The 72089-nt window shown below is 47.5% G+C and overlaps 1 protein-coding gene across 1 annotated transcript; it reads right to left on the bottom strand.

Annotated features, from left to right (window-relative positions):
* Positions 1–20086: 20086 nt before the first annotated feature.
* LOC126218493 (fibril-forming collagen alpha chain-like) lies at positions 20087–68898 on the bottom strand. Its single transcript, XM_049942125.1, has 2 exons — positions 67584–68898; positions 20087–20256 (listed from the first exon to the last, which is right to left on the bottom strand). The coding sequence occupies exons 1-2, from the start codon at positions 68896–68898 to the stop codon at positions 20087–20089; spliced, it is 1485 nt and encodes a 494-aa protein (XP_049798082.1).
* Between the last annotated feature and the right edge of the window lie 3191 nt (positions 68899–72089).

The following is a 72089-nucleotide window of genomic DNA, read 5'->3' as shown; positions in this document are numbered from 1 at the left end:
TTAATATCTAGTAGCTACAGTTCTCGCGTTTTCGTTTGCTTCGAAAAGTAAACAGATTTTTTGACTTTCACAATTTCCTGATCAGGGGCGAATAATTTAGTTTCACTTGAGTGTTTCGGTAGTTTGGTTATGAATCTCTACATATTACACTGATTTTTTAGACACAGTTCCTGCATTTATCTCAGGATCTATAGTAGAGCTGTGCGGTGTGGACGTAGTACATTTATCTGCATAGATTAGTTTGCCGTGGTCTTCAGTATGGACAGGGAGTGGATTGTTGTGTGCGGATGCGAGCCGATGTCGTGACAGTTCACTCTAAGGTTCAGCCTCTCATGGCTTTGGTTACACAGCTGGAGGCTCTAGTGGATGGGCTCCACTGTTGTGGGACAGCGGTAACTTTAAATACGCAAGACTTTCCAGCCACATTAAGGTGCGTTCCTTATGCTCAATAATTCATCCGTGTTTTCTGAACCCTGTGCCATGTTCGAAGTGCCAAAGATTTGGTCACTGTAACGTTGCATGTAATGGTCATGCATCTTAGGGAATTGTGGTCAGACAACTAGCTAGTGATCTAGGTGTGGAATTTACACATCCGCTGGTGTGTGTTAATTGCTCTCACTCATATCCAGTGTGGAGCAGTGTTCAAAAAATGGTTCAAATGGCTCTGAGCACTATGGGACTTAACATCGGTGGTCATCAGTCCCCTAGAACTTAGAACTACTTTAACCTAACTAACCTAAGGACATCACACACATCCATGCTCGAGGCAGGATTCGAACCTGCGACCGTAGCGGTCACGTGGTTCCAGACTGAAGCGCCCAGAACCGCATGGCCACACCGGTCGGCTGGAGCAGTGTGTTCTCATTTGTAGAGACAAATAAGACCAGGAACTTGGTTACATGTCACATGGCATATGCAGTAGCGAAGGAGCTGTTTAAAGCCATATAGCTCCCTAATTGGTTCCCTTATTTGCATCAGCGGTGAAATAACCCATTTTTTAAGTTAGTGTGTCAACAAATACGGATGTGGAAACTGCCTCTCCCAACTCTTGTCTCTCTTGCTGTACATGCCAAAAGCCACTCCAGTAACATTGTGTAACTGGGTCTCTGGCAAGCACAAACTTTTCGGACTGATGGTGTGCAGCCATTGACCTCAACTGGCACACAGTCATTCAAGAGTCTTCCGTGTTAAAATACGAACAGGGAAAGCTGCCACACAAATGAACTCAGTCCAGTGGAACAGAACCTAAAGCATCAGCAACGAAATCAGTAGTAGCAGCAGCAGCTGCTGCTCCTAAAGATGTCTGGATTACTGTGGTCGCAACTGGCCACGCACAGCCCTAATAGTGCACCACCAACGAAGTTGGGCTGCCCACCACGGTGTACAGAGAACGGAAGGGGCAACCTTACCAGTAAATAATGGACATATTGTAGTGAAATTTAAACGCATTTAGTTGGGCGTGGGAAGGATTCTGATTGCTCTATTTTTTGGGTTTGGGGTTTTCTTACCTGCACTGAAAAGACATCAGGGGCGACAGAGTTCAGAGGAGTGGCAGTGTTCGTCAGTGATGAACTCCACTGCTCACCTGTAACCCTAGTCACCACAATACAGGCAGCTGCTGCCAGTGTGCATTTTGTCCTCACTGGTCACCTTGTTCCCTTAATCGCCCCCCACAGGAACCACTGTATGACCACTTTGGAGCTGATCGAGCAGCTTCCGACGTCTCTGGTCTCAAGGGATGTTACCGCACATTATACTGCCTGGGGTAGTATCTCCATCTGTCCAAGGGTTGGAGTGATTGAAAATATATTGAGACCTGACACCACACGTCTTCTGAATGATAAATTTTTGCCTAACGGCAGGGACAGTCTCCACCACTGCCCTGACTATTTGCTCTTCTGCTTTCGCAGTGTAGAATGGGAAGTTGCAGACGACCTCAATTCCAGTGGCTACATTCCTATTACTGTCGGCCTTTTTTAAAGAATAGAGCCCCAGGAAGAGCCACCCATGTGGATGCTAAACAGTTAAAACTGGACATTTCATAGACAGTTTTTGTGCTTACCGATGTGTTCGATTTTGCCGCTGATGCACAACTGAAGGCAGCCTACGGCTTCGTGGAACGATCAGAGCCCTTTAGCTATACAGGACAGGCGCACAGCGCTGCACGGATTCCCCCGTAGTCCAGCAACAGAGAAACTTCGACGCTTTTGGTTAGCGAGTGCAACATGTTGACGGACAGTGAAGGAGAGCAAGAAGCATTTTTGAGCCAAAACTGCCCCTGCGTTCTTCAAATTATTCCTTCCCAGGCTAACGTCTACTGTTCTACTACTGGACTAAAGATACGTGCCAAGACGGGTAGCAAGAGTCAAGGGGAAGAAAATCTTCTAGCTCTTAGCTAAGTTAAACCATGCGCCACTCTACTCCGATAAAATCGTGTCTACCAGGGGCATTTGAAACGGTGAATACTGCGTCCAGATGATACTTTCGAAATACACCACTGCGTCTGCCATCACTTAGCGATATTGTGGGTTCTCGTCGGGACCGCCACTGCTCGAAATGATCACAGCCTTAACTTCGGCGTCACTATTCTTAATCAGTTTAAAAAATGCCGGAGGGTTAAGTGTGCGTTGGCGAAGAGTGCATGCCATTCCAGATTGCTGGATAAGTTGGTCCACTGTAGGAGTCCCTTGTGATCGTCGCATCTCCTTGAGCTTTATCTCACAAGGACCATACATGCTGGGAACCATGTCCTCACCTGGCAGCGATAATTAGTATTCGACGTGAATTATCTATGGTGCATTGTTATTTGGAATTGTAAGTCCTACGGCAAGAAAGGCTTTATCATTCCGAGATAAAAAAAGGTCAACGAGTGAGAGCCAGTGTAGAGGCTACCGTTTCTAGCGGCCTTAGGGAGGCCACACAAAATTATTGGCCTTGGTGTGCTTCATGTCGTTCAGCTTCAGGACTGTTGGACCTCACTGGGACAATCACTACTTGTCACTTAGCCGTGCGCGTATCTGTCCGCAAAGGCAGCTGTCGATTATAAGTAACACTTCTAGGGATAATGAACCCTAGCTCAATTAGTTTATCAGTCGGCTCTGAAAGTGTATGGACAGTGCGAACCATCTCGTAGCAACAGTTGTCCTCGGCAGATGAACCAAACATTACTAAATGAGTAATTCAGGTTATTCTCCTAGTAAACGTCGACGTCCAGGGCTACCACGAAGCGTTCCCGATTCACCACACTGGGATTCTCATAACACGGTTCATTAATTTCTTGTCTCATACTTTCTCTGTGCTTCATAGCGTGCACTCTCCTTAATTTGGCCTGAGCCTCTTTCCACGATCAGAGATTTTCCTCCTCAACATAAGCGCTTTCTCGCGTTCGGCGCTGTCAACGACGAGAGACCTTTTGCGCCTTCCGTCAAATCCAGATCCACATGCACTTTAGCACACTTTAACCTCATAACGTCCTGTGCCGCAGTGAGACATGCAGCCGATGTGGATCTGAAAGTGACTCCATCGTCACTGTCGGTGATAACAAGTATCTGGTAAGTTTCGGAGCACATGTGGAGCGAAAAAGATTAATTTAGACAGGAGAAAAAGGAAGAAAGCGTCGCGCATACGAAGAAAGGCGAATTACTAAGCCGCCAGTTGAGAGTCGTCGCCCAGATCTTGATCCGTTGGCTGCTGGTCAGCAGTCCCATCCTGATCGTTAGATTCCGCGTTTTGAACGTTCTGAGGTGCTCGTCCCAGGCAAGGTCGAAGCACCATTGGAGCTCATAGTGTTTCTCTGGAATAAAAACATTGCGATGTAGACATGAAAGTGACGAACTAGGCAGACAGCTTGTTTTAGTAATTTTGTTTCAGGCGAATATAACGTTAATAAACAAACGGCGCTTTTGATTGAATGCGTGCAAAATAAAACAATCATTTTTGTCGCACTAAAGTGCGTAAAGCACACACTCATATGAAAGAATAATTTTCGAAAATATATTTTTACGCATATTTCAAGAATACTAGAAAAATTGTCGAACGTGCTCATCTCGTAATAAAAGTGAATTAAAATACGTTAAGCGTATGTGCTCATATTTTCGCGCAAGTTTTTCTGTAATTAGATATAATGGCGAGAGACGGCTAAAAATGTCGTCTGTCAGGACGGTTTTTCAATGTAAAATTTACAACAAATCTTGAAAATATTGAATTGCATCAAAAATAAAGGACAGGGCCGCGTTAATGCGCCATTCGCTATGATAGTTATCCACCAAAGTTTAGCATCTACGGTTCCTCGCACGTATCATTCGCCGCCGTTGGTACATAAATGTCACTTAACTAGTGCCGTATACAAAGTCTGCCTAAAAATACTCTGATACGTTGTAGCCATGTCTTCAGCATACGTCAATCAAGAACTACACCTCAGCGTCTTATTTTGGCTTACACTTACGGATTTTTTATTTCAACCACGAAATTTGTAAAAAGGACGACAGCTACCCTCTACACGGCTCGCTCAAGTTAAACAGCGGAGCCTCGCTGCTACGGTATCGCAGCAACACCTGAGTCAAGCAGACCTAGGTCGATGTCACTAAGTAATCCGTGTCAGTTGCCGTAGTGCCGAGCCCTTTGTTAGTGTGTCAACACTTTGTCCAATCACTAATAGCGTGTTTCTGTGCGGGTATTACTGTTCAGAATTAGGACTGAACTATTTTTTACCGAAATGTGATAGTGGTTTCCACGGCGATGAGGAGAGGCAAGAGGAAAAACTGTGAAACTTCCGAAAAAAGGAAACAGTGGCGGAAACTCTACGAAACTGCTGCACGGAAACCAGAGGTACGGAAAAGAACGGAAACAAAGTTCATAACTGTGGCTGGATTAGACCCGTTGAAGACGATGTTTTGCGTGCAGTGTGTGCTGTGCACAACTATTCTTACATGTGATTTGAGACTTTCTCGGCGTATTCCATTCGTGAAATCTTCTCGGGTGATCAGCCGAGTAAAGGCGTCGTCTTCTCGCAACGTTTCGAAGGGTTTCGTACCCATCATCTTCAAGCGAAGATGATGGGTACGAAACCCTTCGAAACGTTGCGAGAAGACGACGCCTTTACTCGGCTGATCACCCGAGAAGATTTCACGAACTATTCTTACAGTAGAACTGTCCGTGGTGAAAACACGCGCAAAAGGTGGTTGAGCATCCCTTCTACGTACTACGATCTCGAGATGTCTTGTAGTTAAAATAGAACGGTGTTTAGCCTGCCGCACAAAGGAATGCAGAGTAGTCCGAGCCTTTCTCTCCGCTGCTTTCGTGTTGAGCTCATCGATCTCATGCTGAAAGTGCAGCACCAAGTTTCCGTTTTTAGGGAACATCTGCTTCGCTGCGTTCCATCACTTTGTCACTTCTTTCTCCCAGCACTACTTCGTCTTGTCGACGTTTCTTAATGATGATAACCCATTCTGAGTGACAGCTCAGACTGGGCCGTCGAGTGGCGAAACATTTACGGGTGTAAACAAACACGGCACGTCGGGAGCTGTTCGCGCGTCGCTGCCGCCCGACTCGCTCTTCGCCGCAGCGTTCCAGGAGTCGCGCGCTTCGCTGGCCGGTGGCGGCTGAACAACCGAGGGCCTACTAAGCTACTTTGTGGCGTTCGCGTAACAGCGATAAATATTACTGCGTGTGATTGAGCTATATTTTAGTGGAGAAACTTGCTACATGTACCCATTTCTCTCCCGATTTAACACTGTTTCATGCGGAAAAAAATACGTGTATTTGCCGAGATGCCACTTTCTCACATGTAAGATGGGGTGAGATTTTGCTAGAACCCTTCCCTCCAGCAGCTAAGGACGCCTCTTGACATAGAAAAGGCATACGACCAGGTCTTTAGATAAAATATTGATATATCGATATTTTTCAAAAAATATCCATGTCCATCGGCGATATTTCCTTCCTCGTTATACTGACATATCGATAACTCAACGGCAATATCGAGTGCAGATATTATTTTACATTATATTTTATTCGTAATTTTCTGTAAATATTGAAAATTGTTGTTTTGAAATGGTGGTATAATTTAATTTTGCTTCCACTATGCGAAGGGATCCTATTCCTTAATCTTTCGACACGTTTTTCTCCTGGACAGTGTGAAGCAAATACAGGTGGCACGAAGTGGGAGTCACATGGCACTGGGGGTGGCTGTGTGATTGCAGTAACAAAATTTCCGGTGTGAAGAAAGAAAACACCTGCGAGGTAAACAATTTGTAACACAACTAGTGTGTATTTCTTCGCATCTGCATTGCTCAAAAACTTACTGAAAATGAACAGAAATCTAAGTTAAAAGATTTCTCTTCGCTGTGGGGGAGACGTGTGAGGGGGTAGTGCTCACGTGCTACCAACAGAAACTGCATCGTTCAACTTCACCAGGCAATTTTTACGCTACAACTACAAGGTCGCAGGAGTTTGCAAAAATTAAAAAAAAATGGGAAGTCGACACGAAAAGTTGCGGACAAACACGGTATGTGACGAGACCGAACGATGACGCATAGGACACCTTTCGTTGTGCCACTTACTTGCAGTTACCACTGCTAGCAATGTTCATGATATCCCACAGCGGAGCATTTTAAGAGTGACTTTGTTCGCAAGAGTCCTGTGTAGTGCTCATTGTTTGTGGATGATTTTTCCATTCTCTGTTCCACTTCTAGTCCCACGTCTTCCTCTCGTCAGTTACAGGTGGCACTGGAGATACTGGAAGAACGGTCTCCTAGAACAAGTTTTAATTTCTCCCCTGAGAAAACAGCGTGTTGATTTTAATTGTAGTCGTATTGTTTTTACGTCCCCAGAACTAATACTGTGGGATACTGTTCCGCATTTGAAGGGGCCGATGTGATTCTTAGGTACGTTACTTGACAGCTGACTCGGTTTTCTGCCACACGCCAAGCAGCTCAAAAGCGCAGTCATGAAGTACTTGAATGGGGAGAACTGGGGCGCAGATAGATCCTACTTCCTGCAGTTCTAAAAAGAGTTTCGTGCGATCACGTTTTGGTTGTGGCTGTACGGTCAACGGCTCGGCGCGACGGGTATGTTCAAAGATACGGGACTTCGTACACAGCGAGGGCATCAGATTGTCAACAGGGGCCTATAGGACGAAGCGTTTACCGAGCGTTTTTGCAGAGGGGGAGCCGCCCATACCTGCTCGGTGACGTTTCCTTGTGGCTAAACAGGCGCTCAGTCTCCGGTCGTTAGCAACTTTGCTAGCTTTCCCTGTGACTATTAAAAGCTGCGAATCGTTGGAACGACTCTCTAACCCACATCCACAAGGGACGAAACCGTTCTGTACACGGTCAAACCAATGTTTCAGGCATTTAGGAATGACTGACACAAATACACAGAGTGGGGATTGGTGCAAACCACCGCCCTGGCTATTACTGAAGCCTAGAACAGTCTGAAGTGTGCAATTTGTTGCACTATCGAATCGAAAATTGAGTTTTTAAGAATCAAGTATCGTTTTAATTGAGTGCCAAGAAAGTAACGTGTGACTAGCTCAGTGATGTCCCAGTCTCCATCACGGTCTATAAGAGCGTGAACATGGTCCAGGGGATTGTTCCATAGAGGTGACCTCCTGTAGTCCGATAATGAGTTGCGCGCCAGCCTACAGCATCGAGGTGTGTACATCGTTGTGCGTATGTATAGGGAACCTAAGGACAACATGGTTGCTACTGGTGCCTTCATCCTGGCCTTAGAGGTTGATACATCACCTGAAAAAGTAAAGATTGTGATATATCGGGAGTGACATTAAATCCTATATCCATCTCCATATGCAGTGCTTCAAATGCTGGAAATGTGGACTGTGGTGTGCGTACTGTAAGACATTCGGTACACACACCATAAGATTATTTGACTTGACGCTCTAACGAAGTAGGCGAGTGTCAGCAATATGTCTCGTGGTCTTATCGTGGCGTGTTTATCTTCTGCCGTTTGGTCAGACGATAGAAATGCCACTTGCACGCTTAAAGTAGCAGATTGACGGTGACTAACTTTAAACAGAACTTGATTAATTTTCACGCACATTTATTAAAATAATAATATAAAAATACTTAACTTGAATCTGGATGTTATTTACATTTGACAATCTGAAGTTCCTTTGGTCTTGGTACGTTAATCTTCTCTTCATGGCTATGTACAGGAATATGATAATCTTATTAGGCGCAGACTGAAACTTAACTATAGACTGGTGCAGACAAATGCAGACTGACTAATCGGAGGTCTGTACACTCTTTATAATACCTCGAGCGTTCAGGTATCACTGCGCGAGTGTGATCCGCGAGGAAGAAAGGTTCTACGTTAGCAGCAATCTCATTGACTGCGTGACATATTAATACGCGGATCGGCGGAAGCAGAATTTGGTCCGTCTTTATGGCAGCGCCATCTCGTAGAGCGGAGACGGACGAGCGCTGCGCCTGCGCTGTTGTGCTTAGCGGGGCGCGCTCTAGTGGGAAAGTTGTGTACGCGCTGACTACGCGGAACTATGTACACAACATGGACATATGTCCTCTCGATGTAACGACAGGTCGACATGACGGGAATGCGGACGTCCGTCACAACAGAATGTTCCCTGTGATACTTCTCCCACTTTTCGATTGTGGAGTGCATCATTCCTCCTGTTCGCCAGACTGTACCATTTATCAGAAAGAGAGCAAAATAAATGGAATAAAAGACCCTGGATAGGCTGACCCACAGAGAGGCAGAAGAGTAACACCCTCTCTACCCTGTGCACATGACATGCTCACATGCTGCAGCTACGGCGACATCTCCCTTTATGAAAACAGCACCCCAACAGCTATGCCTCTCAATGTGCACCCCAGGGCCGCCTGACTAAGACAGCTCCCCTTCGAAAGTTGGGGGCATGCCGCCTCCTGTCGCTCCCCTAACATCAAATCTGGGAACAAAGTGATTGGGACATCGGTTGCCATCCCCCTCAGCTAGAGAAGAAACAGCCTCCTCCAGCTCCTCTGGCAACTATGGGGTCAATCAGAACATTGCCCTCCAAGGCCTTTTCTGTGGTTAAGCAGGACACCAGCCAGTGGCTGAAGGATGCTCGTAGTAAGGCTTGTCGATCATCATCAGTTCCTAATACAAACTCAGATAAGACCTCGTAGCCAAAGAAATCTCAAGAAAAGCGAGAGGACGGAAAGAACCATCCTATTAATTCTGGTAGACTCCACCACCCTGCTGCCATCAGGCTCCATTTCTGAGGATGGGGTGGAGATCATAGATTCCCCCTGAGGACCTGTATCTAGAATCAATGGAAAAAAGACACTAAAAGCCTGCAACAGGTGGCATGAGATGACCTGGAGGCGTAACCTGCCTCCATGGTGACTTCATGTCTTGGCAGACTACAGAAATTGTCATCCTCCAGTTGGGGGCATGCCGCCTCCTGTCGCTCCCCTAACATCAAATCTGGGAACAAAGTGATTGGGACATCGGTTGCCATCCCCCTCAGCTAGAAAAGAAACAGCCTCCTCCAGCTCCTCTGGCAACTATGGGGTCAATCAGAACATTGCCCTCCAAGGCCTTTTCTGTGGTTAAGCAGGACACCAGCCAGTGGCTGTTGAGGGTATTAGATTAGGAAATGAGACACTTAAAGTAGTAAAGGAGTTTTGCTATTTGGGGAGCAAAATAACTGATGATGGTCGAAGTAGAGAGGATATAAAATGTAGACTGGCAATGGCAAGGAAAGCGTTTCTGAAGAAGAGAAATTTGTTAACATCGAGTATAGATTTAAGTGTCAGGAAGTCGTTTCTGAAAGTATTTGTATGGAGTGTAGCCATGTATGGAAGTGAAACATGGACGATAAATAGTTTGGACAAGAAGAGAATAGAAGCTTTCGAAATGTGGTGCTACAGAAGAATGCTGAAGATTAGATGGGTAGATCACATAACTAATGAGGAGGTACTGAATAGGATTGGGGAGAAGAGGAGTTTGTGGCACAACTTGACCAGAAGAAGGGATCGGTTGGTAGGACATGTTCTGAGGCATCAAGGGATCACCAATTTAGTATTGGAGGGCAGCGTGGAGGGTAAAAATCGTAGGGGGAGACCAAGAGATGAATACACTAAGCAGATTCAGAAGGATGTAGGTTGCAGTAGGTACTGAGAGATGAAGAAGCTAGCACAGGATAGAGTAGCATGGAGAGCTGCATCAAACCAGTCTCAGGACTGAAGACCACAACAACAACAACCAGTGGAATTCGGGCGTTTCCCCACACCGCGCCCCCTCCCCCCTCCCAAATCTGGCTGAGCTACGATAGCTGTTGAGCATTACACCTATTTTCTGCTTTGCCCTCCAGGACGCCTGGTTTTCAACAACGCAGACTGCCACCCTTTGTGCCTATCAAGTGTATTAGAATTAATTACAGCAAGGTGTCAAGGGGGGGATGTACATACACTCTTCCCTCGTATGTAGCCTACCTGTGTCCCTTCAAACACCTCTAGAACCTGTGGCTGTCAGGTGAGAACAAATTAGGAAATAACAATCTGCACTGTCTGCAACATCTACATTCCTCCAGATACTGAGTTACTCCACCACATAATGACTACACTAATTTTATGACTGACTTCCACCATTTCTGTTGTTTAATAATTTTAATACTCCCTACACTTTGTGCGGTGGAAACAGGAATACTAGCCTTGGTAAACATGTCGAGAATATAACGACTCAACTCGACCTTCGCTTCCTCAATACACATACCCCTGCTCATTTCAGTGTGGCACGTGGCACATATTGGGCCATTGATCTCGGCTTGCAGACGTGCCGTACTGCTGTCCATGCACTGGAGACTTCAGAAGACCTATTTAAGTTCCTCTTGTCCCTCTGCCAGGGTCACTCCCCTAGACAATTGGCCAGATTGGATTTTACCAAGGTTACTGGGATGTTTCCACCTCTGCTAGCGATGGTATATTCCCATTGCTTGGTAACATAGATGAGATACAGAACATTACTGCTGATGCTATTCCTGCTGCTAAATGGGCGATCCTTTGTTCTCCATATTGGCCCCTGTGGTGGTGGTACCTTTGTCATCACCAGGAACAGAAGCGTCCATTTGAGACTGACACGATTGCCCGCCAGTGTCTCAAATGGCACCCGTTCCTGGAGCACCTCATCGTTTTCAAATGGCTCCCTGCCTGAGTGTGTCAACTAATCAAAAGACGAAAGCAAATGTGTTGGGAATAAGTCTCCTCCTCCTTTCCACGTTAGGCCTGAGATAAGGCGCCTTTACGGTTTTCAGATCGCTGTGTGCGTATCTGGGATTTCCAGACGCAATAACAGAGCGTTTTGCTGGACATTACTCTCGATCGTGTCTTAGAAATACCACCCTTCCTACCATAAAACAGCGGGTTGAAGGACAACATATATCGTTTGCTCCACACCACACTCGGCCACATAATGCTCCATTCAGTAAATGGGAATTTCTCTGTGCCCTTGTGGATTGTCCTCATATATCTCCTGGTCCACACCGCATCCGTCACGAACTGAAGCGATGGCTAATTCCCATCACAATGGCGAGTAAGTGCATAAACCTGGTAAGAAGACGCTAGACATACATAGCTATATTCTAGTTAGCGTCAGCAGCGTTCTGTAGCAGCTACTCCAATTGATGGGGAGACACCGGTTGTTGGCTCAGAGTCTCGTGGCCTTCTGGTTCCATCCCAGGTCGGTTTTCGCCGAGGTCGCTTCACCATTGACAACTTCGTACACGCTGTCTGCCATCCGAACGCCATTTTCTCGCAGTCACAACCTTATTGCCATCACTTTCGACTTGACTAAAGCCTATGACACTACTTGGCTGCACCATATCCTCATTACCTCGCACAAATGGTGGCTCTGGGGCCCACTCTGGATTTTTATAAAGAGCTTCTTGTCGCTCCGCACCTTCGGAATTAGTCAGTGCTTCACACAGTTTGCCCCATATCCAGGAGAATGGGGTCCCATGCGCTCCGTAATGAGTGTCCCTCTATTTTTAGTGGCCATTAACGGTCTTCTAGCAGCAGTTAGGTCCTCAGTATCATCCTTCGTATGTGCCGGCAACTTCATCATTTTTCGCTCATCTGCTGTTGGTGTCACTGAACGTCGACTGAAGGGAGGATCGATACAAGAGACGCAGTTGTGGACCCCACACATGGCTTTATTTTCAGCCACGAAGACTAACGTCATGGACTTCGGTCGTCGTCGTCGTCCTGTTTACCCGCATCCATAATTTTACCTTGGTCACAAACTACTTACTGTATTCGAGCCTTGCACTTTTCAAGACTGACTCTATACGCCCTCTTCACTTTGGTTCCCAATCTTCGCAGCTCAAGCTGAAGTGATGGCGGCACCTTAACATTCCTTGACCGTCGAGTCACAATGAATTCGGTGGAGGTCGTTCTACACTGTTGCAGCCATACGAAGCCCTTGTATGTTACCATGAAGACTATTGGAGCCTGGCATATGGTTCGGCATTGCTTGCTGCATTGTGGATGCTGGACTCTATACACGACTGTGAAGTTGGGACAGGAGTTCCCCAAACAAGCCCAGTGATCAGCCTACTCGAGGAAGCTAGGGTTCCTCCATTGCAGACCAGGCAACAACTACCGCTTGATAATTAACTGCACATATTTTTGCAGCTTGCCTAAGCACAGAAATAACCATCCCCTGTTCACTAACATAGGATCCATCTCCCACAATGGCGTCTTAGTTGGGGATTACAACTGCAGTCCGTCTGGTCCCTTCTCACTGAATTCGAGTCTTTCCCTCTTCCACCTTTCCTCCACATCCACTCACATAAACTTCAATGGTCCATGCCTCGGTCACAGCTTCTGCAACAACTGGAAGGCAAAAAAGACTCACTTCCTCCTGAAGCCCTCTGCTGGCAATTCTTCGCTATTCTCGCAAGTTCCTTGGCTCAGAAATAGTCTACACTGGTGGCTCGATGCTCCATGGTCACTTTGGCTTCAGTTATCCTCTCGCTAGACGTACTGAACTGCGCTCTTCGCTGGATGCCTGCAGTGTTTTCGCTGCAGAATTGGTAGCGATCCCTTGGGCTCTTCAGGATATCAGCTCCTTTGAGGGTGAGCCCTTCATCTGTATTTCCTCCTCCTTACATAGCCTAAAGGCTCTGCACCAGTGCTTCACCCTCTACCCTCTCCCCCATCCTCTGCCAACGACTATCCGGGAGTCGGTGTATGCCCTCAGAAACGATTGACGTTTAGTGGCCTTCATCTGGACAACAGGACATTATGGGAAATGAACTTGGTGACTGACTGCTGCTAGCGTGTTTGGCTGGCCAGACTCTGATCGGAGATCACTCTTTGGTGCGCCGATGTCTTAGTCATACACTGTACAGTTTTCGGCAAAATGTATGTACACACAATAAACTAAGTGTCATACATGAGACCACTAATGTGTGGAGGTCATTAATGCAAGCCACTTCAAGGGACACTGTTGTCCCTAGCATGCTCCGAATTGGCCATACTCGGCTGATGCTGGGTCACCTCCTTCATTGCAAGGACCCACCCCAGTCTCGCTGTGGCTCTAGATTGATAGTCCACATTTTGTTCGACTGTCCCAATCTAGCCGCCGTAATCCAGTCTATAAAATAAATAAAATAAAATAAAATATATATATAATATTTCAATTATTCACTATTTGTGATGTATATGATTGTGATTGGTTGTAATTGATATTTCCTTATCTGGAACGTGGACGTTTAATTATTCGGAATCAGACGCTTGACAATGGCTATTTGGTAAAGGCAATGTTACTCGTAGTTGACCGTGAAATAAAACTGAAATAATCGGACTTCGTAATTAAATCGTTTCCAAAGACTGCTGCGGTAGGTACGGACTCATAATCTAATCTCAATATTACAATGATTTGCCAGCCATGCCAATACGTCGTACAGAGGTGATTGTCTACTGAACATAAAAAAGTTACATAGTTAGTTAAATCAGATATATTCAATGAAATTGCCTACAGTTCATAATCCTACTTACTTTTACAAATACAAATTCTTTTCAGAATCGAGTGCCTAGTGTGGTTGCAACTCGCAGTATTCTTCTATAACATGAAAATATGGCGGTGTGCCAGACAATAAAATAAAATACGTGCTTCTCGCACCACTTCTACCAGAGCTCTCTCTTCTTAATCAAACATAAGAGTAACGTAATTATGCTTTTGTTTTATCAGCGACACAGCGCTGCAGTTGTGTGCCATAGGCTTTATTTATTTGTCACTGATTATTTATTTAATTAATATTTCGCGTTACCGCGGAAACTCACGCTCGGCATGCAAATGTGCCTTTATATTGCCCCCTGAATTGCGAGGCGAAAGGACACACCTGCAGGCGAGCAATTCACCTAAAGGCACAAAAAAAATCTAAGTTATCTACAACTATTTACATGACTTACATTACACACATTATACACATTATGTACAAAATTTGAATGACGCGGGTGCGCCGTAAAAGTTCTTATGTTGGCAGATAGAGTGCGCGCATGCGCAGAAGCGTCTGTGTGACTCCGGCACTGCCGTTATATTGTACAGTTAGATCACGCGGCACAGTATTGCAGTTCATACTGTTCGTGTGCGCGCGTTTCTAAATCGTTGCACAAAGAAAATATTCAAGCAAGATTTCATATGAAGACTACATTCTATGACAGGTAACTTAGTTTTAAATTTACAATATTTGTTATAACACAATACAACTTAGATTGTTGAATGTTGCTTAGATACATAGTATTGTTTTGAAATACTTCAAAGAAAAATGTCCGTATGTTTCAGGTGCGTTGACCTATACACATCGTGACGTTATTTCAGTTCATATTCACCTGCTGCACAATAATTTTTTTACAGGTTAGTGTCGTCGTGGTAAAGTTTCTTGATCACAGTAACATCGTTGTATAACAACGTGATTAATACATAAGCGTGTCCATTTCCCATTTCCATTATAGTCGTTGTGCTACAGTTCGTTGTGACAAAAAGCATTGTTTATTACAGATCTGACGTGACCCGTCGAGTAATTGGTCCGCGTGCAGTTCGTTTTTTACATTCCGTGGAAGCTTGGTTGCAGAACCTCGGACGGCACATAGCTGGCGTCGATTCTTGGACAGTCCAGGTAAGAGTGTCCGTCACATTTCGAGAACATTTCATTCCCTGAAGTTCCAACCAAAATTCTTCCACCCGTCGTGTTGTTTTCTGGACAGGCACTTTGTGTCCATTTAATCCACTTAACATATTGAAGTTAGGTACTGTAGTAATGTCACTAGACGATGCACGAATTATGCACTTCACATTTTCAGTTTTTTTTTTTTTTTTTTTTTTTTTTGCTGAATATAGCTCACCTAAATGTTCGTAGTTATTAATCAAAGAAATGGTTCATCGCGTTTACATAGGTACGATGCATAATGAATGGCATTAACCGTTTCTTTCACATAGGTTTCTGCGTGGTTGCAGAGTTAGTAATGTTCGTTAATGTCCGTGAACAGTGGTTCACTATGCAATGTCTTTTTGGCACTCGTTTCGTTCCAATTTTTTACATAGTAACAGTTACATTATACATCATTGAAAGAAAAATAAACATGAGTAATCGTACATATACACGTCACATATTTTCTTAGCATAAACATAATTCAGTTGCACATAAACATGTTTACATCATCATTACATAGCTATGGGTTATTACATTGTGTCACATTTGATTACATGAATTGCAGATATTGACGTCCTCTTTATCGGTTTTGCTGGAATTTTATCGATGTTTATTTTATGATGTTATCTGAAATTAAGATTGGTTAGACACAACATTCATTACATCAGTAGGCAAGACCAGGCATTTTCACTACTCAATAAATATTCAAAATAGTAAGAGAGAAAATGTTTGATTCCTCGCGTTTTATGCGTGTGTGTATAGTGTCTGTGTGGCCTTGACTACTGATAGATGCTTTTCGTGTTGAGAGATGTGCGTCTAATCTATTTTTCGAAGTAAAAGATCGCTTCACAGATGACGTCTGTCGGTTCGTCAGGTGTCATACCAAGTCAGTGGTACCTACAGTAACAAATGTTTCGTGAAAAATTAATATATCATTCACTGCTACGTAAACATAAATTTTATTTTAATATTCCGTCTTCCAGGTGGTGGCGCGCGCTGAAAGAAGAGTTCTTCTGCCTTCAACTGCGTCACTGGAACCGCTGAAATGAAAATTTCTATACTACTTACTATCTGTGTTGTAGCAACAGAGTTTTTCGAGTTGCTTAGCAATGTTTTGATGGGTATGACTTTGACATTATTCCGCATGAAATGCTCTAAGATCTCGGTGTGCGTATAGCCCAATAATTTTGTTAGTTCTACGATGTTGTAACAGATACGCACCAGGATGCGGTATGTTAATAATTATATAAGGTCCTTCATATAGCAGACGCCACTTAGCGTTGCGTCGTTTTAGTGCTACAGATTTATGATGAGTACGAAGTAGTACAAGCATTCCTACCTCGAATTTTTGTTTTCTTTTTATTGTGTTTCTGTGATGTTTGTTTCGTATCTGTGCGTGATGTGTCAGCGTAGTCAAAACTTCTTTTATTTTCTGTTCTGGTGTGATTTCCTTGTCTGACAACTTAGGTAATGGTTCTATCCACTGATCGTTCTGTTTGCAATTGAACATGATCTCGTTAGGTGTGTAATTTGTATCGTAAATATTTAAGTTATTGTGTACGTCTTCGAAAAGACTTAGGTAGGACACCCAATTAGTATGTTTTGATGAGATATAGGTCCTCATGAATCGGTTTAATTCTCGGAAAAGTCTCTCAGTCGCGTTACATTGTGGACTAAACCTCGAAATAAATATACTTTTAATGTTATTGTCCTTCAAGAAATTTCTCCATTTGTACCCAGAGTAGTATGCTGCATTATCTGATAGAATTGCTTTAGGTTTTCCCACGTGCGTCAGGTAATCACTTGAGAATCTTCGTATTATAGCACTTGCAGTGGCGGATTTTAAAGCATAAAGTTTTACATGTTTAGAAAATATATCGTAAAAAGCTAAGATATATTTGACGCCTCCAGAGCTTGCTGGATGCGGTCCACTGATGTCAGTACACAGAATTTCCAGGGGTTTACTGGGTAAAATAGAATGTAAATCTGTTTTTGTGGATAAATTCTGAGGTTTTGATTTTTGACATATGACACATGTTTTCAGTTCCCTGTAAATTTTTCTTCTCATATTGCTAAAATAACAGTATGTGTTGAGCTTTGCCAAACACTTTTTCGTCCCATAATGACCCCAAACTAAGTGTGTGTGCCAAATCAGATTACGTTCAGACTCTTTGGGAATGCATACACACCAGTTAGTAGCATTTGGATGTCGGCGATAAAATAACACATCATTGTGTAACTTGTAATACCTAGTCAAAGGATGATTGTGTTTTTCTACCAGTAATGTTATTATCTTATACCAGTGAGGATCAGATTTTTGTAATTCAGCCATGTTTCTGCACATATCAATATAATATTGGTGATACTGCTTATCTTGCATTAAGAGAATCCTGTAGTCATTTACATTTTCCAAGTCACTGTTGGTATCATTCATACCTTGTGGAAGTCTAGACAAAGCGTCTGCAATGGTGTTGTCCTTACCTCTTATGTATTTAATTTCAAAAGAGTAGTTCTGAAGTGTAACTGCCCATCGTGATAGTCTAGGATGTACAAGTTTACAAGTTAACAAAAATGTCAGGGCCTGGTGGTCAGTGTAAATTACTGTATGTTTTCCAAATAAATAATAATTGAATTTCTTGAATGCCCATACTATGGAAAGTGTTTCTAACTCAATAGTGGAGTATGTACGCTCACATTCAGATAAAGTACGACTCGCAAACCCAATAATTCTTATCTGTTCCTTTTCTTTATTCTTTACAACTTGAAATAAGCAACATCCCAAGCCAGTACGTGAAGCGTCACAAGTCATACAAAAATCTAAATTGAAATCTGGATGGCTCAATAAGTTTGCATTCACTAAGGCATGTTTAATTGTATTAAAGTCATTCTGGCACTGTTCTGACCAGATCCAAACTTGATTCTTTCTGAGTAGATTTAGCAGATGTTTACTGTTCAAAAGTGGTTGTGGCAAAAAACGTCTGAAAAATGAACATAGCCCAAGGAATGATTTTAACTGCTTTTTAGTTCGAGGGCTAGGAAAGTTTCTGATAGCATCTAATTTACTGGGATCAGGACGTATGCCCTGTGAATTAATGATATGTCCTAAATATTTTATCTCACTGCAACCAAATTTTGATTTTCTAAGATTGGCTGTGACTCCAGCTTGTGCAAATTTTTCTAAAATTCTTTGAAGTGTGTCAACGTGTTCATTCCAAGACTGTGTAGCTATCAGTATATCATCTACATAGTGTGTGACTGTCTCAACTAAATCGTCGCCAAGCACGGTATCCAGGGCTGTAATGAATACCCCAGAACTGACATTCAGTCCGAAAGGTAGAACACAAAACTGATAGGTTCACCCCCCGAACATAAATGCAGTATATTTCTGAGAATCAGGAGTGATACCCACCTGCCAAAATGAATTAGCGAGATCTATTGTGGAAAAATATTTTGCATCTAGAAATTTCTGTAATTGCTCTTCTAAATTTTCGGGTTTTGTGTGAACTGGTAAAATTATTTCATTAATTGCTCGTGCGTCTAACACTAACCTAATGCTTCCATTTGATTTTTTGACAACAAGTAGAGGACTACAGTAAGGTGAGGTGGATGGTTCAATGACCTTCCAGTCTAACATTTGTTTTAATTCTTGCCACGCAGCAGGTCGTTGAGATAACGGTACGTTATATGTCTTGTGGTAGAAGATCTTGTGAGGCTTAACTTCAATCTTGTACACATACGTGTTGATAACACCTATTCGTTTGGTAAAAACTTGTAAATATTTGGATAACACTTCCTGTAGTTTTATACGTTCATGTGCACTGAGAGCTGTAGCTTCATTTATCTTATGATCAAGCAATGTTTTCAAGTCCATTAGCTCTGTGTCAGATGAGTGTGTGTGCGTGTCTTGAATGTCATTGTCAAGTACTAACTGAACCTTGTACCCTGTACAGTGTTTGTCATGCTTTAGAGTTCTCCTGTCCAAATCAATAATAATTACACTGCCTTTATCCTTTAAAATACATTTACCTTCGGAGAAGTCTATAATGCAGTCCTTCTCGCTCATAATATCTATTCCTAATATGCAATTTGTCACAACGTTTTGTACAACCAGGAATGGCCATTGTACGGTTCCATTACCTATTTTAATGTTTACAAAAACTTGCTTCGTAACCCTACATGACTTATTACCTAGTGCAGTAGTTATTTTACAGTTTTGAGCAGGAAACTCAGGCACAGGCTCCAATTCACACATTTTTTTATAGAAATTAAAAGACAAAACGCTCACAGCTGCACCTGTATCTAAGATAATAGTAGTTGGAATCCCACCTACTACACCAGTAGTAGATGCTAAAACAATTTCATTTGTGTTCATCACCGGCAATTTGCAATCCAACATAAAATGGGTTAGTTCGATGAAATAATTTGTTTTTACATTTACATTGATTTTCCAATTCACCCCAATTTCTTACTTTTGTTATGTATGCACTTGTTTCAGGTTTTGAATACGTTACATACTTAAAATGAATACGTCTACTATATTTCCTCCACGGTACGCCAGATGATTTATCAGGCTTTAAACTAAAAGGTCCCAACTTATTAGAACATGCTATTCTAACTTTTTCTAGGCTACCCTGGTCTTCAAATATTTTCTTGTTTGCTCGATCGTCCAGTGTAAGTCTCTCAACACGTACATTCACTCTGTATACATATGTCACAAACTTGTTAATTATAACTGCACTATATTTATTGGCAAAAAAGCTAAATTCGTCAGTCAAATTATACTGACTAAGTGTACTAAAGTTATGCGCATTTTCATCATATTTCTCAAGCGATGCCATTTTCCCATACTCGAAACGTAAAGAGTCCGACTGAGTATACTCTGTCCGCCACTTGCACATACGGCCAAAGTAAGGCCTAGTCAGAATCGGACGTCTCCGACGGATCCACCGTCTGCGGCGTGCACGGCGAGGCCACATACTCCGCTTCATCCGACGATATATTAATGGTCTCCGCCTCAACATCATTGTCCGACGCGTCCGACGCCACCTCCTGTTTAACATTTATACAATGCAATATGTGGCAATCTGCATGAACAACCCGAAGTCGGGATATAAGTGCCTCTTCACCAATATTAAATTCATTCGAAACAAATATTACAAGTCCACGATGCTTTATTACCATTCCTGGTTTATTCTTAACATTAACGGTGACAGGTCGTGCACGCCGCAGACGGTGGATCCGTCGGAGACGTCCGATTCTGACTAGGCCTTACTTTGGCCGTATGTGCAAGTGGCGGACAGAGTATACTCAGTCGGACTCTTTACGTTTCGAGTATGGGAAAATGGCATCGCTTGAGAAATATGATGAAAATGCGCATAACTTTAGTACACTTAGTCAGTATAATTTGACTGACGAATTTAGCTTTTTTGCCAATAAATATAGTGCAGTTATAATTAACAAGATTGTGACATATGTATACAGAGTGAATGTACGTGTTGAGAGACTTACACTGGACGATCGAGCAAACAAGAAAATATTTGAAGACCAGGGTAGCCTAGAAAAAGTACTAGGTACTGACACAGATTGAGGTTGTGTATCAGGTGTCATTTCTATTATATTCACATTCGGATATTGCCTATTGTGCTCTCCAAACTTTTGCGGTTCTTGTTGCTGTTGCGCATTATAACTTACCTGTCGGTCGTAAGGTATGCTCCAATTTTGTCCTGGTGGCTGCTGTGGTAAAGCAGTGTTTGAATGAAAGTACTGATCGTTAAGAGTCCAGCCGTGACGCTGTCTTGGCTCGTAGTTATTATTATTTCTATTTCTGTTTGTGCTTTTGTCGTTCCCTTTGTATCCGTTGTTACCGTTGTAGTTATTACCGCGGTGCCTTTTGTATGGATTGCCGCATGAAGTGTTATTACTGTTGTAACTATTGTTTGTATTGGAATACGCGTGTTGATTTTGATTTCCGTATTGAGACGGCATGTGAGTTTGCTGTTTTTGCTGTACCGCGTATCCAACTGTGGGCGCGCCAGAATTGAGTTGGCAAGCCTGCATGTTTTGCATTCCACTAGTGTAAACATTGTGGCTGCTGTTTTGCCGCGCGAAGCGCTGATCTTCAAGTAACATGTCAACCGAATCTAAAGCTGTTAAGAAATAATCTGAATCGTCATCCGGGATATGTAGGAGTTTTTCTTTAATGTTGAAAGGCAATTTGGCCTTCAACGCACGGAGTATATCGCGTGTTGCGACTGGTTCGTCTAAAAAGTGTCCCATGTTCAAGTATTTTTCAAAATATCTGCGTAAGTTGCCATTTTTACTGTTAAAAATTTCAGGTTCTAGAATTTGTCTTCTGAGTCGCTCCTGGACGGATTGCGACCAGAATTTGTTCAGAAAAGCTCGCTCAAACTCACTGTACGTGGTACATACGTCAGCTTGACTGTATGCCCAGACAGCTGCATCACCTTGGATGTAACCGACAATATATGAAATCTTTTTCCGGTCACTCCAAGTGCGTGGAAATGCGTTACTAAAAGATTTAAGAAAAATCACCGGATGAATGGTTCGTTTTTCTGGGATAAAAATCTGAAATTGCCTGTGTTTCATTAAGCTTTCTTCTTCCTTCGCATTGTGATATGGATTTATTCCACTGTAATTACTGCTATGTTCAGCTGGCGAGTAATTACGATAACGTTGCTGTGGTTTGCCATGATAATAGCTTGTGTTTGTGTTTGCACATCGTGGTATGTATTGTAGTCGTGGTGTGTTTTGTTCTTGTGTGTTTGTCGTGTGCGGTATGTGTGTGTCATACTCGAATGTATATTGGTTCCTGAACTGTGAATTTTGACTGATATTTTCGTTACATTCAGTCTGTGGTCGATCGGTGAATTCTCTCATGGGTGCAGTGACGGATTGTACTGCATCACTGATCAGCTGTTTGTTATTAGTCATGTATTCCGCTACGGAGTCGTGCACAATTGTTGGTAAATTTTCACGTAAGCATCTATCAAAATGTTTGTCTTTGTTCACTACCCAATCATGAAATTCTTTATCAATGTTTTGAAAATGAGCTGTGGCATCAGATTGTAAGATGTCAGTCAGGTGTTGTTCAACATTGTCAAATTTATTCTGCACGTCAGTAATTCGTCTTTCAAGGTTGTCGTGCACTAAAGGATATGTTTGAATTTGTTCAGTAAGAACTTCACACGTGACATTAAGGTTTTTTACTTGTGTCTGTAAAAGTGCTACGTCAGTTGTAGTCTTTTCTTGTCTCGTATTAAGCTGGGAAAATTTAGTACTGAGTTCATTCATCTGTTTGGTCAGTGTGGCGTCTATAAGTTCCACACGTTTACACAAAGTGTCACTACCTGTCTTGAGTGCTATGAGGTCAGATTTAATTTCGTTATTTTGTGTCTTTAACTGTTCATTTTGTGTCTTTAAGGTTGCCATGTTTTCCGCGTTCTGTTTCATTAACATTTGTAACATGTCGGCAATGTTTACCGTTTGCAAGGTCTGTGCCCCCGCCGCGTCATTAGACGTGACGTCATGCATTAACATGGGCTCTGACTGAGACTTTGAAATTTTTGTGGTGGACGGGCTATTGTCAAAATTTCCGTCAACACTTGCGTCAATGTTTGATAAATCGTCACTACCGGTTGCTGTCGTAAAGTCATTTTCTAACATTTGTCTCTCGTCCGAGTCGGATTGTGTCTGAATAGTACGTCTTTGCTGTTCCATTTTTGCGTATTGATTTCTAGTTATTACCATGCCACACGTGATATATGTTTCAAGAAAATATTTGACACTGATTTTAAAATAAGATGCAGTTGAGCATGAATCGCTCGTAGCAACAATGGCTGTCCGTTAATTTAAAAATATAAACTGAATTTGAGATTATTGGTAATGGCTGCTGGCCATGTTACATCATATCGTACAGAAGTCGGCCATATTGTACACTCGTGTATTGGTATTGTTGCATACGTTATTGTTTAGGGAAAAGTACTGAGAATGGAATTTATTACTGAAAACTGTTATGCGCGAAAGAAACACTACAGAATTTACTGAAAAGCTAATACACTGAATTTATATGTCTGGTCAAGCCTGCTAATGCAAAGATGCTGCGTCTTACCTTATTTTGCTGGAAGTTTCATTGCGTCTTCCGGCAAAACTTTAGAATTGGAAAATATCTTCAGATTTTCATTATCTCTCATACATTCACGTCCAGGTCCAGAAAGTTGATTTTTTGACATGAAACAAAAAGAACAATGTAACAAATGACAAAATAACAAGTCCGACACGCAGTCGCCAATATAAAATAAATAAAATAAAATAATATATATATATATATATATATATATATATATATATATATATATATATATATAATATTTCAATTATTCACTATTTGTGATGTATATGATTGTGATTGGTTGTAATTGATATTTCCTTATCTGGAACGTGGACGTTTAATTATTCGGAATCAGACGCTTGACAATGGCTATTTGGTAAAGGCAATGTTACTCGTAGTTGACCGTGAAATAAAACTGAAATAATCGGACTTCGTAATTAAATCGTTTCCAAAGACTGCTGCGGTAGGTACGGACTCATAATCTAATCTCAATATTACAATGATTTGCCAGCCATGCCAATACGTCGTACAGAGGTGATTGTCTACTGAACATAAAAAAGTTACATAGTTAGTTAAATCAGATATATTCAATGAAATTGCCTACAGTTCATAATCCTACTTACTTTTACAAATACAAATTCTTTTCAGAATCGAGTGCCTAGTGTGGTTGCAACTCGCAGTATTCTTCTATAACATGAAAATATGGCGGTGTGCCAGACAATAAAATAAAATACGTGCTTCTCGCACCACTTCTACCAGAGCTCTCTCTTCTTAATCAAACATAAGAGTAACGTAATTATGCTTTTGTTTTATCAGCGACACAGCGCTGCAGTTGTGTGCCATAGGCTTTATTTATTTGTCACTGATTATTTATTTAATTAATATTTCGCGTTTCCGCGGAAACTCACGCTCGGCATGCAAATGTGCCTTTATAAGTCTTTCAACTTTCCAGACGCCTTACCAACTGTGTCTGGTGACAATGCGTCAACAACTAATCCAGTTGCAAGTTACATTCGAGAGTTTTTTTTTTTTCTCCATCAGGCTACCGACTGGTTTAATGCGGCCCGCCACGAATTCCTTTCCTGTGCTAACCTCTTCATCTCAGAGTAGCACTTGCAACCTACGTCCTCAATTATTTGCTTGACGTATTCCAATCTCTGTCTTCCTCTACAGTTTTTGCCCTCTACAGCTCCCTCTAGTACCATGGAAGTCATTCCCTCATGTCTTAGCAGATGTCCTATCATCCTGTCCCTTCTCCTTACCAGTGTTTTCCACATATTCCTTTCCTCTCCGATTCTGCGTATAACCTCCTCATTCCTTACCTTATCAGTCCACCTAATTTTCAACATTCGTCTGTAGCACCACATCTCAAATGCTTCGATTCTCTTCTGTTCCGGTTTTCCCACAGCCCATGTTTCACTACCATACAATGCTGTACTCCAGACGTACATCCTCAGAAATTTCTTCCTCAAATTAAGCCCGGTATTTGATATGAGTAGACTTCTCTTGGCCAGAAATGCCTTTTTTGCCATAGCGAGTCTGCTTTTGATGTCCTCCTTGCTCCGTCCGTCATCGGTTATTTTACTGCCTAGGTAGCAGAATTCCTCAACTTCATTGACTTTGTGACCATCAATCCTGATGTTAAGTTTCTCGCTGTTCTCATTTCTACTACTTCTCATTACCTTCGTCTTTCTCCGATTTACTCTCAAACCATACTGTGTACTCATTAGACTGTTCATTCCGTTCAGCAGATCATTTAATTCTTCTTCACTTTCACTCAGGATAGCAATGTCATCAGTGAATCGTATCATTGATATCCTTTCACCTTGTATTTTAATTCCACTCCTGAACCATTCCTTTATTTCCACCATTGCTTCCTCGATGTACAGATTGAAGAGTAGGGGCGAAAGGCTACAGCCTTGTCTTACACCCTTCTTAATACGAGCACTTCGTTCTTGATCGTCCACTCTTATTATTCCCTCTTGGTTGTTGTACATATTGTATATGACCCGTCTCTCCCTATAGCTTACCCCTACTTGTTTCAGAATCTCGAACAGCTTGCACGATTTTATATTGTCAACGCTTTTTCCAGGTCGACAAATCCTATGAAAGTGTCTTGATTTTTCTTTAGCCTTGTTTCCATTATTAGCCGTAACGTCAGAATTGCCTCTCTTGTCCCTTTACTTTTCCTAAGGCCAAACTGATCGTCACCTAGCGCAGTCTCAATTTTCTTTTCCATTCTTCTGTATATCATTCTTGTAAGCAGCTTCGATGCATGAGCTGTTAAGCTGATTGTGCGATAATTCTCGGACTTGTCAGCTCTTGCCGTCTTCGGAATTGTGTGGATGATGCTTTTCCGAAAGTCAGATGGTTTATCGCCAGACTCATATATTCTACACACCAACGTGAATAGTCGTTTTGTTGCCACTTCCCCCAATGATTTTAGAAATTCTGATGGAATGTCATCTATCCCTTCTGCCTTATTTGACCGTAAGTCCTCCAAAGCTCTTTTAAATTCCGATTCTAATACTGGATCCCCTATCTCTTCTAAATCGACTCCCGTTTCTTCTTCTATCACATCAGACAAATCTTCACCCTCATAGAGGCTTTCAATGTATTCTTTCCACATATCTGCTCTCTCCTATGCATTTAACAGTGGAATTCCCGTTGCACTCTTAATGTTACCACCGTTGCTTTTAATGTCACCAAATGTTCTTTTGACTTTCCTGTATGCTGAGTCTGTCCTTCCGACAATCATACCTTTTTCGATGTCTTCACATTTTTCCTGCAGCCATTTCGTCTTCGCTTCCCTGCACTTCTCATTTATTTCATTCCTCAGCGACTTGTATTTCTGTATTCCTGATTTTCCCGGAACGTGTTTGTACTTCCTCCTTTCATCAATCAACTGAGGGATTTCTTCTGTTACCCATGGTTTCTTCGCAGCTACCTTCTTTGTACCTATGTTCACCTTCCCAACTTCTGTGATGGCCCTTTTTAGAGATGTCCATTCCTCTTCAACTGTACTGCCTACTGCGCTATTCCTTATTGCTGTATCTATAGCGTTAGAGAACTTCAAACGTATCTCGTCATTCCTTAGCACTTCCGTATCCCACTTCCTTGCGTATTGATTCTTCCTGACTAATGTCTTGAACTTCAGCCTACTCTTCATCACTACTATATTGTGATCTGAGTCTATATCTGCTCCTGGGTACGCCTTACAATCCAGTATCTGATTTCGGAATCTCTGTCTGACCATGATGTAATCGAATTGAAATCTTCCCGTATCTCCCGGCCTTTTCCAGGTATACCTCCTCCTCTTGCGATTCTTGAACAGGATATTCGCTATTACTAGCGGAAACTTGTTACAGAACTCAATTAGTCTTTCTCCTCTTTCATTCCTTGTCCCAAGCCCATATTCTCCTGTAACCTTTTCTTCTACTCCTTCCCCTACAACTGCATTCCAATCGCCCATGACTACTAGATTTTCGTCCTCCTTTACATACTGCATTACCCTTTCAATATCCTCATACACTTTCTCTATCTGTTCAGCTTCAGCTTGCGACGTCGGCATGTATACCTGAACTATCGTTGTCGGTGTTGGTCTGCTGTCGATTCTGATCAGAACAACCCGGTCACTGAACTGTTCACAGAAACACACCCTCTGCCCTACGTTCCTATTCATAACGAATCCTACACCTGTTATACCATTTTCTGCTGCTGTTGATATTACCCGATACTCATCTGACCAGAAATCCTTGTCTTCCTTCCACTTCACTTCACTGACCCCTACTATATCTAGATTGAGCCTTTGCATTTCCCTTTTCAGATTTTCTAGTTTCCCTACCACGTTCAAGCTTGACATTCCACGTCCCGACTCGTAAAACGTTATCCTTTCGTTGATAATTCAATCTTTTTCTCATGGTAACTTCCCCCTTGGCAGTCCCCTCCCGGAGATCCGAATGGGGGACTATTCCGGAATCTTTTGCCAATGGAGAGATCATCATGACACTTCTTCAAATACAGGCCACATGTCCTGTGGATACACGTTACGTGTCTTTAATGCAGTGGTTTCCATTGCCTTCTGCATCCTCATGTCGTTGATCATTGCTGATTCTTCCGCCTTTAGGGGCAATTTCCCACCCCTAGGACAAGAGAGTGCCCTGAACCTCTATCCGCTCCTCCGCCCTCTTTGACAAGGCCGTTGGCAGAATGAGGCTGACTTCTTATGTCGGAAGTCTTCGGCCGCCAATGCTGATTATTTATCAAAATTTAGGCAGTGGCGGGGCTCGAACCCGGGACCGAAAAGTTTCGATTATGAATCAAAGACACTACCCCTAGACCACGTGTTTTTATCACTGTCTAAAAATGGAAGTAAGGTGCAGGCCTGGGAGAGAAGTTCACAGACGTATCATTACTCATCCTTGCCCCTGTGGCGCTGTGTTTCAACTTCGTTTCTTTCCACCATCTGCGTTTATCTTGACTTGGGTTTTTTGGCAAGCGATAGTATTGCGTCGCAGAGTGGCTGCCTCACCGTTTATCATTCTTGCAATCAGCTGGATCATGCCATCTGCTATATTGTTTTGACTCGTTGTAAATCTTTTCATTAACTTAATATTTCCACTTTGGGCTTGCTTCTTCCACTTTACACTTCAATGTGTTCACACAGTTCGTTTTAAACATTCTTTTTCTCTTTCCAGATTTTTTGGTGTATGATCTTGATCAGAAACATGTGTGACCACGGAAAAAGGGACTGCTAACAAAATAGTTCATGGCCTTTATTTCAACAGCCAACCAATCAACTGACCTCTCGTTGGCTCGCAGTGAACCCCCACTCGTTGGCTCGCAGCGAACAGAAATTTTGCAAGGTTGCTTTTATTTACCTACAAAACAGTGCAAACAGGTGATAGCAAAGCAGAAACAACATTAATAATATAGAATGTAAGCAACTGCAACATACATAACAGTAGACAAAAGTGTTCATTTTTTACAAGTTAACAAATTTGCACTTACAACAACTGCTTAATATGCTCACTATGAGGCGTAACCAACTCTGTCGGCAATACAGGCCTCACAACGACGAAACATGCTTTGGATAATGTCACCAATGTAATGTTGAGACGATAATGCCCATTCCTCCTTCAGAGCTGTCCACAAATCTCGGAGAGCGGTTGGTGGATAGTGGCGCGGTGCAACACGTCCCTCAAGTGCATCCCAGATTTACTCTATGGGATTTAGATTGGGAGAACGAGCACGCCACACCATTCGTGCTGTATCTTCTGTTTCCAAGGAAACGTCAACCATCTGTACTTTCAGGTCGAGTTCTAACGTCCATCAATAAGAAGTTTGGGCGCACAGCACCTCGCAACAACTGTACATGATGTGCCAAAACTTCGTCACCATACCTGACAGCAATTACATTTCCAATTCATCTATACAGTTTCATAAACAGGTGTTCCAGTAATAAATATAAACCCTGCCCATGCAATTAGTCATCCTCTTCGATCGCTGTCCAGACTAGATTGGGGGTAATTCGTGAAATATAATGCTGCACACACTTTGACTGTACGGGTCGCATGTTGACAACAACACTCCACTCCAGACAGTTCCGTCCTTTGAAGGCGAGTCAGGGACACATCAGATCTTCAACAATAACGGCCACTTCATCGAAGTCTCTCTACAACGTTTGCCTCGATACAAAACTTTCAGTGGATCCTGTGAAGTCAGACGTGTGTTGCTGTGCAGTTTCAATGGGGTGCCGTCGTGCCCTTACAGCCAAGTAAACGTCTTCTTCCTGATGTCACTTTCTGCCCTGCTTTTCACATACAGTTTCGGTCTCCATAAATTATCGCCTTGTCTGAGAAAGAACACGACGATTCACGTTAAGCCAGCGGGCTACATTGTCTTTGCGACTAACACTACTCCATTCTTCCTATGGCCCTCCATTGCAGTGTGTGTGGTAGGCATCATCTCTGTGGTATGATCCCAGGAGGTCCACAACTCTTCTTCAGATGTGTGCATGGCAACCATGGGCCCAGGAGCTCGTGCAGCTCTTACAGCTCTTACCTTTCTGGGCCGCATACCATCCCATACCACATCCCTCAATAACCCAAATCCTCAGCCCCCCATTGCACCGTCCCTCTTCGCCCTCTTCGCCCTCTTCGCCCTCTTCGCCCTCTTCGCCCTCTTCGCCCTCTTCGCCCTCTTCGCCCTCTTCGCCCTCTTCGCCCTCTTCGCCCTCTTTGCCCTCTTCGCCCTCTTCGCCCTCTTCGCCCTCTTCGCCCTCTTCGCCCTCTTCGCCCTCTTCGCCCTCTTCGCCCTCTTCGCCCTCTTCGCCCTCTTCGCCCTCTTCGCCCTCTTCGCCCTCTTCGCCCTCTTCGCCCTCTTCGCCCTCTTCGCCCTCTTCGCCCTCTTCGCCCTCTTCGCCCTCTTCGCCCTCTTCGCCCTCTTCGCCCTCTTCGCCCTCTTCGCCCTCTTCGCCCTCTTCGCCCTCTTCGCCCTCTTCGCCCTCTTCGCCCTCTTCGCCCTCTTCGCCCTCTTCGCCCTCTTCGCCCTCTTCGCCCTCTTCGCCCTCTTCGCCCTCTTCGCCCTCTTCGCCCTCTTCGCCCTCTTCGCCCTCTTCGCCCTCTTCGCCCTCTTCGCCCTCTTCGCCCTCTTCGCCCTCTTCGCCCTCTTCGCCCTCTTCGCCCTCTTCGCCCTCTTCGCCCTCTTCGGACCGAATGAAGTGGTTTCTCTCCTTGTATCTCTACAATGTAAAGAATCTCACCATAGTTTGTCCTCCTCATTCCTTGATTCTTCTCTTTACCTTCCTCTGCAGCATTTGAAAATTCTACTCTTCCGTACTTCTTCTTTCCCCCCCCTCCTGTGTATGACTGAAGGCCAACATACGCGTTCCCACATGTAAGGAAACGCGTAACTCCCCAAACCAGGTAGACAAGTAGAAGACATACGTCCGACCTGGTACCTTGGGAATGTGCCGATTGCTCCTTCTGTCTGTTTCTTGGGAGGTGTGATCTGAGGTGCGAACAATGACCTAAGGCAGCAGTGCCATCAGAAGGCCCCCACTAGGAAGGAGCGCGCCATCAGAGACGCCGGTAATCATGGATACTTTTGCAATGGCAGTAGAGCAGCCGACCCGAACGGAACACTGCTCTCGGCACATGGCGTAGCTGCCTGTGACGCTCTTCTGAGCGCCACGAACCAGCGCAAGCCGCTTAAAGCTTCCGGGCGCTAAGCGGCAAGAGCTTCGGCTCAGCCGGCCGGAGTGGGCGAGCGGTTCTAGGAGCTACAGTCTGGCACCACGCGACCGCTTCGGTCGCAGGTTCGAATCCTGCCTCGGGCATGGATGTGTGTAATGTCCTTAGGTTTGTTAGGTTTAATTAGTTCTACGTTCTAGGGGACTGATGACCTCAGAAGTTAAGTCCCATAGTGCTCAGAGCCATTTGATTTTCAGCATCGGCTCAACTTCTCGCAACTTCGGTCGCAAACCTCCCCAGTGGGACTCTCCAGTTCTTTGGTAGGGTTATCTCAGGGTAAGGGGCCCGTTCACATCGGATAACCCCGCGCACTGTAGGCCGCTCTCTTCCATCTGCGCTGTCTTGTGCCGCGCACTGCACATCGCGCAGATAGGTCGTAGGGACACCCCTCTTCCGTAGGGACGCAATACACTGCACTTTCGCCTAAAAAAGCAATAATTGTCGTTTCGAAAAAAAGAGCAAAATTGTCGTACACCCCTCTCTATCCGAATAAAATTCATCTAAGCAACAAAGATGCCTGATCTTTCTGCGCTTCCCCACGAAGCAAGGCTGCAGCTAAAGAGGCGGGAATGACTGCTGCACCCGCCAGCATTTCCGACTCACTGTCCAATTTCCAAGAGGCAGTTGCTTCGAAGCACAAGCAGATTGCAGAAGAGCAACAGCTGATCACACCGTTGATGGGCGGTGAACACCCACAAACAGCAATACTCCCCCCGCTCCCCCCTCCCCCCCCACACACAAACACACAAAAGCGCCTGCTGAAAACTCGAAACATGTGCCCCCTCTTTCACCTCTGGCGGCCCAGGCTTCGGCGGAATCGGAGTCAGAGCCGACGGAGGACAAAACCAACACAGAAGACGGACCATGGCAGCAGGTCGGTCCGCGACGCAAACAGCCCCCAAACAAACAAAAAAGTGAGCCCACTAACTGCTGCCAACTCCAACAAAACCGCAAATTAACAACGCCAACACAGGGGCGAACACGAACAACCCTGCGACTGCAGAACTCTCGAACTTACAAGCAGTTACGCAGAATCCAAACAAATCCGCGACTGGCTTCCCAACAGCCATCATACACAACTATAGAGACCTTAGCTTCCTGAACAAAGAATTTATTAAAAAACACAACCCCACAACATTCTACTCAAAACTCACTGGGGACCATGCCGCACTGTAGGTGGCAAACAAAACAGACTACACGAATCTGCTGCAATTTCTTAAAGAAAGAAAGGAATGTAGAACATTTCACGTACAGAACAGTCCTTGAAAAAGACACAGCAGTACGTGATCAACGGGATAGCTTCACGAACCCCAGTCGAGACAGTACACGAAGAACTCGCCGCTCTCGGATGGGAGTGCATTTGGGTAAACCGAATGACATACTTCGGCACAGCGAGACCATCGCACAACTACATGGCGGAATTGGCCGACAAATGTTTCAAATGGCTCTGAGCACCATGGGACTTAACAGCTGTGGTCATCAGTCCCCTAGAACTTAGAACTACTTAAACCTAATTAGCCTAAGGACTTCACACACATCCATGCCCGAGGCAGGATTCGAACCTGCGACCGTAGCAGTCGCACGGTTCCGGACTGCGAGCCTAGAACCGCGAGACCACCGCGGCCGGCAATTGGCCGACACGGACAAGTCCCGCGACCTGTTGAAGCTAAAATTGTTTCTTCATATGGTCGTCAGTGTAGACATACACAATACACAATACGCCGCGCACCCCCCAACAATGCCACAACGGTGAGCGGTTTGCGCAGGCGGGAATCCGATGCGGTCTCGCTCGCCGCTGCCTCATTTGCGCTGGCGGTCACACGACTCAACAGTGCAAACTCCCCAACACAGCACCTCGCAAGTGCGCCAATTGTGGTACTGCCCATGCGGAAAACTACAGGGGGGCATTGCATACAAAGAAGCTCTGAGGCGCAAAATAGCTAAACACGCTAAACCTATCGCCATCACAGTTCCGAAACCGCCCCCGCGCCCAGTAAGAAGTGGAGTATCCTTCGCTGGAGTGGTCGCTGGCAGCCCCAGCAGCGCGGGACGCTCAGAGGAGCCCCAGAGCTCAGGACACGCACAACAAACACCCCCAGTAACAGACACCTAACACCACACCTAACACCACACCTAACACCACACCTAACACCACACCTAACACCACACCTAACACCACACCTAACACCACACCTAACACCACACCTAACACCACACCTAACACCACACCTAACACCACACCTAACACCACACCTAACACCACACCTAACACCACACCTAACACCACACCTAACACCACACCTAACACCACACCTAACACCACACCTAACACCACACCTAACACCACACCTAACACCACACCTAACACCACACCTAACACCACACCTAACACCACACCTAACACCACACCTAACACCACACCTAACACCACACCTAACACCACACCTAACACCACACCTAACACCACACCTAACACCACACCTAACACCACACCTAACACCACACCTAACACCACACCTAACACCACACCTAACACCACACCTAACACCACACCTAACACCACACCTAACACCACACCTAACACCACACCTAACACCACACCTAACACCACACCTAACACCACACCTAACACCACACCTAACACCACACCTAACACCACACCTAACACCACACCTAACACCACACCTAACACCACACCTAACACCACACCTAACACCACACCTAACACCACACCTAACACCACACCTAACACCACACCTAACACCACACCTAACACCACACCTAACACCACACCTAACACCACACCTAACACCACACCTAACACCACACCTAACACCACACCTAACACCACACCTAACACCACACCTAACACCACACCTAACACCACACCTAACACCACACCTAACACCACACCTAACACCACACCTAACACCACACCTAACACCACACCTAACACCACACCTAACACCACACCTAACACCACACCTAACACCACACCTAACACCACACCTAACACCACACCTAACACCACACCTAACACCACACCTAACACCACACCTAACACCACACCTAACACCACACCTAACACCACACCTAACACCACACCTAACACCACACCTAACACCACACCTAACACCACACCTAACACCACACCTAACACCACACCTAACACCACACCTAACACCACACCTAACACCACACCTAACACCACACCTAACACCACACCTAACACCACACCTAACACCACACCTAACACCACACCTAACACCACACCTAACACCACACCTAACACCACACCTAACACCACACCTAACACCACACCTAACACCACACCTAACACCACACCTAACACCACACCTAACACCACACCTAACACCACACCTAACACCACACCTAACACCACACCTAACACCACACCTAACACCACACCTAACACCACACCTAACACCACACCTAACACCACACCTAACACCACACCTAACACCACACCTAACACCACACCTAACACCACACCTAACACCACACCTAACACCACACCTAACACCACACCTAACACCACACCTAACACCACACCTAACACCACACCTAACACCACACCTAACACCACACCTAACACCACACCTAACACCACACCTAACACCACACCTAACACCACACCTAACACCACACCTAACACCACACCTAACACCACACCTAACACCACACCTAACACCACACCTAACACCACACCTAACACCACACCTAACACCACACCTAACACCACACCTAACACCACACCTAACACCACACCTAACACCACACCTAACACCACACCTAACACCACACCTAACACCACACCTAACACCACACCTAACACCACACCTAACACCACACCTAACACCACACCTAACACCACACCTAACACCACACCTAACACCACACCTAACACCACACCTAACACCACACCTAACACCACACCTAACACCACACCTAACACCACACCTAACACCACACCTAACACCACACCTAACACCACACCTAACACCACACCTAACACCACACCTAACACCACACCTAACACCACACCTAACACCACACCTAACACCACACCTAACACCACACCTAACACCACACCTAACACCACACCTAACACCACACCTAACACCACACCTAACACCACACCTAACACCACACCTAACACCACACCTAACACCACACCTAACACCACACCTAACACCACACCTAACACCACACCTAACACCACACCTAACACCACACCTAACACCACACCTAACACCACACCTAACACCACACCTAACACCACACCTAACACCACACCTAACACCACACCTAACACCACACCTAACACCACACCTAACACCACACCTAACACCACACCTAACACCACACCTAACACCACACCTAACACCACACCTAACACCACACCTAACACCACACCTAACACCACACCTAACACCACACCTAACACCACACCTAACACCACACCTAACACCACACCTAACACCACACCTAACACCACACCTAACACCACACCTAACACCACACCTAACACCACACCTAACACCACACCTAACACCACACCTAACACCACACCTAACACCACACCTAACACCACACCTAACACCACACCTAACACCACACCTAACACCACACCTAACACCACACCTAACACCACACCTAACACCACACCTAACACCACACCTAACACCACACCTAACACCACACCTAACACCACACCTAACACCACACCTAACACCACACCTAACACCACACCTAACACCACACCTAACACCACACCTAACACCACACCTAACACCACACCTAACACCACACCTAACACCACACCTAACACCACACCTAACACCACACCTAACACCACACCTAACACCACACCTAACACCACACCTAACACCACACCTAACACCACACCTAACACCACACCTAACACCACACCTAACACCACACCTAACACCACACCTAACACCACACCTAACACCACACCTAACACCACACCTAACACCACACCTAACACCACACCTAACACCACACCTAACACCACACCTAACACCACACCTAACACCACACCTAACACCACACCTAACACCACACCTAACACCACACCTAACACCACACCTAACACCACACCTAACACCACACCTAACACCACACCTAACACCACACCTAACACCACACCTAACACCACACCTAACACCACACCTAACACCACACCTAACACCACACCTAACACCACACCTAACACCACACCTAACACCACACCTAACACCACACCTAACACCACACCTAACACCACACCTAACACCACACCTAACACCACACCTAACACCACACCTAACACCACACCTAACACCACACCTAACACCACACCTAACACCACACCTAACACCACACCTAACACCACACCTAACACCACACCTAACACCACACCTAACACCACACCTAACACCACACCTAACACCACACCTAACACCACACCTAACACCACACCTAACACCACACCTAACACCACACCTAACACCACACCTAACACCACACCTAACACCACACCTAACACCACACCTAACACCACACCTAACACCACACCTAACACCACACCTAACACCACACCTAACACCACACCTAACACCACACCTAACACCACACCTAACACCACACCTAACACCACACCTAACACCACACCTAACACCACACCTAACACCACACCTAACACCACACCTAACACCACACCTAACACCACACCTAACACCACACCTAACACCACACCTAACACCACACCTAACACCACACCTAACACCACACCTAACACCACACCTAACACCACACCTAACACCACACCTAACACCACACCTAACACCACACCTAACACCACACCTAACACCACACCTAACACCACACCTAACACCACACCTAACACCACACCTAACACCACACCTAACACCACACCTAACACCACACCTAACACCACACCTAACACCACACCTAACACCACACCTAACACCACACCTAACACCACACCTAACACCACACCTAACACCACACCTAACACCACACCTAACACCACACCTAACACCACACCTAACACCACACCTAACACCACACCTAACACCACACCTAACACCACACCTAACACCACACCTAACACCACACCTAACACCACACCTAACACCACACCTAACACCACACCTAACACCACACCTAACACCACACCTAACACCACACCTAACACCACACCTAACACCACACCTAACACCACACCTAACACCACACCTAACACCACACCTAACACCACACCTAACACCACACCTAACACCACACCTAACACCACACCTAACACCACACCTAACACCACACCTAACACCACACCTAACACCACACCTAACACCACACCTAACACCACACCTAACACCACACCTAACACCACACCTAACACCACACCTAACACCACACCTAACACCACACCTAACACCACACCTAACACCACACCTAACACCACACCTAACACCACACCTAACACCACACCTAACACCACACCTAACACCACACCTAACACCACACCTAACACCACACCTAACACCACACCTAACACCACACCTAACACCACACCTAACACCACACCTAACACCACACCTAACACCACACCTAACACCACACCTAACACCACACCTAACACCACACCTAACACCACACCTAACACCACACCTAACACCACACCTAACACCACACCTAACACCACACCTAACACCACACCTAACACCACACCTAACACCACACCTAACACCACACCTAACACCACACCTAACACCACACCTAACACCACACCTAACACCACACCTAACACCACACCTAACACCACACCTAACACCACACCTAACACCACACCTAACACCACACCTAACACCACACCTAACACCACACCTAACACCACACCTAACACCACACCTAACACCACACCTAACACCACACCTAACACCACACCTAACACCACACCTAACACCACACCTAACACCACACCTAACACCACACCTAACACCACACCTAACACCACACCTAACACCACACCTAACACCACACCTAACACCACACCTAACACCACACCTAACACCACACCTAACACCACACCTAACACCACACCTAACACCACACCTAACACCACACCTAACACCACACCTAACACCACACCTAACACCACACCTAACACCACACCTAACACCACACCTAACACCACACCTAACACCACACCTAACACCACACCTAACACCACACCTAACACCACACCTAACACCACACCTAACACCACACCTAACACCACACCTAACACCACACCTAACACCACACCTAACACCACACCTAACACCACACCTAACACCACACCTAACACCACACCTAACACCACACCTAACACCACACCTAACACCACACCTAACACCACACCTAACACCACACCTAACACCACACCTAACACCACACCTAACACCACACCTAACACCACACCTAACACCACACCTAACACCACACCTAACACCACACCTAACACCACACCTAACACCACACCTAACACCACACCTAACACCACACCTAACACCACACCTAACACCACACCTAACACCACACCTAACACCACACCTAACACCACACCTAACACCACACCTAACACCACACCTAACACCACACCTAACACCACACCTAACACCACACCTAACACCACACCTAACACCACACCTAACACCACACCTAACACCACACCTAACACCACACCTAACACCACACCTAACACCACACCTAACACCACACCTAACACCACACCTAACACCACACCTAACACCACACCTAACACCACACCTAACACCACACCTAACACCACACCTAACACCACACCTAACACCACACCTAACACCACACCTAACACCACACCTAACACCACACCTAACACCACACCTAACACCACACCTAACACCACACCTAACACCACACCTAACACCACACCTAACACCACACCTAACACCACACCTAACACCACACCTAACACCACACCTAACACCACACCTAACACCACACCTAACACCACACCTAACACCACACCTAACACCACACCTAACACCACACCTAACACCACACCTAACACCACACCTAACACCACACCTAACACCACACCTAACACCACACCTAACACCACACCTAACACCACACCTAACACCACACCTAACACCACACCTAACACCACACCTAACACCACACCTAACACCACACCTAACACCACACCTAACACCACACCTAACACCACACCTAACACCACACCTAACACCACACCTAACACCACACCTAACACCACACCTAACACCACACCTAACACCACACCTAACACCACACCTAACACCACACCTAACACCACACCTAACACCACACCTAACACCACACCTAACACCACACCTAACACCACACCTAACACCACACCTAACACCACACCTAACACCACACCACACCTAACACCACACCACACCTAACACCACACCACACCTAACACCACACCACACCTAACACCACACCACACCTAACACCACACCACACCTAACACCACACCACACCTAACACCACACCACACCTAACACCACACCACACCTAACACCACACCACACCACACCTAACACCACACCACACCACACCTAACACCACACCACACCACACCTAACACCACACCACACCACACCTAACACCACACCACACCACACCTAACACCACACCACACCTAACACCACACCACACCTAACACCACACCACACCTAACACCACACCACACCACACCTAACACCACACCACACCTAACACCACACCACACCTAACACCACACCACACCTAACACCACACCACACCTAACACCACACCACACCTAACACCACACCACACCTAACACCACACCACACCTAACACCACACCACACCTAACACCACACCACACCTAACACCACACCACACCTAACACCACACCACACCTAACACCACACCACACCTAACACCACACCACACCTAACACCACACCACACCTAACACCACACCACACCTAACACCACACCACACCTAACACCACACCACACCTAACACCACACCACACCTAACACCACACCACACCTAACACCACACCACACCTAACACCACACCACACCTAACACCACACCACACCTAACACCACACCACACCTAACACCACACCACACCTAACACCACACCACACCTAACACCACACCACACCTAACACCACACCACACCTAACACCACACCACACCTAACACCACACCACACCTAACACCACACCACACCTAACACCACACCACACCTAACACCACACCACACCTAACACCACACCACACCTAACACCACACCACACCTAACACCACACCACACCTAACACCACACCACACCTAACACCACACCACACCTAACACCACACCACACCTAACACCACACCACACCTAACACCACACCACACCTAACACCACACCACACCTAACACCACACCACACCTAACACCACACCACACCTAACACCACACCACACCTAACACCACACCACACCTAACACCACACCACACCTAACACCACACCACACCTAACACCACACCACACCTAACACCACACCACACCTAACACCACACCACACCTAACACCACACCACACCTAACACCACACCACACCTAACACCACACCACACCTAACACCACACCACACCTAACACCACACCACACCTAACACCACACCACACCTAACACCACACCACACCTAACACCACACCACACCTAACACCACACCACACCTAACACCACACCACACCTAACACCACACCACACCTAACACCACACCACACCTAACACCACACCACACCTAACACCACACCACACCTAACACCACACCACACCTAACACCACACCACACCTAACACCACACCACACCTAACACCACACCACACCTAACACCACACCACACCTAACACCACACCACACCTAACACCACACCACACCTAACACCACACCACACCTAACACCACACCACACCTAACACCACACCACACCTAACACAACACCACACCTAACACAACACCACACCTAACACAACACCACACCTAACACAACACCACACCTAACACCACACCTAACACCACACCTAACACCACACCTAACACCACACCTAACACCACACCTAACACCACACCTAACACCACACCTAACACCACACCTAACACCACACCTAACACCACACCTAACACCACACCTAACACCACACCTAACACCACACCTAACACCACACCTAACACCACACCTAACACCACACCTAACACCACACCTAACACCACACCTAACACCACACCTAACACCACACCTAACACCACACCTAACACCACACCTAACACCACACCTAACACCACACCTAACACCACACCTAACACCACACCTAACACCACACCTAACACCACACCTAACACCACACCTAACACCACACCTAACACCACACCTAACACCACACCTAACACCACACCTAACACCACACCTAACACCACACCTAACACCACACCTAACACCACACCTAACACCACACCTAACACCACACCCCTAGACTGCAGCAATACAGGGACGACCACACCCCAAAAAGAACACAGGCAACAGGACAACAATCCTCACGAACACAATCCGGACACCAACTCGACAACACACACACACACACACACACACACACACACACACACACACACACACACACACACACACACACACACACACACACACACACACACACACACACACACACACACACACACACACACTCAACACAGTGAATACACAGGTGCCCACAACCGTCACACGAACAGCTGACACACAACCCAGAGAATAATGGAGACATTATTCCCCGGACTCGTGACCAACAAAGTAGTCGGCAAGAGTATGGGGTGTGTCACACAACTCTTCACGCAGTTCATGTCGAGCACGCTCAACTGGACTAGCTTCTAAGCCACTGTCACGCCACTTTTTACTCCACTACATGGATAATAGACTACACCAGCCCCGAAACGCAGTCGCTAACACAAACTCACAGACCCTGTTTTGGAATGCCAACGGGATCGCAAACAAAAAAGCCGAAATAGCCGCTTTCAACGAGCGGAAGGGTATCCGAATCGCTCTTGTGAACGAAACGCTGCTTACACCTCGCAAACAACTAAACATCCCAGGGTATTGCGTTTATCGTACCAACCGAGCGTATGGCAGGAGGGAGGCGGCACAGCTATCATCATACACAGAGGCATAGAACACACTAACATCGAGCTCCCTGCGCTTGAGAGACTAGAGGCCACGGCCGTCAGGGTCAAGTTCACCTAAACGGAAAATCCCTCGATTGTAACTCACGAATACGAATCTCCCACAGCAAGAAACTATAGGAATACACACTAGGCCGAAACTACATTGGAGTTGGGCCGGACGTTCCCACGTTCGTGCCTACACAGGCCAGACGTGTTAGACATAGCCCTCATAAAGGACATCACATGCACACTCAACCTTACGGTTGGAAACGATCTGGACTCAGACCACATGCCTGCAATACTGCACACGGAAGAAACACTGCAGGACACAGAACCACGCAGGATACTAAACTACAAGCGCGCGAATTGGACACAGTTCAAGGAAACGCTTGATAGTCGTATTCCTGATACGAAATTAGCAGCACGCAGCAAATCGATGAGGCTGTGGAGGATCTTGCAACTGCCGTCCAAGACGCAATGAAGGACGCCATTCCATATACAACACCAAAACAACACTCGATGGCTCTGCCCTAGGAGATCCTGGGCCTTATCTCAATGAGGAACCGCCTCAGGATATACTGGCAGCGTACCGGGCTCCCGTTTCTATAAAGAGCACGTCAGCAGACTCCCGGGCATAATACGGGATAAAATACCAACATTCAAAAACGAACAATGGGTACAGAAACTCGGTGGGCTAGATACAAGTCCTGGCATGTGGAAGCTAGCCAGGGAGAATCATTACATTCCCAGAATGAGATTTTCACTCTGCAGCGGAGTGTGCGCTGATATGAAACTTCCTGGCAGATTAAAACTGTGTGCCGGACCGAGACTCGAAGTCCTGCACAGGAGAGCTTCTGTAAAGTTTGGAAGGCAGGAGACGAGGTACTGGCAGAAGTAAAGCTGTGAGGACGGGGCGTGAGTCGTGCTTGGGTAGCTCAGTTGGTAGAGCACTTGCCCGCGAAAGGCAAAGGTCCCGAGTTCGAGTCTCGGTCCGGCACACAGTTTTAATCTGCCAGGAAGTTCCATATCAGCGCACACTCCGCTGCAGAGTGAAAATCTCATTCTGGAAACATCCCGCAGGCTGTGGCTAAGCCATGTCTCCGCTATATCCTTCCTTTCAGGAGTGCTAGTTCTGCAAGGTTCGCAGGAGAGCTTCTGTAAAGTTTGGAAGGTAGGAGACGAGATACTGGCAGAAGTAAAGCTGTGGGTACCGGGCGTGAGTCGTGCTTCGGTAGCTCAGATGGTAGAGCACTTGCCCGCGATAGGCAAAGGTCCCGAGTACGAGTCTCGGTCGGGCACACAGTTTTAATCTGTCAGGAAGTTTCATTACATTCCCACTCTACAAGGACCACACGGGCCAGCTTACTCTTCGTTGGAGAAGGAAGAGCTTATGGCCACAACACTTACAGCGTCTTTCATGCCGAATCTGGCTCCCTCAAATCCAGCATTCACACTTGAAACGGGCCAGAAGGTTACACGACTTGTTGCCCAGCCCTCGCGCAACGAAATTTGACGCACTAGCACAAACGAAATCACATAGGCTATCAAGCACACCGACGCTAGGAAAGCCCCTGGGCCTGGAATTCACGGATAAAGCCGTGGAATACCTTACACACTTAACGAATGCCATCCTTAAACACCAATACTTCCCTGACTTCTGTAAGGCAGCCAAGGTCCAGATGTTCAGGAAGCCAGGGAAAGACAACTCCCTCCAACAAAATTACCGACCCATCAGTCTGCTGCGTTCGCTCAGCAAGATCGTTGAGAAGGTAATATTAAAACGTATCACTAGAGACTGCATCGCCAATGACACCCTAAGACCGGAGCAATTCAGCTTTAGGAATCACCACCCGACAACACACAAACCCCTCTGCGTAGTCGAACATGTAACACACGGCTACAACATGAACAAAGTCACAGGTGCCGTGTTCCTGGACATCGAAAAGCTTTCGACCGTCTCTGACACAACCGCCTCATACCCAAACCAAGCGAAGCTGGTTTCCTGGATGGACTCGTACGTCTCATAAACAACAGGTTTTTCAACACTAACATGCAGGATAAAATAATCAACACAACATGGTATTCTTGCTGGAGTACCCCAAGGAAGCATCCTAGGGCCCATCTTGTTCAATATGTACATTAACGACATCCCAGCAACACAAAACACGACGCTAGCCATCTACTCGGATGACACCGCCATCCATGCGGAAGATAGGAAACCGTCGAACATTCATTCACGAATACAGAATGCACTCGGAACAAGCGAGCTTTGGTTGGAGCGATGGCGTATTAAAGTAAACGTCGACAAGTGCGAAGCAGTTCTGTTTACACGCAGACCGAAACTACAGCGCGAACATCAACACATCTGGGGTTATGCAGCTCCTACACCATTGCGCCGCCTGCAGATCATGCAGAACAAATTGCTACGAATCATTAGCAACCCTCCACGCTACACATGCACCGTGGATCTTCACCAAGAATACCGCCTTGAAACCCTCTAGGAAGTATTCAAAAAACACGTCACACGACTATACAGGAACTCGAGACACTCGAACAAACCTTTCATCCTCACTCTGGGAAACTACGATCACAACCATAGGTGGAAGCACAAGCGGCCAGAGACACCACTAGTTAGGGCATAGCCACCTATGGTAAACTAACATACACTAAGAAGTGACCAACATCGGCAAGCCCCTGCATATCAGCAACACTGGCAGGTAATTACCAGCTGCTATTAGAGCCAACCAACAGGCCACAGCAGGGACACCGACGAGTTCGCCCACTGATGCACAAACAATTCGCCAACATCACCCATCACTGAGCATCCGATATGTAACCTATCGTACACAAACACGGTAATAAACCTAACTGTTGCAGGATGCTGACGCTAAACGAGAGCTCAACATCGGCACCCAGCGGCAGCCGTCGAGCAACACCACTGCACAACGTCAAAGACATCGACACGCATGATACCCACTACTAACAAAGCCTACCCTTGCACGACCTATCGCAGACAGCAAGACATCTGCCACTGCTCTTACCACCCGACCTGTCTATCGCAGAGGTTTTTTTCCCCCCCCTCCCCCCTTGGCTCTTGCCTTGGCACGTTTTTATCCTCTGCCCTTTAGACCGCTACCCTTCGACCCAATCTATCTCCAGATGAGCGCGTATTAATGGTTAACCTTGACCAGACGTACGCAAACATCGCAGTACCCACATCCTGCGACACACTTCACTTCAGTGAAAAGTAACCCTTATGCAGAGATAGCATTAGACCTTTTGAGTTGGCCATCATGTCGGTGTGGGCGTGGAGGGGCTCCACCTCTATTTAAAAAAATCTTCTACTTCAACTTGAGCTCACAAGAGAAAGCTAGATGTCTGACCCACGAGGATTCTTCCATAAGTGCCAAAGTTCCTGGTTGTTCATCGATCTGACGGTCAAGACTTCTCCACAGTAAACTCTTTCATTAATCAGAAAGGTGTCGACGCAATCGCAGGTTCTGTAAAGTTTTGTTCCCGGTTACGAAATGGCACCTTCTTGTTAGAAACAGACAGTGCTCTCCAAGCACAAAAACTGCTTCTAACTACGCTGCTACACAACGTCCCTGTAGGGGTGGAAGCGCACTGTACTTTTAAACTCACCGCGTGGGGTGGCATATACAAGATTACTAGACAGATTATCAAATGAGATCAATGAAAATGACTTGTCTCATCAGGGAGTAACGGGCATACATCAAATAATGAAAAGGGCTGAAAAGGATTTGTTACTGACCACACTTTCTTCTTCACATTTGACAGCGTTCAACTTCCATCAAACAGTAAAGCAGAGTATGAGATAATTTCAGTTCGCCCTTACATCACCAACCCTACGTGTTGCTATCAGCGACAAAGCTTTAATTATACCAGCCCGTCCTTCGTAATACCACCAAATGCTATACCTGTGGCAGGGTTGTCCTTGAGGGTGATTGTCCACCCCCATACCCTCATTGCATTAACTGTATGGGCGACAACGCTGCTTCGTCGAGAGGTTGCCCTGTTTTTAAAGATGAAAGAATTATCCAGGAAATCATAGCAGCAGCAGCCAAAGTAGACACCTTTTTCTTCACTAAATTACTCTCCATTAGAAATCCCACAGTGCTCCTAGCGGGTAAATATAGCACTGTATTCACCTCTCCTTGACCTACTAAGCAGGTAACCATGCAGTCTTCCGATAACACCTCTAGCGCCACTGTCGTCAGATTGGCCAGCCCAAAGATCGCCTGTTCAACCTCTCCACTGTCACCCGCTCACCATAAGGCTCGACCTTCATTGGCTCCTGCTAAATCACGAGCCCCAACATCGTACGCCCCGACTTCCAAAAAAGTCTACTCCTGTTGATTTTCTTCGTACCCAGACCTCACAACCATACACTTCTCCATCTCAACGTCCTGCTTCTAAGAAGGCTCATCAGAAAACAGTTACGCTCCTCCTCCTCCACCACAGCGTGTCTCTTCTACAGCGCCACCCAGTGGTAGGCGCCCTCGGCCGTCTTCAGTGTCCCCGAGACTCACTGCTGGCGGCCGATCAAGCAGACGATCACTGGCGGCAGGCGTTGCCTCTGAACAGCCTGTGGCTGAATGCCATTCCAACGGCTCTCAGCGGTCGCTGAGTTCATAGAAACCATGGTGAGATTTTTCCTTCCTTGCTCCACCCTATGTCAATTATCCATTAGAATATTAGCGGAATTCGCTCCAGTCGGGATGAACTGTCGACCACGGAGTAGAATCGTAAGAGTGTCATCTTTTGTCTTCGGGAAACAAAGCTACATCCCCCTTGTTGCTTGTCTTCCCTCATTTACAATCAGTCTGGTTTGATCTTCTCTGTTGCTGGTGTTCCGGCACACCACGGACTTCAGATTCTTCTCCATGATGCTATCCGTTATCACCCAATCCTCTTTCACAGCTGTACGCCTTTGCATTTTGGATTCACCTTCTCCGTTTGTACCATAAACTTTGCATCGTCCATACCAATGGCCATAGCCGATCTCCATCTAGGTCAGCTTCCATCCCCCCATATTTGCTGTTTGGGGGTCTTAACGCCCGCTTGGGGATTTCCGCGTTTTTGTCAGAGAGGCTTCCTATTGATGGACCTCTTCCACCAAGCGAATCTTGTTTGCCTCAACACTGCGAAACCTAAATTTTTGTCTGCCTCCAAGTCAACGTACTATCACTAGAACCTTTCAGTCGGTACTGTTCGGCTAGCTCTTACTGATACAAACTATTTTCCATGTGTCCTTTGTTCACTGCCACTACTGCAATCTATGTCCACAGGACGCTAGCAGTTTTCCAAAGCCGTTTGGACACTTTCCTTCTCCAGCAACTTTTGATGACCGTCGGTTTCCTAGTAGCGACGATCAGGTCACTCTTGTTACGAAAGTTATCCTTACAGCCGCGGAACGTTAAATACTTCGTACCTCGCCTTCGCCCTGGCGCACCCCAGCTCCTTGGTGGAACGAGGTGTGCCGTGACGCAATACGCGAGTGGAGACGTGCTCTTCGCGTTTCCCGTCATCGTCCTACGTTGGCCAACTGTATCAGCTCTAAGCAGTTAGGTGCGCGATTCTGTCGCATCATACACGGTAACAAGAAGGCAAGCTGGGACATATTTACCAGGGCCTTTAATACCTTCACTCCCTCAATCGTTTGGAGTCTAATCCGGCAGATACCTGGCACGTACCGTTCTTCCCGACCTCTGAGAACTGTCGTACAGGGTACATTAGTGGACGTAGTCCCAATCTTCAACTCACTGGGTGGGCAGTTCGGTGGTTAGTTAAAAGATCCCGAAATCTCAGCAGAGCCGCCCGAAGTGGCCGAGCGGTGCTAGGCACTTCAGTCTGAAACCGCGCGACCGCTAAGGTCGCAGGTTCGAATCCTGCCTCGGGCATGGATGTGTGTGATGTCCTTAGGTTAGGTAGGTTTAAGTAGTTCTGAGTTCTAGGGTACTGATGACCCCAGATGTTACGTCCCATAGTGCTCAGAGCCATTTGAACCATTTGATCTCAACAGTCTTTCTCCCGAAAAATCAGGTAGCAGAAGAGCGACCTCTTGCTTTTTTCTTCAAAACTCGTGGAAGCTATAATACCGCTTTTTCTATGTGGGAACTCCAATACGCATTCTATTCCTCTCGCTCTTCTGCTGCAGGACTGGATGGTATCCATGTCCAAATGTTGGAGCATCTATCATACCATAGTCTGTGCTACCTCCATCGCCTTCATAATCGACAGTACCTTTCCCAGAAGATGGCGGGAAGCTATCGTCATTCCTGTTCCGAAACCTGGAAAGGACAAACATCCAGCTATCGCGCAGTCACCCTCAGGAATAGTTTTCGGGTGTATGGTAAATTGTCATTTAGGCTTGAGTCACAAAACGTTTTAACAACTGCCCAATGCGGTTCCCGAAACATCATTCCGCAATTGACCACCTTGTTCCTCTCTCCACTTACATCATGAAGAATTCCTCGGAAATTGCAAACGGTAGCTAAACTTCTTGATCTGGAGAGAGGCTACGATACCTGTTGGAGGACAGGAATCCTCTGTACATCGTTCTCTTGGTGCTTTAGAGGTCGGCTACCCCTTCTCATCCATGAGTTTGACAGCGCGCACATTGAAGGTACAGGTGAACACTATTCCATCCCATACTTTCTCCCTAGAAAACTGGGTGCCCAGGGCTCTGTGCCAAGTGTTGCCATCGCCATGAATCCAGTTATGAGAAGTTCTGATACGAGCTTCAAAAGTCAGCGTCATTAGTCTGCCATTGAATCTGCCAAAGTTTCAGGACTGTATTGCAGCAGGATTTCTCTGCCTTAAGGTGAGACCATAGGTCCCAAATCCAATGCCCTGCTTAAAGTGCCAACGTTTGTCACACCACTGTGGTTTGTAACAGTCAGGCTACATGTGGACAGTGTGGTAGCGTGGCACAGGAACAGGGTTTCCAGTGCACTACGCCACCTAGTTGTGTTAATTGCTCCCAGGCCTATCTGGTTTCGTGCAGGGATTGTCTTGTCTTCGCTGAAGAAGATACGGGAAATTAGTCTCGCAACGTATCTCGTACTCGGAGGGATTTTAAGGCCACTCGTTCACAAAGCGTCGTCGATTCTCTCTGCTCAGCACTGATGCAGCCTGTCCAGAAGCTCAGTGTTAGCACCCAGACTATGACTGCTGAGCAGGGCACGTCTACCTGCACCTATGAAGGCACCTGTCAGCCTGCACCGTTCGTTACTCACACTGAAACATTTAATGTTATTTAATATAATGTCAGCATAGACAGGAAACTCTAACCGCAGTCATCACAAGAGAATGAACAGTGTGTTCATTTCATCAGCCTTGCCAACATCCCCAAAATCAAAGTTCCAGGCGAAGGCCAAATGGCCAAAGCAGTCTGCTCCGCAGCCATCGTATCATGCTCCTTTTCTGCTGTCTCATGGATCTGATGATAATGCTGGTATGGACGTCGAAATTTGCCCGAATGGTACCAATTAGCCCCTCAGTTGACCCCTCCTCTATTGCCGTATCACCACCACAGTGGAACAAGCAGACGCTGAAATGGCTTCCATACGGCAGTGGAACAGTTGCTCATCCACCTGTGGAATGCCATTTCCCCTGCCGTCCATGAGCCACTATGCCGTTTCGGATCCGCGTGCAGAGTATGCTGGAGTCAATCAGCGTTGGGCAAGTACAACCCGAAATCCAGGGTTTTAACTGTCTGTTGCCCTGGTTACTGCAGAGGTCTAGGGTGATCTTAGATTTAGTGTAGTGAGGGAGACTGGAATCCTCCTCCTAATGCGATATATCCTGACATTTGGTATAAGTTGCAAAACTACATAGCTGTCTTTATGGATGAGTCTAAACAGAGGGGACTCCGTTGCTATGTCGTTTTTCCGGATGGTGTCTACAAGGTTCGCTAGTCTCAAGGATTTGCTGTGTTTGACACAAGTAAATGCGATCTTGAGGGCCATTTAAGGAAGGGCGCATTACGAGTTGCATCACGTATCGATCGTGCGCAGAGAGCTTCCGCACCTATTACTGTAACAGAAATGTAACTGCAGCAGACACCGCCATCCAGCAATTTAGATTGGTCGAATCTTCATAAAAATTGGAATCTAAAGAATTGTCACGTGACGTTCATTTTCATATTGTTGAACCACAGCACTCAATCTGAAGGAGTATAAACACCAGTGCATGCACGTATAGACGGTGGCTTGTGTGATGAAAGTATCACATGTCGATGGCGCAGTGAACCTCCCGAAGGTTGCTGGCCGTCAACAAACTGTCACGCAACATAACATGAGTACTGAGATGGCTATTCAGGCATCTCAACTTAGACGTTGTCCCATATGTCCCACCTAATCGACGTCGTGGTGGTATAGTCCCAGGCCTACATGTGTTGAGTCCAATGAGCAGGTCGCAAAGTTTGTGTCAATGTGATATGTAACGGGGTAACAGTCGGATGTTTGATACGAGCCAGGCAGGGAATGGAATATGAGGACATGGCAATATAATAATATACATTAAAATAAATGAGTAGGTACGACTCAGTCAAAATCGTACCTTTTCGTGGGATGACAGCGTATTGTCCACTGAGTCAGAACGCTAGACAGAAAACATGCAAATCTCCTGAAAGGGCCTCCTACGTGATACTCGGAAGTAGTTCCGGAATCTGAATCTGCAAGACATCCAAATGCTCTGCCTAGTTGATTGATCTAACTCCTCCAACTCACTGGTTGATCTAATACTCATCCCGAACAGAGCGACTGCAAGGTTATCCCTGGTCAGCAGTTCTGTTAATTTTCCCCACTACGTCACGCAGCCCCCTCAGTTTCCCGACAAGTGATCTTCGTCATTAGACAAATCAGTATGCGATGGTATCCAGCAAATAATAGACGCTGGGGTGCAACCACCCCTGCCAGTCTTCCTATGGGGTGTAAACTCGCAGATTTTCTGAGCCGAAAGGTAGTAGTTGGTGGCTGGCACGTAACGTTGCAAGTTCCATGTAATTCTCACACTACGGCTTGCCAACGTTGACGCCAGCTTCCTTGCGAAAACTGCAGACAATGCCTGCAACTGGTTCTCTACCCTTTACAAATAAGGGGATCTGTTTTTGGGATACAGACTTCCCGACAAGTAAGGAATACAATCATCTGCCTTTAATAAAGTGTCCTAAGTGCTCAGAGTTCGGTGGCGTCCCTCAGGTATCAGCTGTTCGAATGGGATACATCCAGAGCGAAGAAAACCAGACGTTGAACCGTAAGACAGTGAAACTTTCTCGAGAGTCGTAGGAGACTGTGCCAGGAACAGTTTACGTGAGCCCTTCCGTCGCAAGTACCGGATGGGAAGCATTCCACGAACAGCGCACAGATACCTGACCAGTTCTCGGCCGACAATGCGGTATCGTCACGTTTCTAAAAAGCTGAGAATCAGCCCACCATGTTGCTTTTCCGTAACCATCACACTTTGCTGGTCATCTAGTACATTATCAAGCGATAACAACCACTTTTTGTTGATTCATAAATCTTGCATCGTAGGCGACAATTGGAGAGACGACTCAGTGCTGCGATGGATTCTTCGTCCACCGCTGCTCGCTGCACTCAGCACCTGCGAGTCAACAGTGTTGGCCTGCGACTCACCTTCATTGGCATCCAAATAGGGACAGCGGAAAGTTCGCCTGCTAATGTTGACTCCGACGCGAAAAAACGCGACACGAAAGCCAGTGGCCCGCATCTCGTGGTCGTGCGGTAGCGTTCTCGCTTCCCACGCCCGGGTTCCCGGGTTCGATTCCCGGCGGGATCAGGGATTTTCTCCGCCTCGTGATGGCTGGGTGTTGTGTGCTGTCCTTAGGTTAGTTAGGTTTAAGTAGTTCTAAGTTCTAGGGGACTTACGACCACAGCAGTTGAGTCCCATAGTGCTCAGAGCCATTTGAACCATTTTTTTGAAAGCCAGTGTCCTACCACTTCAGTAGGAGACCATTAACCATGTTCAGAATGAATACTTCGATAACTAATGCAGAGGTCAGCTATTTGTAAAAAAAAAAAAAAAAAAAAAAAAAAAATCATATGTAAATGCAAACATAGCAAATATGTAATAAATACTTTCATTTCAATGTACTGTTACTACTCACCACATACCAAATACCTAGTTTGTAGTTAGTTTACAGAATGGCTTTATACTGATCTTCAGAAACAAGACATCATTGACAAATAGGAAGGAAAAGAAAAAGAAATCTATAATAATATATATTACAACTAGACGTAATCTGAACATTTTTAGGGATTTACGTAGCCAAAAATTGATATTTTGGCAGATAAAGACCTACACTTAAGATTGATCCTTCTGACGGCCGCTTACGGAAAATCGCTCAAGTCTTTCAGTGCACAGCTATGTATTCCTACAGGCAGCCGTACGAATTCAAGGCAGCGGTTTCATTGTCAGATCAATGTGCACTAGAATTCACCTTCAACTGCATGATAGATGATTTACTAAGTATGTGTCTTAGTACAGTAACACGTCTTTCAACTGCTAAAGGGTAACGCGTTGGATTCGTCATGTCTCGTGAATGTAGCGTCCTGTGTCCTGAAGAGCGAAACTACACAACATATGTAGACAGGAAGAGGAGATGTCTTTTGTAAAGTCTGCTTTTTACAAAGTGCTTGTGGGTTGACTAACAGGTGCTAAGCTATCAACTTCCCCAGCGAGGCTATCTCGTTCTCTGCTGCGGGTAATTAGTGTCGGACCACCCCGCGCACTGTAGGCTACTTTCCTCCTCCTCCTCCTCCTCCTCCACCTCCTCCTCACCTCCTTTCACCCGTCAGCAACAACACACAAATACCAACCACACAACAAAGCACTGGTTTTCCAACAGTCGTAATACAGAACTATGGGGACCTTAGTGTCCTCAACACCACATATGCGGATGAACACACCCCTCGCTCGCTTCACAGCAAGTACTGTGGGAGAGGTCCTCGTTGTATGTATCTACCAACACAGGATAGAAGACCTCTGTCCTCAGAGATAAAGGGATCGAATACTGTACGTACAGGACACTAGAGGAACGAAGACAGCAGAACATGGTCAAGGAAGTGGACCCCAGTACCCCAAACGAAACAGTTCAAGCGGCACGCAACTTCTTACAAAAGTGCTTCCCGGATGACGAGCTTCCGCTCGCACGCTCGACTGCCCGACTGGCCGATACGGCCACCTCCCGCGGCCTTCTGCACATAACGAGACTTCTGTGGATGGGCTTCAGTGTACAAATATACGAACCACCCCACGACCTCCAACAACGCAACAATTTCCAGCGATTCGGTCATGCGGCCCTTCGATGTGGCCTGGCAACCCGTTACCGTGCATACACTGCCAGGCACGTATCCAACACACGTACACTCGCACAGCAGAACGAACGCCGTTGTGCCAACTATGGTCAATGCTATGCGCCCACTACAGGAGCTGCGACGTTTACAAAGAGGCGCAGAGGCGCAATACACAAAAACGGAGGGCACCCAACGCCATAGCACGTCCAAGGCCCGCACCTAACGCAGTCAGGAACGGTGTCTCTTTTGCCATGGCTACGCACCCAGGAGGTGCGGGGCGGGCTGCGGAACCTCTGCGCCCATCACACGCACTCGACACAACCGCTGTGCAACAACGCAACCACCTCAACCAACACAAAACACTACAACCCCACCGCTACCAACACTAGCTCTCCCAAACAACACGACCCCCCCCTCCCCTCCTGAAGCCACGGCCTGCAAAATCACGCACACAGCACAGAAAGATTCACCCAACAAGGAGCCCCAGAGCCCACAACTCGGAGAAATCGTAGGCGACCACGAGGGAACAGGAGTGGGAACAGGAGTGGGAACACACGCTCACCATAAAGAGCCACTCAGCAACAACAGAACACCAAAACGCGGTCACACAGTCTTTAAGCCAGCCACACCAGCACCCACATTACTCCCCCCCCCCCTCACCAAAGCTGAAACACAGGCACCACAGACTGCACCACACACCTGCTACACAAGCGCCAGCCCATGCAGCACAAACACCAACACCAACACGCACACCCACACCGGCGACTGCTATCAATACAATCGCGACACAGGCTGACACGAACAACACCAACACTACGCTAGGGGAATACTGGCAACACTATTCCCCCACCATGCAATTGCACAGATCCTTACCAACATCATGGCCATCATCACCACAAATGTTACACAGCTCATGACTGCTCAACCTGGGCAGTATTGGGCTGCCATACAAACAGCAGTTACTACGCCCTTCACACCCCCTGCATTCCCCCCAGGGGGTCCACAACTCTTTTGTGGACACGTGCGTAGCGAGCACGGGACCCCGAGCTAATGTGGCCCTCCTTCCTTTCCCGGCTGCATACCTTCCCTTTCTGCATCCTTCCCCATCCCCCATCTTCGCCCCCCCCCCCTCACCTCTGGCTCTTTCCTTCCTTTTCTCCCCCTCTGGGGGAATGGTTTGTGCCTATGTCCGGAGACGGACGCTTGTAAATGTACCACATTCTTCGCCTTCCTTACTTGTAAGTCTTCATCCTTCCTTTGTCCTTCTCTTTTCCTTACCTCTTCTCTCTACCTTTTTCTCCGCTGCGGCGTTTGAGACCTCTTCTTTCCTTTCCCTTTCTCTTTCTTCCTCCCTGTGCGTGTCTGAAGGCCGACCCACGCACTTCCATGCGTAGCCGGTGACGGGGTAACGCGTAATTCCCCGCCCCGGGTAGACAGGTAGGACACATACGTACCCCCTGGTAACGGCCAGGCCCAGGGAGGGGTGATTACCCGAGCTGATACCTTCCGAAAGTGCCGATTGGTCCCTCCGTCCGTTTGTCGGGAGGTGTGACCTGAGGTGTGAACAATCACCTAAGGCGGGAGTGCCCTCAGAGAGGGCCCCCACAAGGGAGGAGCGCGCCATCGGAGACGCCGGTAATCATGGGGGATTCTTCCGCAATGGTTTCCTCACCTTCCACTATGTCTGCTCACAAACGTAAGTTCACTGAGTCTCAACCACAGTCAGTTCTTCCATCGTTGCCACAGTTCATTGTTGTTTCTCGGTCTGACGAAGGTCACGACTTCTCCATGGTCAACCCTTTCATTATTCAGAAAGGTGTCGACGCAATTGCAGGTCCTGTAAAGTCTTGTTCCAGATTACGGAATGGCACCCTGTTGCTAGAAACACACAGTGCCCTCCAGGCACAAAAATTTCTGCGTACCTCACTACTACACACTTTCCCTGTCCGGGTGGAACCGCACCGTACCTTAAATTCCTCGCGTGGAGTCGTTTATACACGCTCCCTCGATGGACTGTCTGACGAAGAAATTCAGCACTACCTGTCAGACCAGGGCGTAACGGCTGTTCATAGGGTTATGAAAAGGGTTGACACGAAGATCATTCCAACCCGCACTGTGTTTTTGACATTTGACAAAGTGCAACTCCCATCGAAAATCAAAGCAGGTTATGAGATAATTTCCGTTCGTCCTTACGTCCCAAACCCTACGCGTTGCTATCGGTGCCAGCGCTTCAATCACACCAGCCAGTCCTGTTCTAATCCGGCCAAATGTGTTACGTGTGGCAGGGATGCCCATGAGGGTGCTTGTCCACCTCCATCCCCTCGCTGCATCAACTGTATGGGTGACCACGCTGCATCCTCTAGAGATTGCCAAGTTTTTAAGGACGAAAAACTCATCCAGGAAATACGAGTGAAGGAAAAGGTGTCGACCTTTGCTGCTCGAAAGTTGTTCGCCAGTCGACAGCCCACCGTGCCTCAGACAGGCAAATACAGCACTGTCCTTGCTTCTCCTCGGCCAACAAAGGAGGCGGCCACGCAAACTTGCGACCTCACCTTCAGTGCCACGGTCGTCCGATCGGCCAGCGCAAAGATCGCCCGTTCAACTTCACCACTTTCGCCTGCCCACTCTATGGCTCACTCTTCGTCGGGTTCTGCTAAATCTCGAGCCCAAACGTCCGACACCAAGTCTTCGAAGAAAGAGCATACTCGTGAAGAGTTTTTACGTACGGCAACTTCACCACCATCGGTTCCTCCTTCCTCTAAACCTCATACTTCCAAGAAGGCTACAAAGAAACCCAGTTCCTCTCCTTCTCCGCCAAGGCGTGTCCCATCCACAGCGCCACCTGGCGGAAATCGCCCTCGGCCGTCTTCTGTGTCGCCGAGGCGCACTGCTGGTGGCCGGTCAACCGGCCGATCGCTGGTGGCAGGAGCTGCTCCTGACCAACCTATGGATCAGGATCTTCTGCCTTCGGCTGAATGCCATTCCATGCTGTCGGTCGCAAGCTCTGAGCAGTCGTTGAGTTGACAGCACCCTTGGTCACATTCCTCCATTTTCTGTTCACCCTATGTCCATTATCCACTGGAATATCCGCGGCATTCGAGCCAATCGGGATGAATTGTCGATCCTCTTACGCTCCTACTCGCCGGTCATCTTCTGTCTTCAGGAAACAAAGCTGCGTCCTAATGACCGCTTTGTTCTCCCTCATTTTCAGTCCGTCCGATATGACCTCCCCTCTGTGGAAGGCACTCCAGCCCATGGAGGACTCATGATTCTTCTCCATGATACTCTCCATTATCATCCAATCCCCTTAGACAGTTCCTTCCAAGCTGTCGCCGTCCGTCTTTCCCTTTCTGGATACACGTTCTCTCTTTGTACTGTATACATTCCATCGTCCACACCAATGGCACGAGCTGATCTCCTTCATCTTCTTGGTCAGCTTCCACCCCCCTATTTGCTGGTTGGGGACTTCAATGCCCACCACCCGCTTTGGGGATCTCCACATCCTTGTCCACGTGGCTCCCTATTGCTAGACGTCTTCCACCAAGCGGATCTAGTTTGCCTCAACACTGGGGTCCCCACGTTTTTGTCTGCCTCCACGACAAATTTCTCTCATTTGGACCTTGCGATCGGTACTGTTCCGCTAGCTCGGCGCTTCGAATGGTTCGCACTTGATGATACACACTCGAGTGACCACTTTCCATGTGTCCTTAGGCTGCAGCCTCAACTGCCATATATGCGCCCGCGACGCTGGAAGTTTGCCCAAGCCGATTGGACACTTTTTTCGTCTCTAGCGACATTCGATGACCGTCGCTTTCCCAGCGTCGTCGATTAGGTCACAAATATTACCGACGTTATTCTTACAGCTGCGGAACATTCAATACCACGCACCTCCGAATTGCCCCGGCGCCCCCCAGTTCCTTGGTGGAACGAGGCATGCCGTGACGCAATCCGTGAGCGGCGACGTGCTCTTCGCATTTTCCGTCACCATCCTACTTTGGCAAACTGTATCCGCTATAAGCAACTCCGTGCGCGATGCCGTCGCGTCATCCGCGATAGCAAGAAGGCAAGCTGGCAATTCTTTATTAGCTCATTTAACACCTTCACTCCCTCCTCGGAAGTTTGGAGTCGGCTTCGACGGTTCTCAGGCGCGCCTAGTTTCTCCCCGGTCTCTGGGCTCACTGTCGCGCATGATACCTTAGTGGACCCTGTCGCAATTTCTAACTCATTGGGTCAGCACTTTGCTGAGATTTCGAGCTCTTCAAATTACCTGCCAGCGTTTCTCCCGAAGAAACGTGCAGCGGAAGTGCGACCTCTTGCTTTCTCCTCTCAAAATCGCGAAAGCTACAATACTGTTTTCTCCATGCGGGAACTCCAACATGCCCTCTCTTCTTCTCGCTCCTCCGCCCCTGGATCGGATGGTATCGATGTCCAAATGTTGCTGCATTTATCAACCCATAGTCTGCGTTACCTCCTTCGCCTTTATAATCGCATTTGGACCGACAGTACCTTTCCCAGACGATGGCGGGAAGCTATCGTCGTTCCCATTCCGAAACCTGGAAAGGACAAACATCTCCCCTCTAGCTATCGCCCCATTTCTCTCACGAGTAGTGTCTGTAAGATTTTGGAGCGTATGGTGAATTACCGTTTAGCTTGGTGGCTGGAATCACGCAGTCTTTTAACACCTGCCCAATGCGGATTCCGAAAGCATCGCTCTGCAGTTGACCATCTTGTTGCTCTCTCCACTTATATCATGAACAATTTTCTCCGGAAACGCCAAACGGTAGCAATATTTTTTGATCTGGAGAGAGCATACGATACCTGTTGGAGGACAGGCATCCTCCGCACACTGTTCTCTTGGGGCTTTCGAGGCCGGCTGCCCCTTTTTCTTCACGAATTTATGGCAGAGCGAACATTTAGGGTGCGGGTGAACACTACTCTCTCCCGTACTTTCTCTCAAGAAAACGGGGTACCCCAGGGCTCCGTGCTGAGTGTTGTACTGTTTGCCATCGCTATAAATCCAATTATGGATTGTCTCCTTCCTGACGTCTCGGGCTCCCTCTTTGTGGACGATTTTGCGATCTACTACAGCTCTCAACGGACCAGCCTTGTTGAACGACGTCTTCAAGGATGTCTCGATCGCCTCCACTCTTGGAGCCTCGAAACCGGCTTCCGTTTTTCTCCCAGTAAGACCGTTTGTGTTAATTTTTGGCGACGTAAGGAGTTTCTTCCGCCCTCCTTACATCTAGGTCCTGTCAACCTTCCGTTTTCAGACGTCACTAAATTCTTGGGTCTTATGTTGGACAGAAAACTGTGCTGGTCCTCCCACGTTTCCTATCTTTCGGCTCGCTGTCTGCGAACACTCAACACCCTCCGTGTCCTGAATGGTACCTCCTGGGGAGCGGACCGAGTGGTCCTTCTCCGCCTCTATCGCGCCTTAGTGCGCTCGAAACTCGACTATGGAAGCATAGTCTACTCCTCTGCTCGGCCGTCTATTCTTCGGCGTCTCGACTCTATCCACCACCGTGGATTACGTTTAGCGTCTGGAGCTTTTCACACTAGCCCTGTGGAAAGCCTTTATGCTGAGACTGCTGAACCTCCGCTTTCCAATCGGCGAGCGGTCCTTCTGAGCCGTTATGCTAGCCATCTGTCTTCCATGCCTGCTAATCCAGCCCATGATCCTTTTTTCGACGCCTCCTTTGATGTAGGGTATGCAGGCCGCCCCTCCTCCCTACTACCCCCGGGAGTCCGCTTCCGTCAACTGCTCCATTCTCTTTCCTTCCGCTTTCCTAAAACCTTCTTGACAACTTGGGGTACAGCACCGCCTTGGCTGCGTCCCCGGATCTGTCTGCTCCGTGATCTTTGTCAATTTCCCTAGGATGGTACACCTTCAATTGTTTATCGTCGGGCATTTGCTGCTCTATGTGCACAAATGACGGACGCCACCTTTATTTACACCGACGGCTCGAAAACATCGTTGGGTGTAGGGAGTGCCTATATTGTTGGCGACGCCCCAAATCACTTTCGGCTTCCCGACCAGTGTTCGGTTTATACTGCGGAGCTTTTCGCTGTTCTCCAGGCTGTCCACTACATCCGCCGCCATCAGCGGATACAGTACGTAATCTGCTCAGATTCTCTCAGCTCACTCCTCAGTCTCCAAGCTCTTTACCCTGTGCACCCTCTGGTCCACCGGATTCAGGACTGTCTGCGCTTGCTCCACCTGGGGGGCGTCTCGGTGGCGTTCCTCTGGCTCCCGGGACACGCTGGTATCTGTGGGAATGAGGCGGCTGATATAGCAGCCAAGGCTGCAGTTTCTCTTCCTCGGCCAGCTATTCAGTCGCTTCCCTTCACCGATCTACGGAGCGGTTTATGTCGCAAAGTTGCTCATTTATGGCATGCGCATTGGTCAACACTTCCCCGCAATAAATTGCGGGAAGTGAAAGCCCTTCCTTGCGCTTGGACCTCTTCCTCCCGAACGCGTCGTCGGGAGGAGGTCATTTTAGCTAGACTCCGGATAGGGCACTGTCTTTTTAGCCATCGACATCTTTTAAGCGGCGATCCTCCCCCACTCTGTCCCCACTGCTCTCAGCTGTGGACGGTACGACACCTTTTAATTGAATGCCCCTATTTTAATCCGTTACGCTCCCGTCTACAGCTATCGCCTGATCTATCGTCGATTTTAGCAGATGACACGCGCTCAGCCGACCGCGTTCTCCAGTTTATTAGTGACAGTGAAATGACGTCAGTCATTTGAAGTTTTATCGGGGACCATCAACCCCTCTCTGTAGTGGAATTTTAAGCCTTGTTTCTGCTTTTAGTGTCCAATTTTTTGAGTTTCGTTCCCATTTTTGCTGTTTTCAATTTTCAGTTTTTATTCTTTCCTCAGTCACGGACCGGGCGCTAATGACCATAGCAGTTTTGCGCCCTAAAACCAAAATAAAAAAAAAAAAACCTGCATTAATAACACGCCACACCTAGTCCTCATCGCAACCAGCTAGACACTATCATAGATCCTGTTCTGGGATGCAGATGGGATCAACAATAAAATGGCGAAACGTGCTCCACTCATGGAGTGTAAGGGTATCCTTATTGCACTACTGAGTGAAACTAAACTTTAACCACACAACCACTTAAATTTCACCAGCTACTGCCTTTATCATATTGACCAACCGGACAGCTCCGGTTTCGGTGGAACAGCTATCATCATGCACAAAGACACTGAACACACAAACATAGTGCTACCTTAACTTGAAAAATTTGAGGCAACTACCGTCATGGTCATCTTCAACAGAGCCAACACAACAACAGTGTCAGTATAGGCCCCCAGGGGCTCAGCATTCATTTGCTGGGTACGGGCTTGGCGATCCCGGGGTTCCTGAGCCGGTGACTGGTGAGCGCCGCCGGTCCCCTGTCACTGTAACCTCTGAGCATACTTCAGCGACCACCGTGCGGCGCGGCGGTGGAACGTTGTGTGTATCAGGGAATGGGGATCTTGGCTTGACCGCCCGGATCGCGAGGATGGAATAAACCTCTATAAAAAAAACCTCAATCTCAAGGTGTGCTGCGCGCCGATGAGATGCATGGCTGTTGAGGTGGAACAGTCGATAGCGGGCAACCTCTGGGGAACCTGCCGCACCTCAGTTGTATAAGGCTTACCTAGGCACGCGGGGCTCTGTCTAGGTGGACTTCTAGTTCCCTAGCTGCTCGTGGGACCGAGATGGATCCTTCGAAGTCCTCTTTTCTTCCTCCCAGCGGAAAGGGTGGGCCGCTGGAAGGTTCTAACACCCAGTCTCTTAAGAGGGCCCGTGCAGTCAGTCCCCCTGACTCCGGCGCTTCTTTGAAAAGTCCAGTCTTAGGTAACAGAATGCATTCTGGTAATCCGAATGTGTTTCTCATTGCGAAACGGAAGGAGGGTAGTTTTGAGAAGGTTTCGCCCTTCTACATACAAAAGGGATTGGAGGGAATCTGTGGCTCCTTAAAATCGGTGAAGCGCTTACGTAATGGGACCTTGCTGGTGGAAACTTACACTTCCCAGCAAGCAACTAACCTCCAATGTGCTAAATGCCTTGGAGAGTTTGCCATAGACACTGAACTGCACAGCACCTTGAACTACAGCAAAGGTGTTGTGACATGCCGGGATCTAGTTGATATTCCCAAGGAAGAACTGCAACGTGAGTGGGCTCCAGAAGGTATCGTTGATGTCCAACATATCATGAAGAGGGTTGATGGCACTCTTGTCAAATCCGACTCCTTTATTTTGACCTTCAGTAGCACAAAACTTCCTGAACATGTTAAAGCTGGCTTCCTTCGCCTTAGTGTGAGGCCTTATTTCCCGGCCCCAATGCGCTGTTTCAAATGCCAGCGTTTTGGGCATACCACCTTAGGCTGTAAAGGCGAAGCGACTTGTGGAAACTGTGGTCAGGCTGCTCATGAAGGAGTTGGTTGCTCGTCTCCGGCTAAATGTATTAATTGCTCTGGGAAGCACCCTGTTTGGAGTAGGGACTGCCGCATATTTTTAGAGGAACGGAAGGTCCAGGAAATAAAAACAACCAAGTGTATCCCCTATGGTGAGGCCACATTAGCTACATCTTTTGCATCCCTGGTACAGAAGCCTACTCCAAATGTCGATGCCTCAACGCAGACTGAGGTGGTGAGTGTAGGCACTAACACCTGCAGCTGTCAGTGCTCTTGAAACGCAGCCAGTGTTTCAGAGCCAGTAGCCCCTACTCGAACGGCAGACAAAGGTACAGTGGCGAACTTGGTCCAGCGCCTCGCGCCTACAACAGCTGAGGTTGTTTCCAAGCCCAGTGCGCCAATTACCACTCCCACATCAGCTCCCCCAAAGTCCACCAAACCACAGAAAGCTACTGTACAGCAGCAACAGCGTGTCAAATCCCGTGGTAAACCATCTGACCATGCAGATGTTGTTTTACGTGAGGCTTCATCTGACTCTTTCCCAGAGTTGATGGAGTACGATGTATGTGTGGGGCAATCATCTCGTCCCACGCCTGCCCCTCCACCTGCTGCGGTCTCCCCGCCCCGTCGGAGAGACAGGATGAAGGTGCTACCCCCAACATAGATGGCTCCCATACTCCAGTGGGACTTGCAAGGGTTCAGGACGCATGTGAAGGAACTTCGTCTACTCTCTCAGGGTAGACCACTGTGTCTCTGTCTCCAGGAGACGTATTTCCATCCATCATACTCCCCTGAGATACGAGGCTATACACTCCACAAAAAGGACGACCTGTGTGGAGAGAGAGCTAGAGGAGGCGTAGGTATTTTCGTCAGGACGGACTACCACTCCTCGCCTCTCTCACTTATGACGACTTTACAGGCCGTCGCTGTGTCCGTGCACGTGCGTCATTCATTGACTATATGTTCACTTCACTTGCCCCCACATGATGCTCTTGATGAAGCGGCTCTCACCGACCTTCTTACACAGCTCCCCCAGCCATTCATTATTTGTGGTGATTTTAATGCCCACAATGTGCTTTGGGGTTCTGCAATTACCTGCCCCAGGGGTAGAGCGATTGAGAGGCTTCTCCTGTCATCCTGTGCCTACTTGCTCAATGGAGGACACTCATTTCTGCACGGCGACTGGGTCGTTCTCTGCCATTGATCTCTCGCTTTGCTCTCCAGCTCTTGCTAACAGTGCTCACTGGGAAGTGGTTGCTGACTTGCACGGCAGTTATCATTTCCCAATCTGGATTCACCTGCCAGATGGCGTGGGGCCCGAAAGGAGACCACCACGATGGGTGCTCAGTGGAGCTGACTGGACACTTTATAGCCAGTTGGCCCAATTCGAACACTGTGCGAATGTTGAGGTGTGGGTGGATCATATTACCAAAACGGTCCACCACGCCGCTGCAGCATCCATTCCACAGGCCACCGGAAGAGGCCACCTGTGCCTTGGTGGAGTGCCGAATGCCGCTCTGCAATCAGGACCAGGCGTGCGGCTCTGCGTCGGTTCAAGTGTCGGCCGACTGCTGAGAATCTTGCAGCTTTTCGGGTGGCGAGGGCAAGATGTCGCCGCATTATTCGTGAGAGCAAGAAGAGGTCGTGGCAAAAGTTCCTGAACACCATTAATCGTTCCACCAAAAGTTCCATTGTGTGCTAGACCATCAGGAGAATTTCTGGCAGAGGAGGGAGGTGCCCCATAGCTGCTGTAATGACTAACGGCACTCTCCACAACGATCCGCGAGACATTGCCCAGACTATGGCAGCATATTTTGCGACAGTTACTGCCACAACCAGTCAGGATACAGGTTTCCAGCGCCATAGAGCGGTTGCTGAGAGGTGTAGTCTGAACTTCCAGTCCACCTCTCATGAAGTTTACAACTGCCCATTTTCTATGTGGGAGCTGGATTCTGCATTGTCTGGAGCTCGTGACACATCCCCTGGTCACGACAGGATCCATTACAGTATGCTATGGCACCTCACAATGCGCAACAGAGAACTCCTCCTCGCACTTTTTAATGACATTTGGGCGTCGGGTCACTTTCCTGACGCGTGGCGTGAGGCAGTTTTAATCCCTCTTTTAAAACCTGGGAAAGACCGCACGAGCCCAAGTAGCTACCGTAGTATTGCCCTCACTAGTTGCATAGGGAAGACCTTGGAGCGGATGGTCAACCGCCGCCTTGTCTGGATGTTAGAATCCCGGCAACTCCTTAGTCGCTTTCAGTGTGGGTTCGGGAGGTTTCGTTCCACCTTCGATAACCTTGCCCTCCTGGAGGCGGTTATACAACAAGCTTTCCTCCGCCGTCATCACCTTCTAGGTGTATTTTTCGACATCGAGAAGGCGTACGATACCACTTGGAGGCGTCTCATCCTGGAGCAGCTTCACGAATGGGGTTTTCGTGGTTGTCTTCCTGTTTTTATTCAGTCTTCCCTCTCGCCACGATATTTTAGATACCGAATTGGTGACGTCCTGTCTAATCGTTTTGAGCAGGAGAATGGTGTCCCTCAGGGTAGCGTTTTAAGTGTGACTCTCTTTGCCATCGCTATTAATAGCATTACGTCCATAGTGAAAAGTCCTGTCCAGTGTTCTTTGTTTGTGGATGATTTCTCTTTGTTCTGCTCTTCTTCAAGCCTTGCCACGACAACTCGTCAGTTGCAACTTACGATTAGGCGTTTGGATGACTGGGCGCAGAAGAGTGGTTTTAAGTTTTCCACCGAGACGTCTGTATGTGTTCTTTTTAACCGTTCTCGTTCGATTTTCACCTTTCCTGAGTTGCGCTTGAGGGACACTATTCTTACTTTTAAAGACACGGTGAGATTTCTGGGGCTCATTTTTGACTCGAGGCTCACGTGGTTACCTCATCTTACAGACCTGAAACGGCGGTCGCTTCAGGCTTTAAGTATTTTAAAATGTCTTAGCCACAGTACATGGGGAACTCACAGGACTTGTCTGCTCCAGTTTTACGGGGCGTTTGTGCGATCTCGGCTCGATTATGGGTGCACGGTGTATGGGTCTGCGAGGCCTTCGTACTTAAAGATTTTGGACGTTGTCCACCATGAAGGGCTTCGGTTGGCCACTGGGGCATTCCGAACTAGCCCCATACCAAGCCTCTGTGCAGAGGCAGGTGAACCGCCACTTCATATGCGGCGACGGCTACTAACGGTACGCCAGGCGTATAAAACTTTGTCCACACCATACACACCTGCATACCATACCGTTGCTCAGCCTCCTCTGGCACGGTTATTTCATAACCGGCAACGTGCGACGCAGCCGTATGGGATTCGCGCACAGGATTGCCTCGGTGTGATGTCTATGACTGGTCTTCGTGTTTTACGTCGCGGTTGGAGCAGATCTCCCCCTTGGCTCCTCCGGAGACCCAAACTTATTTTAGATTTGGCTAATTTTAAGAAAGATGGCACGCCAGATTTTACGTTCCAATCTCTGTTTTTTAACATTTTAGATGTGCATCACGGTTTCACTGTCGTTTATACTGATGGCTCCAAACAGGAGACCTTCCTTGGCTGTTCTGTGGTGTTCCCTGATCATGTTACCCGGATTCGCCTCCCTGCTGAATATACCGTTTTCGCAGCGGAGCTCCACGCGATCCTAAAGGCACTGGAGCAGATGAATCATGTTCGGGGCGATCGATTTCTTCTCTGCTCCGATTCTCTTAGTGCCTTACAATCACTGCAGAACCTATACCCGACTGAGGAGATGGTCCAGCTGATACATGACCAACTGTACTTTCTCCAACAGCGGGGTAAAGAGGTATCCTTCTGCTGGGTGCCTGGTCATGTCGGCATATGGGGCAATGAACAGGCTGATCGGGCTGCCAAGGAGGCCTGCAGAGAGCAGTATGTGGTCCAGTGTCCTATCCCCTTGCAGTCAGTCATCGCTGCACTCCACAGGAAGTGCATGGAGTTGTGGGAGGACGAATGGCTGGCGGTGACGGCCAATAAACTGCGGTCGGTAAAGTCAACCACTCGGCCATGGCGTTCCTCCTGCCGGTTGCTCAGGCGGGAAGAGGTGGCCCTCACACGTCTTCGGATCGGGCACTGTCCTCTGACGCATAGCTATTTATTACGGCGGGAGGATCCTCCGTTTTGTGATGCTTGTGGTGTGCACATCTCTGTCCGGCACATTTTAACAGACTGCACTTTATACCGTGATGCAAGGGCAGAAGCACACGTTGATGGGATCTGCCCTGTGTTTTAGCTAACGATGAGACGTGTGTGTCTAGGGTTTTTAAGTTTTGTGATGTGTCTAGACTCTTGCCTAAACTTTTAGGCTGGAGGTTTTAGTGTATTGCAGAGTGGCTGACTCCTCCCTTTTTTCCTTGCAGTCAGCCAGCCCCTTCTATCTGCTACATTGTTTTAGCTCCCTCTACCATTTTCTTCCTGTGTTGTCCATGTTTTACTGCTGACGCCCTACTTCATCCCACGCTTCGGTGTGGGTGAGCACATATTTTCCAATGATTGTTCTCCGTGTTTTATGTTCCGTTTTATGTAAATGTTCAGAGTTTTTTTTCTTGACACCCGTCTCACTTTGATACTGAACGGGCGCTGAAGACCTTGCTGTCGTGCGCCCAAAAAACCCCTCTACTACTACTCCTACAAGTGTCAGTATACAACATCCCTAAGCACGTAAAGACATTGGACATCAGCACTATACTCAACATATCACTGCACATTATCGCCACTCGAGATTTTAAGGCAAAACACCCTGACTGGAACTCGCATACACAAAACTCCAACTATATGAACACGCACTGGGGCGAAATTACTTTACACTAGTTCCGACTAAACGATGCACATTCCCTACTGGAGGGATCGCAGGCCAGACGTGATGGACATGTCTCTCATCGAGGGCATAACAACGACACTCAAAGGTGCTGTTGAAAACGATCTGCCCACAAATCACCAACCTGTTGTACTGAAGAAACACTGCAGCACATGGACCAACGCAGGATGGTAGACTACGGGTGTGCGAAGTGGATATTTCTCAAGGCAACACTTGACAATAGCATCCCACATGACTAACAGGACAGCTCAAATTGATGAGGTTGTCGAAACCCTCACTTGCGCCATCCCAAACACAATAGCCGACACCATACTAATCCGCACACAACAACAACAACAACACAGTGCTGGGTTGCCCTGCCCCAGGAAATTCTGGGCCTTGCTTAATGAGGCACCGCCTCAGGAGACATGGGCAGCATAACAGGTGCCAGCACTTCAAACAGCACATAAAAACGCTCCAGGAAATAATGTGGGACAACATTCAAACATTTAAACACAACAGTGCAACCAGAAACTCCAAGGGGTGGACACAACGTGACCTGGCGTGTGGCAGTCGACCTGTCATTTCACCAGGGAGAAACTGCACACACCCACGCTACAAGGGCCTGACGGACCGGCATATTCGGCAGAAGAAAAAGCGGAACTGATGGCTCTCACACTTGCAGCGTCATTAATGCAAAACCTGGACCACTCAGACCAATCGTTCACTAGCGAACGTCCAGGCGGTTACACGCATCTTGGCTGAACCATCGCCCAAGGGCATTATAGAGGCTATCACAGCTGAAGTAAGATGGGCCATCTTTCATACCACAGCTAGGAAGTCCCCTGGTCGCAAAGGAATTCAAAACTGTCTCTTCCAAGAGTTCACGGATTAAGCAGTAGAATACCTTAACACATCACGAATGCCATACTTAAACACGAACATTTAACTGCCTTTGGGAAGACAGCCAAGGTCCTGATGTTCAGGAAGCCAGGGAAAGACCATGCCCTCCCACAAACTCGCCGACTCATCAGTCTGCTGAATGTGCTCACTAAGATCATTGAGGGGTTAATACCAAAATGACTCGCTATGCATTGCATTACAAATGACACTCTGGACCCTCAGCAATTAGGCTTCAGGTATCTCCACTCAACAACAAACTCCCCGCGTCTCCCCTCATCCCCGCGTCTCCCCTCATCCCCGCGTCTCCCCTCATCCCCGCGTCTCCCCTCATCCCCGCGTCTCCCCTCATCCCCGCGTCTCCCCTCATCCCCGCGTCTCCCCTCATCCCCGCGTCTCCCCTCATCCCCGCGTCTCCCCTCATCCCCGCGTCTCCCCTCATCCCCGCGTCTCCCCTCATCCCCGCGTCTCCCCTCATCCCCGCGTCTCCCCTCATCCCCGCGTCTCCCCTCATCCCCGCGTCTCCCCTCATCCCCGCGTCTCCCCTCATCCCCGCGTCTCCCCTCATCCCCGCGTCTCCCCTCATCCCCGCGTCTCCCCTCATCCCCGCGTCTCCCCTCATCCCCGCGTCTCCCCTCATCCCCGCGTCTCCCCTCATCCCCGCGTCTCCCCTCATCCCCGCGTCTCCCCTCATCCCCGCGTCTCCCCTCATCCCCGCGTCTCCCCTCATCCCCGCGTCTCCCCTCATCCCCGCGTCTCCCCTCATCCCCGCGTCTCCCCTCATCCCCGCGTCTCCCCTCATCCCCGCGTCTCCCCTCATCCCCGCGTCTCCCCTCATCCCCGCGTCTCCCCTCATCCCCGCGTCTCCCCTCATCCCCGCGTCTCCCCTCATCCCCGCGTCTCCCCTCATCCCCGCGTCTCCCCTCATCCCCGCGTCTCCCCTCATCCCCGCGTCTCCCCTCATCCCCGCGTCTCCCCTCATCCCCGCGTCTCCCCTCATCCCCGCGTCTCCCCTCATCCCCGCGTCTCCCCTCATCCCCGCGTCTCCCCTCATCCCCGCGTCTCCCCTCATCCCCGCGTCTCCCCTCATCCCCGCGTCTCCCCTCATCCCCGCGTCTCCCCTCATCCCCGCGTCTCCCCTCATCCCCGCGTCTCCCCTCATCCCCGCGTCTCCCCTCATCCCCGCGTCTCCCCTCATCCCCGCGTCTCCCCTCATCCCCGCGTCTCCCCTCATCCCCGCGTCTCCCCTCATCCCCGCGTCTCCCCTCATCCCCGCGTCTCCCCTCATCCCCGCGTCTCCCCTCATCCCCGCGTCTCCCCTCATCCCCGCGTCTCCCCTCATCCCCGCGTCTCCCCTCATCCCCGCGTCTCCCCTCATCCCCGCGTCTCCCCTCATCCCCGCGTCTCCCCTCATCCCCGCGTCTCCCCTCATCCCCGCGTCTCCCCTCATCCCCGCGTCTCCCCTCATCCCCGCGTCTCCCCTCATCCCCGCGTCTCCCCTCATCCCCGCGTCTCCCCTCATCCCCGCGTCTCCCCTCATCCCCGCGTCTCCCCTCATCCCCGCGTCTCCCCTCATCCCCGCGTCTCCCCGACCGCCCCTTGATCCATCAATGACAAGGAGTGAATTTCATGAACAGATTAAGGTAAGATTTAAAGTAGGTTTTTGTCTACTCAGCAGTAAACATTAGATTACCTGGCAGTACTGTGTTGTACTAGATGTCAGAATATTAATCACACTAGCAAGTATTGAGTGGAACTCAGTATCACATGCGCCCACTGGGGTCTATCTGGACATACTAGGAAAGATTGTCATAATACGGGCAAAGTGGCTGTATGTGTACCTTGTAGGAAAAGGCCGGAAGTGTGGTGGACCTGAAGATTGTCCAACCTACAAACTGTTTGTTGGTAGACTCATACAATGAACCGATTGTGACGTTCTTTAAAATGGTACACGTCAATGCAATGCACAGCCTGATGGTTCACATGAACTAAGGAAACCTGCAGCAGAAGAACGAATAGACGTTCCAATGATATAAGAGCTGAACTCCTGGGTGGGTCGAGTCCCTTGTATTCCTGCAACAGCACAAGTGGTTGACACTGGTGGGAACCCCTTGAGTGCAATAATAATACCGAATAAAACTATTAAAAATACAAAAATAAGTCAATTCTGTACCGAGCACATTACAGTCGTAGAACTTAATTTGTCGTCTTACAATCTGTACATTGTTAATGTTTACTGTCAATTCAGCCATGACATCAAGACTTACCTTGATTAGTTGCATTGGATATTAAGAGTTTTAGATGGGCTGGCTATAATTGTAGCTATGGATGCTAATGCAAAATCCCCACTCTGGCATAGTGATGTGCAGGATGGTAAGGGGTGCGGAGCTTGTGAATTTGACCATGGAAGTGCACATGTATGTGCTAAATTTGCAGGGGTAGCCCCCAACCCATTCAGGGAGGGCTGATGTAACGTCGAATATTGATGTGAGACTTGCAAGCGAGAGAGCAGCACCCCACGTCCATACCTGGCAAGTAAGAAAACATGTAACCGTCAGTGATCAAAACTGTATAATCTTCGAAATAGCGACAACCTTGGCAGATGTGCCAGGTGAGTGGGTGGACACACTGGGACCGACTCGTGGAGGGTTTCAGTCCTTCGGAGTTCGGAGAGGCCATAGAGAACATTGATGAGGCTGTGGAAGAGCTTGTGAGCTCTGTGCAGTCGGCTATTACAGGACTGTACCTCGAGTTTCGAGATACATCTGCAGGGAGTCCACTTCGTCGACCCCTGAACTGACTGCTCAAGCGGTCGGTTGGGAGGGTGCAGAGCAGCTATCAAAGAAGCTTTGCCCACGACGAACGACAATATCACCTGAATATTTATCGTCGTCTCAAGCAGAGATACAAGGATCATCTGGATAGTGTAATGCGCCAGTCCTGGGAACAGACACTTGGAGTTCCTTACAAAATTGTACGAGAGAAAATTAGGCCACCAATGATGTTGTCTACATTACATGCCAGGGATGGTGGCACGACCAAGGACTGGAAAGAAACTGCAAGACTGTTGTTGGATACGTTGCTGCCAGATGACACTGAAGACCAGGATATGCAGGACCAGCGGGAAATATGTAAGGCGCACTCGAATCAATACGTCAATGACATAAATGTCCACCGTTTCCTTGCAGAGGAAATAGAAGGAGCCATCTACAACTTCTCAAGAAAGACGGCACCTGGTCCTGACGGGATCTCTGCAGGGATCTTACAGGGTTTTGCACACGTGGTTGCCCTGGCACTAAGTTGTATTTACAACACCTGTCTATAGAAGGGCTACTATCCACACAAGTGGAAAACGGCTTAAGTGGCAATTATCAGGAAGTGCTCTGACAAGGATCCAACGATGCCGATATCTTATCGGCCAGTTTGTCTCCTGGATGTGATGGACAAAGATTCCTGTTAAGTTACTGGCTGATCGACTCTTGAGTCACCGGACTCTGCATGCTATGAGTCATAGTCAGTTCAGCTTCAGAAAGGGTCGCTCCACTCAGAATGCGATCAATGAGGTCTGTCGGATTGTTGTTCACTCAGCCACATCAAGATATGTTCTGGGTATAATGGTGGACATTTCAGGGGTCTTCGATAACCTGTGGTGGCCAGTACTCTTCTCTCGCCTTAAGTCGGTTGCCTGCAGCTCCATATGGTTGTCTATAGGCCTACTGTGATGGAAGAATTGCTAAGACAACCGTTTTTGTGTATTCTGCCAAACCAACCACCCCCCCCCCCTCTTTAGCCTTTATTCACCGCCACCCTCGTTCGCCTGTATTCCCCATCCCTCCTCTCTCGCCCTCGTTCCCCCATTCTCGCCCCCAGAATATGTAAATATATGAAGCCCCTGCAATTCGCCAAGTCTAATTTACAATAAGAAAACCATACTTATCAATGAATTTAGACTACTCAAGTTGGTATCTAGGTCAATCGAGCAAGGATCAATTCTATTATTTCTTCTAGTTGGATCTGTCTCAAAGTACATAAAGTCGTTTTTGTAGCTTTCTTACAGTCTTCTTTTACAGTTTGTGCACTCCTACCTCCCCATAGTACCACGGTAGTCACTTCCTCATATCTTAACACACGTCCTATCATCCTGTCGTTTCTCCTTTTTAGTGCTTTCCATGTATTCATTTACTCTCACGTTCTGCACAGAACCACTTCATTCCTCACCTTAATAGTCAACCTAATTTTCAACATTCGTCCGCAACACATTTTAAATGGTTAGATTCTGTTAGACCAAGAGATCAATACACTAAGCAGATTCAGGATGATGTAGGTAGCAGTAGGTACTGGGAGATGAAGAAGCTTGCACAGGATAGAGTAGCATGGAGAGCTGCATCAAACCAGCCTCAGGACTGAAGACCACAACAACAACAGATTCTGTTCCGTTCCATTTTTCTCACAGTCCATTTAACTACCATACAATGTTCAGACAATTCTATGCTCCAGACATACATACTTAACAAATTTTTCCCCAAAGTAAGGCCATCGTTTGATGCTAGTAGAGTCCTATGAGCCGGGGATACCCATTTTGCCATTGGTAGCCTGCTTTTGATGTCGACCTTGCACCATCCTTTATTGATTACTTTGCTGCCTAGGTAGGAGAATTCTTTAACTCCACCTACTTCATGACGACCGACCCTGACAAAATTCTGGGTATTCTCATTTCTGCTATTTATCATTACTTTCATCGTTCTTTTATCTAATCTCTATTCTGTA

The sequence above is a fragment of the Schistocerca nitens genome, unplaced genomic scaffold, assembly GCF_023898315.1.
Source record: "Schistocerca nitens isolate TAMUIC-IGC-003100 unplaced genomic scaffold, iqSchNite1.1 HiC_scaffold_115, whole genome shotgun sequence".
In the NCBI taxonomy this organism is placed as follows: Eukaryota; Metazoa; Arthropoda; class Insecta; order Orthoptera; family Acrididae; genus Schistocerca; species Schistocerca nitens.
Note: the sequence above shows the minus strand (reverse complement) of the source record. Positions and strands in the feature narration are given on the sequence as shown.

What these genes read in the sequence shown, in the direction of transcription:
- LOC126218493 (XM_049942125.1), bottom strand. Translation starts at nt 68,898, where the DNA reads ATGAGGGGAGACGCGGGGATGAGGGGAGACGCGGGGATGAGGGGAGAC. An exon ending in GATGAGGGGAGACGCGGGGA is followed by an intron (nt 20,257 to 67,583) that starts GTTTGTTGTTGA and finishes TTGTTCATGCAG; the next exon opens with ATTGCCACATATTGCATTGT.